The 72,089-nt window shown below is 45.7% G+C and overlaps 1 protein-coding gene and 1 long non-coding RNA gene across 4 annotated transcripts; one reads left to right on the top strand and one right to left on the bottom strand.

Moving 5' to 3' along the window:
- Positions 1 to 40,577: 40,577 nt before the first annotated feature.
- Positions 40,578 to 62,410, bottom strand: tmem167b (transmembrane protein 167B). 3 transcript variants are annotated; one of them, XM_038820121.1, is made up of 3 exons: positions 62,240 to 62,410; positions 47,746 to 47,877; positions 40,578 to 41,264 (listed from the first exon to the last, which is right to left on the bottom strand). In XM_038820121.1, the coding sequence occupies exons 1-3, from the start codon at positions 62,247 to 62,249 to the stop codon at positions 41,182 to 41,184; spliced, it is 225 nt and encodes a 74-aa protein (XP_038676049.1). In that variant the 5' UTR covers positions 62,250 to 62,410; the 3' UTR covers positions 40,578 to 41,181. The 3 variants fall into 3 exon arrangements, with proteins under 3 accessions (XP_038676049.1, XP_038676048.1, XP_038676047.1); XM_038820120.1 differs by lacking the exon at positions 62,240 to 62,410 and adding an exon at positions 61,988 to 62,201; XM_038820119.1 differs by lacking the exon at positions 62,240 to 62,410 and adding an exon at positions 58,626 to 58,749.
- LOC119978465 lies at positions 62,260 to 63,796 on the top strand. Its single transcript, XR_005463458.1, has 2 exons — positions 62,260 to 62,339; positions 63,602 to 63,796. It is a non-coding gene; the product is annotated as an uncharacterized LOC119978465 (long non-coding RNA).
- Positions 63,797 to 72,089: the final 8,293 nt, after the last annotated feature.

The raw sequence follows: 72,089 nt of genomic DNA, 5'->3' as shown, positions 1-72,089 counted from the left end.
CTCCAACCCGCTCCCACGACTAACCACAGTCTAGTTTAAAACAGAACACAATTACAAACCGCCACTTCCCATCTTCGAAGCATCTTCGAGTCCAACTTCTTCTCTTTAATAAATGTCCAGACATCATTTGGCGACTCAAAATAATAGTGTCGATCCTCGTGCGTTATCCACAGACTCGCTGGGTACAACACCCAAACTTCACCCCCTTCTTAAAGAGGGTCACCTTTGCCCGGTTGAACCCTGCACGTCTCTTGGCCAGCTCCGCACCCAGGTCCAGGTAGATACGCACCTCACTGTTTATTTAGTTAAATTAACAAGTTTAGTATCATGTGTAATTAATCTTTAATTTGGGGGACATTGGTGTGTTATTTTGCCTTTTTTGTTAAATATAAGTCTCTTTATTCTAGATAATGTTGTACATGGTTAGTTTATTGCCTTTAATTTTACTTCAGTAATTAACTGCATTAACAAAGTAATTGTTTAGTTTGCTGTCCCCTTTGAATTAGCAGAACACATATTTCTCTCTGTGAAATATGCAGAGTATTTCAACCGCCAATGTTTTCCCACATTCATCTAAAAATATTGGATCTCCCTACTGAATTCAGCCAATATTTTCCCTTGTACTAGAAAGAGAGTTTGATGCCAACTTAATTAATCATTTTGTTTGTCATAAGTAAATAGAAGTATCCAATTAGTATCTCAGGGAATAGTGATATAATTATGTAACAAGCTCTCAGGTTTAAGCGATATCTTGAGATCCAAATGTCTGTAATAGGATACCTATTACTTCCTTTTTACAGTGGAGACATTGAGTGCACCAACATCACATATGGTTGACCTCTCCAACCACATACTTGCCAAAGATATGGTAAGATAAGTCAGCCATTTGCTGACACCCAGTGGGTCAGAATGGAGGAGTGTTTGGGGGGGTTTGGGTCTTCGGAACCTGATGTATTATTACTGGGCAGCAAATGTGGAGAAGGTGCGGAGCTGGGTCAGAGGGGTTGATTCCCAGTGTGTCAAAATGGAGGAGAGTTTGTGCAGGGGGTCGGGATTGAAGGCACTAGCAACAGCGCCGCTCCCGAAGGCCCCGGGGAAATACTCAGGGAGTCCGGGAGTAATAGCTTGGTTGAGAATTTGGAGGCCGTTTTGCCAGCACTTCGGGTTGGGGGCAGGGTCAAGGGAAATGCCAATTCGGGGGAACCATAGATTTGAGCCAGGGAAGTGAGATGGAAATTTTCGGAGATGGGAGGAGAAAGGAATTAGGACACTAAAAGATTTGTTTCCTGCGGGTCGGTTTGCAGGATTGAAGGAGCTGGAAGCAAAGTATGTGCTGGAACAGGGGTAAATATTTAGATGCATGCATGTTTGAGACTTTGCCAGAAAGGAGACACAGAGCTTCCCAGTAGAGCTGGCCTCCACATTGCTGGAGGAGGTGCGGACGACTGGGGGACTGGAGAAGAGGGTAGTGTCGGCGGTTTACAGGGCTATTTTGGAAGAGGAGAAGACACTGGTGAATGGGATCAAGGCAAAGTGGGAGGAAGAGTTGGAAAAGCGTATAGAGGAGGGTTTCTGGTGTGGGGTCCTCCGGAGGGTGTACAGCTCCACCTCATGCGCGAGGTTGGGGCTGTTCCAACTGAAGGTGGTATATAGAGCACATCTCACAAGTGCAAGGATGAGCTGGCTCTTTGTGGGGGTAGAAGATGTGTGTGAACGTTGAGGTGGGGGGGTCCCCACAAACCACGTTCATATGTTTTGGTCCTGTCCAAAACTGGAGGATTACTGGAAAGAGGTTTTTAGGGTAATCTCTACAGTGGTGCAGGTGAAACTGGACCCGGACCCTCGGGAGGCCATATTCTGGGTGTCGGACCAGCCAGGGTTGGAAACGGGTGTGGAGGCAGATGTTGTAGCCTTCGCCTCGTTGATCGCCCGAAGGTGGATCCTGATGGGATGGAAAGCAACCTCTCTACCCTGTGCCCTGGCGGGGGGGGGGACCTGCTGGAATTCCTGATTCTTGAGAAGGTCAAATTTGAACTTAGGGCAAGGATGGAGGGGTTCTACAATTCATGGGCGTTATTCATTATGCACTTTCAAGAATTGGATTACATCGAACATTGGGGGGGGGGGAGGATGTTGGGAGGAGGGGTCTGTATGTGTTAATGATGACTATGCATGATTCCTGATTCCTTTTTGTTATTTGTTTATATATTTTTTTTAAATAATTTTTATTGGAAATTTTTATTGAAAATATAAAAATTTAACAACAAGTATAGCAACAAGCAGTAATATGCAACTAACAGCCCTATAGTTATTTGTTTATGTTAACATGCGGGCTGCTGTTTGGGGGTTTGGTGGGAGGATGGGATTGTTGTTATTGATGTGGAGATTCACATTGCATTCGTTACTGATTATTGTTTATTGCTGGTGGGTGTAAATTTGGGAAAGAAATGTGAAAGAGAATAAAAATATATATTTTAAAAAGTTAGCCATTTGCCACGCTGATGCCACACATTCCCTTCATTGTAAGCCGGAGTCCCGATTTAACACAATATTTTGGGATTACTGTGTCACTGCTGAGGAGACTTCTATTCTGCCTTCCTCCAGGTTTAAGATGTATCAGACCAGCAAAGGAATGTTCAGTAGATTAAAAAAAAAATTTTCCTGTTGGGATTGAATGGGAGTCATGACTTTGGCTTTTCTGTAGTTTGGGAAGCTAAATACATTAGGAATAAAAGGGCTGATGGTGCATAATGAGAACCGGTGCTCCTTGAGTATTGTACATATATGTACTACAAGGTGCTGACCTCATGCTTTAACCAAATACTCCAAGTTTGCACATCTATGTATGCAATATGAAATTTAGTGCTGGAGAAGCGCAGGCTACTTTTTCAGAAATTGTTTAAAGCCATCAGCCTGGAAGATACCTTTGCTCCAGTCGAGGAACTAGAATGAGCCAAACAACCTTCCTCATCACTTCTGTCTGATAACTTCCCATAATGAAAATAATTTTCGAAGCTATTATGATGTCACAAAACAGTAATTAATAAGTCATCAAAGGATGGTTCCTAATGCTCTCATCTATCTAGAAGATGTATGAGCTTATCTAGAACTCAACTAGTAGTGAAAAGCCTGGAGACATTATACACATGATAGTGAGTCTGTTTTATCAATGTTTTATGGGGAAACTAAATCAGGTTACAGATGAATGGAAACACACAAATATATTTTGCCTTGATCATCCATGCGGAAGTGTTGCAGGAATGCCTCTACCTAATCAATTTAAAAACAATAATTCTATTTTTTCAGTTGGCACATTTTTGATGACAGCACCACAGTATTTCAGGTCATACGGCCTGCAATGCTGGTAAAGAATTAATTCCTTTCAGAAAACGATATTTTAATATTTCGGCTTTGAAGACACGTTTCCAAAAAGTCATAAAAGTTTCATTTTCAGCTCCCAATCCCCACGCCCATCAGCAGAGTTTCCAAGCAAGCCTTGCAAAGAATATTTCACGCCATCAAACTCTAGCTAGCATTTGTATTCGGAGTCACTTGGATATGACAATCAAAATAGCATGTGATTTACCAGATTTATTGCACAATCTTAATCTCAAATCAAAGCCCTGAGGGACTGATGCATCCATCATACTTAGATAAAAATAAAAAGCTAATATCTGCCAAATATAAAAATAAAAGTTACAGATTATAACTGTATAAGGCTTAAGTTTGAGATAGTTTGCAACTTAAGTAATTGACATCAGATGATTCAAGTATGGTAGAAATCAAGCTACATGTTATGATGTAAATGGTTTGCTAAAAGGTTCTCTAGACAAAAAATGGGCGCGATTCTCCGCTGCCCACGCCGGTTGGGAGAATAGCGGGAGGGCCTCCCAACATTTTTTGCGCCCTCCCGCTATTCTCCCCCCCCCCCCTCACGCCCGACACACGTCACGAATCGCCGCTCGCCGTTTTTTACGACGAGCGGCGATTCTCCGCGGCCGATGGGCCGAGCGGCCGGGCCTTTACGCCCGTTTTTTCACGGCAGCAAACACACCTGCTTGCTGCCATCGTAACAACGGGCGCTGGCTGCCCGTTTGGGGCATCCAGAGGCCCGTTTCGGGCGGGAGCACCACCGTTGTGCTCGGGAGGGGACAGGCCCGCGAACGGTGTCCACCGATCGTCGGGCCTGCGTCCAAAAGGGACGCACTATTTCCCCTCCGCCGCCCGACAAGATCAAGCTGCCACATCTTGTCGGGCGGCGGTGGAGAAATGCGGAACCGCGCATGAGCGGGTTCCGTCAATGGCGTGATGACGTCACCCACGCATGCGCGGGTTGGAGCCGGCTCCAACCTGCGCATGCGCGGCTGACGTCATACAGACGCCAGCCGCGCGTCATCTTGGCACGCGGCCTTAATGACGGTCATTAAGGCCGCGACGCCGTGATTCCCGGTGTCCCGCTCCTAGCCCCGATTGGGGGTGGGGAGAATCGGGTCCCGGGAACGGGCGTGAAGGTTGCCGTGTGACACGGCCAGTTTCACGGCAGCCTTTACGACTCTCCGCATTTGCGGAGAATCTCGCCCAATATACTTCCATAAGACCATTAGAGAGAGGAACAGAAGTAGGCCATTTGACCCATCGAGTCTGCTCTGAAATTCAATGAGATCATGGCTGATCTGATATCAGATTCCTCGTCTCCACTTTCCCACCTTAGCCCCTTAACTCTTGATTCCCTTACAGAGTAAAAATCTGTATATCTCAGCCTTGAACATATTTAAGTACCCAGTCTCTACAGCTCTCTGCAGTAAATAAATCCACTAATTCACTACCCTCTGAGAGAAGAAATTCTTTGTCTTTGTCTTAAATGGGCAACCACTTACTCCGAGGTTATGCCCTCTGGTCCGAGACTCTCCCACAAGAGGAAACAACCGTTCAGCATCTATCCTGTCAAACTTCCTGAAATGTCCCAGATTTTACAGTCGGGATGTCTGTAGGAAGATAAAACCTAAATGAAACTCCATTATCTGACAAATGGTTTGTTGATAAGAATGTAAGAAGATAGGAAACAGGAGAAGCAGGAGGCCATTCAGCTCCGCCAAGACCGCATGCCCCACCATGCAATGCAATCATGACTGATAATAGAATCCATACAGTGCAGAAGGAGACTATTTGGCCCATCGAGTTTGCACCGACCCTCTGAAGGAGCACCCTATCTAGACCCAGTTCCCTGCCCTATCCCCGTAATCCACCTAATCTGCACATTTTTGGAAAATTAGGGGCTATTTCAGCATGGCCAATCCACCTAATCTGCGCATCAAGGGCCAATTTCAGCATGGCCAATCGACCTAAACTGCACATCTTTAGACTGTGGGTGGAAACTGGAGCACCCAGAAAATACCCACGCAGGCATAAGGAGAATGTGCAAACTTCACGCAGACAGTCACCCAAGGCGTGGGTCCTGGTGCTGTGAAGCAGTAGTGCTAACTACTGTGCCGCCTTCTGCTTCAATTTCACATTCCTTCACCCTCCTTGATTTCCTAAGAGATCAGACATTTATTGACCTCTGTCTTGAATTTACTTAAAAGCATGCACAAACCTTTGGGATAGACAATTCAAAGGATTAAGAACCCAGTGAGTGAAGGTATTTCTCCTTAACTCATACCCAAATGGTAGAATATTTCTCCTGACTCTGTGTCTTGTGTTCCAAATTCTGTAGCTGCGGGAATCAATATGTTACATGAAGTAGGGAAGAGGGGTTCACCAAGGGCAGGTGCTACTGTTGCCATGACAGCAGCCATTGAGTGATCAACAAGGAGGGCTCCCACACCTAATTCCTGCCTCGAGGCTACCATGGTTTACCTGGTGGTCTCACCTACACATAGGATTTTTCAGGGCTGGCAAAATGCCAATGGAGGCAGGAAGAGGCCTGGAAAGTGGCTCAATCGACTATAGCCGGGCGGGCTGTCTGCCACTCGTCTGTGGCTTTTCACCAGCCTTAGTATCTACCTAGCCCAGGCATTGTCAAACGTGGGCCCGCGACCCGCGGGTGGGTGTCGAGAGGGTCACAGAACTGTCCGTCGCGGTGCTCCCGATCGCGCAAATCCACACGCAACAGCAGCAGCAGCCGGCTTTTAACTATGCCGGCTGCAAGTTGCCTTCAAGGTGGCCACGAACATATAAAAACATTCGGCCGCACTGCGCATGCGTGCCTGATCGTCGGTGCGCTTGCGCAAAACTATGCGCATGCGCCCTGATGATTGGGCACGCATGCGCAGTGCACCGCATTTTTTTTTATACGGTCGCAGCCTTTTTTTTTACAAGTTCGGGGTCCAAAGGGACAAAGGGACCATTGGGGTCAAAGGGAACCAAGACCATTTCCTCCATTTTTGTCAGCAACAAACAACGTAAGAGAAAATGGTGGGTCGCGCAGATCAACAGGCGTGGGTCGCGAAGGTCGGCCGGCGTGGGCCGTGAAGGTCGGCGGGGTTGGGTCCCGAAGGTTGGTAGGTTGGTAAAAATATGTCCCCGGAAAAAAAGTTTGAAAAACACAGTCCTAGCCCATCCCCTAAAAGCTGGTAACAGGAAGCCCAAACTCTCAGTACCTACCCTGTCAAGCTATTTCAGAATCTATGTTTCATAACAGAAAATGCTTCGAAATGTAAACATTCTGGAGAATAACGTATTACTTTCTCTGTGCTGCAACAGCTAAAGCCTTTCTGCACCACCATCAGGAATTATTTGTCAATTACAATTAATCTAAACGATCTCTGGGGCATTTGCTTCCAAAAGGATTTAATTTGGTTAACTCTGAAAGAGAGAACCTCATGTGAATTACAAAACAAATGGTTTTGCTGCTTGTCTGCATATCATGTTGCTGTTCAATCTTTGACTGGGCGTTTGGCATTTGAATAACTTGTCTTCATTGAATTGTTTAAACATGCCAGAGTGTTTATTGACAGCATTGTGTCAGGCAACAATTTGTACTATGGCAGCCAATGAGCTGGAGGCAGGATAAGACTTAGAGCAGGATCTATATCACAGCAAACAAAGTCCATTTACTTTACAACAAACAGTGCCCATTTTAACAGTGCACTGCAGTAATCTACAAAACCATTTTTAAAAGAGTCTCTATGAAAGTGAAAACAATATCTCACAACCTAAGTTTTAATCCGATCCTCTGCCTCTCTCACATTCCTCTCTCCCATTAACCCACTTGGTCAAATTTTCTTTAATACTCTCCCCTTCCTGAGCCCTGAACTTGCATCTTTCTCGAGTATCTCTGTCGCCCCTCATGCCCATTATGAGCTCACCTTGGCCGTGAGACCACCTCATGTTCTCTTGATCTTATTCCTACTAAACTACTGGTCTTGCAAATTCCCCGCCTGGCTCCCATGTTAACTGATATTGTAAACGGTTCACTCCCTTCAGATGCTGTCTCTCTCCCCCTTAAATCTGATGTCATCACCCCTTTCCTCAAAAACCCCTTGACCTTGTTATGAGCTCAAGGACTACAGCCTTTCCAGTGCAATGTCTTTATAATAATAATAATCATCTTTTATTGTCACAAGTATGAAGTTACTGTGAAAAGCCCCTAGTCGCCACAAACTGAATGTAATATGCCTGCCCCCAGGCATTCCCTCATGGTCGTGGTCACATGACAATAGCCAATCAGATCAGATCTTTACTATATGCCTGCATTTCAAAACCAAAACATTCCCCCTTTTGTAGCGAACAGCAGACAACTTTACATGCACTATCATGTGCATGAACATTGAGTTACCCACTACACCAGAACTGTTTTTATGTGTAGTGGGACAATTCAATCATCACCAGGAGGGACTTAGATCAGACTTCAAAGCTTTTATTCCAATGTATGAAGGGAGAGATTAATCTTGAAGAATGACTCCTGTTATGGGCCAGGGTTTAGAGAACCCCAAAGTGTATCATGGAGTTCCCCTGACCCACAACGTTTAATAGATTGTGGTATGGGGAGCACACAGCCCACTCTAATGATGTGGTACAACAGAAATGGAAAAGTATTTTTTAAAAGCAAAACAATGTTTATTCTATGAACACAAGTTAACCTTTTGAAAACATACAGTGAACATCTTAGCAACTATTAATTCAAATAGAACCCCCAAAGAATACAACACTAAGTAATCCTTTCAGCTTCTCAAACAACATCCAGAAGAAACACCTTTCAACAGAAGCACATTAGGTTTACATTCACTACTGAGAACATTTATAATTCTGAAATCACCAAATGATCAAGAAATAGTCTTTTGATGGCAGAGAGAACAGCAGTACACCTGCTTGGTCAGGCTTCAGCTCCAACACTGAAAACAAAACAAAAACACACCCTTCAGCCTGCTCAAAAATGAAAGTAAAAACGTGAAGGACAGCCCAGCTCCACCCACACTCTAACATCACTGATAATACCTATTTCTTAAAGGTACATTTCTTAAACACCCATTTCTTAAAGGTACTCTCACATGACACTCCAGTGATTTACATTAAAGTCACCTTGCATCGTTAGTCACATACATATATTGTTAACCTGTTACTGACAATCATATGTGAATCATGTCTCAGACTTAATTGTCATTTCTTGTGAGTAAAGGGCAGCACGGTGGCGTAGTGGGTTAGCCCTGCAGCCTCACGGCGCCGAGGTCCCAGGTTCAATCCCGGCTCTGGGTCACTGTCCGTGTGGAGTTTGCACATTCTCCCCGTGTCTGCGTGGGTTTTGCCCCCACAACCCAAAAGATGTGCACGGTAGGTGGATTGGCCACGTTAAATTGCCCCTTAATTGGAAAAAATGAATTGGGTACCCTAAAAAAAAATTTTTTTCAAATTCTTGTGAGTAAATGCATTAAGCATTGTTCATACAAATGGAGGCTGCCCTATTTTGAAAGCCTTGACCTTGTGCTGCAATATCCTGTCCTGGTTTGTCTCACACCTTGGATGGGACTTTCTGCAATCCCCCCCCCCTCCCTTCTCCCAATGTGTTCTGTCCAGCAGCAGGGTCTTCCAGTCCCACTGATCTCTGTGGGGCTTTGCATGCCTTGCATCCTTCACCACCAGGGAACCTACTGTTGGGGGAGGAGGTCACCATCAGAGGGACCAGAAGATCTCACTGGTAGAAATGGCTGGAAAAGGTTGGCACTTATCTTCACTAAAGCACACCTGCTACCCATAGATTCTGCCTTACACCATTTGATGCTCAGAAACACATCTCAGCTAATTATTTTCTTACTTTATAAAAAGAAATTAACTTCTCAGCATATCTACAAATTCAATCAATTCTGCCTTTCCCCCTGTTGCTTTATTTTGTGAAATGATGCATCTCAAATAAAACCATTTAACCCTTTCAGTAAATTGTTTAACCCTTTCAGTCCCCCCTTTGGGCCTTTGGGCCAGTCCAAAGTAGCCAACTCAGTGATATTGCCCTTTCTCTGACACACCTCTGCCCATGGATACTGGACAGGTATTGAGTTTATGGTTGTAAGTGTTGCAAAAAGTTACACCATCTGTATGAATTGGTCTGGTAGTGTGGACTTTTGCCTCTTCCATTTATTCCCCACATTACCAAAACCCCTCTTTTTCTACCATTCCTTGTATGACCTTGTGGTGAAGTAAACCAAGTATGTTAAGTACAGACCTAATACCAACTAGCTCACTGGGCTAAATCGCTGGCTTTTAAAGCAGACCAGGTTCGATTCCCGTACCAGCCTCCCCGGACAGGCGCCGGAGTGTGGCGACTAGGGGCTTTTCACAGTAACTTCATTGAAGCCTACTCGTGACAATAAAGCGATTTTCATTTTCAACTGGGCAATAACTAAAACATGAGAGATAATTCTAATCCATGAGTGCACTTGCACACTCATCCACCAATTCCACAAGTCCTCCCATCATGTGGTGTCGTCAATTTGTTCATTTTCATCCATCATTGTTATAATCTACTGCTGCAATGTGCAGTACATTCTATGCACTCGTTGCGTCCCTCGCAGATAACTGCAAGGTGTTCTGAAGTTGTAAGATCGCATATGAGAACTGTCTTAAATACTGTGTCAGGTTCCTTTCATGCGTTATTCCACCTGCACGTTAGCTGTTTCTCCCTTTTAGATTCCTACCAGTTCTAATTTACCCACCCTAGCCGGTGCTGCAGGACCACCTTTTGACAAATCTGCATATTAGAGCGAGGCAGCTAGTTTGTGGGGACCAGTGCTGAACGGCACTTGCCAGAGTTCTCCAAGGCAAAGGGATTGAATACCAAAGCCTCAGGTACCTTGGAAATCTGCACTTTAGAGTAAGGCTTACAACCCCGCTCTAATATGCAGATTTGCCAAAAAGTGATTTGGCTCTGTTGCTCGTTATGCTCTCTCCTTAATTGGCTCTGTTTATGGCGGTTAATATGGTCGCCGTCCTTAATTCTAATTACGCTTGCTCAAGAGTCGCCAGGTATCTTTCCGATACCGCCACAAGGTTCAAAACCGAATACTGATCAAAGACTCGATACACCAGTTAGTAAGTTCAAAACCAATACTCATTTATTTACACACAATCAATTATACTCATGCACAAACTCTATCAACTAAACTATCACTACTACTAAAAGCCTATACTTAGCTTCGGGTGCCCACTCAGTCAGAGGAACAAAGCCGTTGTCCGGTTCTGAGGCTGCTGGCATCGAACTTGTATAGAATAGTAGCTAGGAGCGTCTATCTTGTAGCGTGCGTTGACTTTGGACTTACTTGTCTGGTGCAGCTGCTAGGCAGGTCTCTCGCTGCTGAGAGCCAAGGCCAAGAAACTGGACAGGTCTCTCATCACTGAGAGCCAAGGCCAAGGAGAACGATTCTTGCTTGGGGGCTTCTTTTTATACCCCAAAGGGGCTTTGCGCGCTTTTGGGCCTTGAACTTGGCCCTAATTAATTGGACCATATCCTAAACATCGGTATTGATTTTCTCCAATAAAGGGGTGGCTGCCTGATCGCTGGGCGGGCCCCAGGTGACCGTTGGCCTGCTTTTGTTTTAGTCTCCTCTGGCGCCGGCGTGTCTGCTTTGGTATCGTTTGCTTAAATGTTTCTCTTTTGTCCCTGGAGATAGCTCATTAGTATGGGAATGGCTTTGCAGTATCGGTCTTGTCTGGGAGCGGCAAACTTCAATCCACAGACAAACCTTGCACCTGCTTGTTTTCTTAGTATTGTCCAATTTTCCCTTAATTCTCTGCAAGTGTCCATTTTGTAATCGGGACGTGGCCATCCCAGGTGGCTACAGCCCATCGTGGCGGGATTCTTCTTGAAATGTCTCGCGAGATTGCTTTGAATCTTGAGAGGCGTTGTGAGCCGTGTGGTCCCGGGAGCGGGATCTCCCAGCATTCATCGGCCACGTTGCACCACAGCGAGATGCTTTTCCGGTGCAGCGTGGTCAGAAGATCACGCCCAATCTCTCCTCAGACCTGAGTCCAGCTATTCCAGGAATCAGGCTGGCAAACGTTCGCTGCACTACCTCGAGGGTAAGAACTTCTTTTCACAGATAAAGAGATCAAAACTGCACACCATATTCCAGGCATTCTCACCAAGGCCCTGTATAATTGCAACAAGGCATCCCTTGAATCCTCTTGCTATGAACGCAAACATACTGTTTCATTCGGGGCTGGATGCAAAAAATCGGGGGGGTGGGAAAAAGGGTGTCGTTTGAGGTGTCAAAGGTGGTGGCTGACAGTGGAGGGAGGTATGTGATGGTGAGCGGCAAGTTGCAAGGGGAGCGGGTGGTGCTGGTGAATGTCTATGCCCCAAATTGGGACGATGCGGGTTTTATGCGGCGCATGTTGGGCCGCATTCCGGATCTGGAGACGGGGGGCTTGATAATGGGGGGGGGACTTTAACACGGTGCTGGATCCCCCATTGGATCGATCCATGTCCAGGACAGGCAGGAGGCCCGCGGCGGCTAAGGTGTTGAGGGGGTTTATGGACCAGATGGGAGGGGTGGATCCGTGGAGGTTCGCGAGGCCGAGGGCCAGGGAGTATTGATTTTTTTCCCATGTGCATAAAGCCTGCAATGCTGCTCTTGCTCATGTATTTCTTTGTTTGGTCCTTCTTCCGCACTGTAACCAATCATTATTTGTCAATGAATGATTTGTCAATGTACTCTGTCGATTTTTGTCGACCATATACGTACTGTATACATTCCCTTGAACATAGAACATACAGTGCAGAAGGAGACCTTTGGCCCATCGAGACTGCACCGACCCACTTAAGCCCTCACTTCCACCCTATCCACATAACCCAATAACCCCTCCTAACCTTTTTGGACACGAAGGGCAATTTAGCATGGCCAATCCACCTAACCTGCACGTCTTCGGACTGTGGGAGGAAACTGGAGCACCCGGAGGAAACCTACGCAGACATGGGGCGAATGTGCAGACTCCTCACAGACAGTGACCCAGCAGGGATTCGAACCTGGGACCCTGGTGCTGTGAAGTCACAGTGCTAGCCACTTGTGCTATCGTGCTGCCCTGAAATTGGTCACAAAAAAATACTTTTCACAGTACTTCGGTACATGTGACAATAAATCAATCAATCAGTGATTTTCATTGTCTCTGTCTGGACTGCGCTCTAGCTTCCAGACAGGGGTCTCTTACGGGGGTTGGGGGTGCACATTTAGGGGGGGGTTTCTCTCTTATGTTGGTCTCACTATGGGAAGTCATTGGTGGGGTCTCTCTAATGGGGAGTGCTGGGTGGGCGTCTCTGTAATGGTGGGAGGGGGGTGGTTCCGGTGGAGGACTCTGTAATAGGAGGGTTTTCTGGTGGGTTTCTCTATTATGGGGGGGGGGGGGGTTTCTATGGGGGTCTCTGTTATGGGGGGTTTATTGTGGTGGGTTCTTTTATGGGGATCTCTGGTGAGGAGAGTCAGGTGGAGTGGGCAGGATTGGCATTGTGGGGCAACTACCTTAAAGAGTTACTCCCTTGGCCCACTGGACGGTCTACCGTGCCAGGGCCACGCTATTTTCATCAAGTGAATCCTGATGCAGAAGACCAGAGAATCACGCAGGCTTGGAGAATCCGGTGCTCAGCCTGCTAATAGGATGCAAATGGGTCTATTTGGACATCGGGCACCAATCCTGTTCTTTTGACGACTCTGGATTCTCTGCTGCATCAGGAACTCCATTACCGGTGGCGGACGGTGTAGTGATATGCATCACTGTAGATACACAAGGGGTTAATGTAAGTACACGTAGACTAGCTGGATACTAGAGGGAGCATCAGAGACATAACACACAGACACTCAACCAATAGGTCAGTAAGATAGGACACTACCAATGGGCATTCACTATACACACAGAGGTGACACTACCACAGGTACGCATTACACCAACCCATATATAAAGGACACAGCACACATGATCTTCCTCTTTCCAGTGGAGACACTCAGTGAGTAGAGACACAGGGTTGATTCAATATCACACCCACCACGTGGATTGTAGCAGACTGGTTTGTCAGTCTGAGTAGCTATAGAAGGATTAACAATAGTGGCGAATCCGAGTAGGAAAATTGTAAATAGCTTAATAAACGTGTTGAAGTTATCTCCACGTCTGAACCTTCCTTTGTCAGAGTGAACATCAAGGAAGCAGCTTATGCTACTCCAAGAGCCTAACAAGACAGACGGCAGAGTATGTTTTCAAGAAGGATTGAGCTATATTTCTTGAAGGGTGGCATATTGTCTAGCACTGAGCCTCACGGTGCTGAGGACCCGGGTTCAATCCCATTCCCCAGGTCATTGTCCGTGTGCCGTCTGCACATTCTCCCCGTGTCTGCGTGGGTCTCACCCCCACAATCCAAAAACGTGCAGAGTAGGTGGATTGGCCACACTAAATTGCCCCTTAATTGGAAGAAAGAAGAATTGGATACTCTGAATTTATAAATAAAAAAAAGTTTTTAAAAAAGATATAGCTCTTGGGGTTAAAGGAATGAAAGTTGGAACAGGTTACTGAGTTGGATGATCAGCAATGACCATAATGCATGGCGGAGCAGGCTCGAAGGGCCAAATGTTTCTTCCCCTTAACACAATGTTTTATTTTCTCAAAAGTGACCCACCAGAACGTGATTGACGTCTTTCCACTTAAAGTGAGCCTGACAACAATCAGGAAGAGTTAACTTTCTGCAGAACCTTTTCTGCAGAACTTAAAGAGGTGGAGCTGAACATTCTTGGAGACACGCAAGTTGCTGAACCTTGCGTGACCTTTTTAAAAAATAATATCTAAATATAATACATTTCTCTCCCATTCTAATGTCTGCAATTTTTTTCCGAGGGAACTAAAGACAACAAATATAAAACTCTTACTAGGATTCACCGAAAAAGAAAACATTAAACGCATTTGCTACATTTTAACTTTAACTGACTCAGCAACCACATTTAAACACAACATCAACAAGCTCTTCTGCAGCTTAACCATGATCTCTCCAAGCCCTTTTAAGTCAGTATTTTCCAATTTCAATTTACCCCTCCTGATGTATCCCCATTTCTTATTCATGAGAGTGATTGGGCTGGTTTCTCCGTTTCTACGGCTAAGTGCCGGCGCCAACGGAGAATCCGTGGTGCTCCATGACTGGAAAATCCGCACGAATCCCTCACAGATTCTGGTACCGGTGAGGGGCTAGCACCGGTGCTCCGTGGAGCACACACGGATCACGCAGAGAACGGCTGGAGAATCGCTGGGTCCCGGGCCTCGCATGCGGAGGGCTGACAAGCTACAGCCATGCATGCCTACGCTCCCACCAGTCACGCCAGGAAACATTTTTTTAATACATTTAGTGTACTCAATTCATTTTTTCCAATTTTAAGGAGCAATTTAGCACAGTCAATCCACCCAACCTGCACATCTTTGGGTCGTAGGGGCGAAACCCATGCAAACACGGGGAGAATGTGCAAACTCCACATGGTCAGTGACCCAGAGCCGGGATCGAACCTGGCACCTCGGCGTCGTGAGGCAGCAGCGCTACCCACTGCGCCACCGTGCTGGGTTGCGTACCCATCCACCCTGACCCCACAGCCCACCTTGTATTTTTCTGTATTAACCTGCTTTCCAGCTCGGAATGACCATGATTAAAGTCTGCAAAATGCCTTTTCACAGAAAGAGAGTGATGCAAAGACTGGTTTATAACTCAAACATTGACTTGTTTGCCTAAACTTTCCATTAGTCTAATTCATAATCCTCATTTAAATCATCTGCCAAAACTCCACCACAAGTTACAATTTAGGAGAACATAAACACATTTGGTTCACACACCCAAATACATCATTGTACAGAAAACGCACGCCCACACACTCTAGCCCAACGCAAGATTGCTGCCTGCATGGCTATACTTTTTGTCTTTTGATGTGCTTCTACAAACCTCAAAATGGAGCCCACCCATCCCACAATCAAGGCCTACAGTATCTTGCTTCTCCTCCTTCTCGTCTAAACACATTACTTATCACTATCTTGTCAATGCTACACCCCTCCTCCCTACTTATCACTATCTTGTCAAAGCAAACCCCCCCTACTTATCACTATCTTGTCAATGCACCCCCCCCCCCACCACCACCGGTATGGCTTGTTACACTGTTTCTGTTTCACACCAACATCTATTTTCGTGAATCCCTGTATGGGTTGACACCCCCACATGGTTCTATATTAAGCTAGGTATATTTTGACCCTCCCCCCAGTTTGGTTCCCCACACGGTGAACGTCGGTGATGCCTCACCCGTGTATGATTTGTTTCCCCTATCTGGTTCTATCTCACTGCGCACCACTTGCCCTGAGTCCTCCTTTAAATTTGTTGATACTCGACCAGACATTCACATTGGGGAGGCTTACTGCTCTAACTATGGGCGGCAAATAAATATACTCACGCATGTAGTGCTGCTCCAATTAGTCACTGTGCTGACTACGCCACAACTGTTGTGGGCAATTCAAACACCAGCATGAGAGTCTCCGGATCAGATTTCAAAGCTTTTATTTTGACGAATGAAGGTGGAGACCAAACTTAGACAATGTAGGAATGTCTCTGGAGGTTTACATTTAAGTCACTTCTTTTATCCAGAGTAAGCCACGTACACAATCTGTTACTTACAATCATGTGCAAATCATGCCTCAGATTTAATTGTAATTTCTCGTGAGTAAATGGATTAGGTATTGTTCACACATATGGAGGCCCTCCTATCTTACAGGCCCTGACTTTGTGCTGCAGTGTTCTGGATTGCTTTGTCTCACTCCTTATCTCGACTGAAGCACATTTGCTATCGCTACATTCTTCCTTTCACCATTTGGTGCCAAGAAACACTTTAAGCTAATTATTTTCTTTTTTTACTTTATTAAAAGCAATTAACTTCTTCACACATCTACTAATTCAATCAATTCTGCCTCTGTCCCTGTTATAATTTGTTAAATGATACATTTCAACTAAGATCGTTTAATCCTTTCAGTGAATTGTTGAACCCTTTCACATGTATTAACAAACTATTCATTGCTCTCATCGGTCTCTTCACATGCATCACACAAAAGGTTGGTAAATTGTGCAGGTCTCTTAATGGTACATGTGTGCGATGTCATTGGCTGTTTTCCTGGATTATGTGCCTTCTCCAGGGAATGTCACTCCTGTGGCATTTGTTGCAGTGGTAATTGTTGTTCCCTTTTCTGTTGTTGGGAACTGGTGGGTCTCTGGCAGTGATCGTTGCTCTGCACTCTGTGCAGCTGGTGAGATCTTATCTTCCTGATCGACCACCTGCAATGAAGGAATAACGTTACTAGCTGTCTGTATATGCTTGCAGTTGCAACGGTATATTTGGTCATTCAGTTCCACTGTGTACAATCGAGGTGCCAACTACTCTGTGCATGTCCCAAGTTGACATGTGAACTGACTCCTCTTGAGAGCATTGAAGGTTGGTACCCTGACTAGCTCGCCAATGTTCAACTCTGGTCATGGTTTAGCAGCTGTGTGAAAATGAACTTCAGCATTCGGTCATTTCACCTTGACTTAACCTGTTACTAATTTTGGCTTCAGTAGTTTTTTTGCTGCAGAATAGTTTGGGTGTGAAATGGCATTAGTCTTTGGACTGGACTACTTTCCATGCCTTCAGTCTGTGTGTTTATCCACATGAGGATTGCCTTATATACATCTGTGCTAGATTTGTTCGATTTCAGGGGATTCCTTTGGTGATTTCCAATGCTGCCGTAGCCTTTCCATTTGACTGGAGACGGTACAAAGATGATATTTAATGTTGAATTTGGCCAATTCAGCCAGTAGTGTCACTATCAAGGCACTTTCAGTGGTGGAATTTGAAGGTCCCCACGCAGAGTACATTCTATGTCCTTTCTACCGTCAGTGCTTCTTCAGCACTGATCAATACTTAAAGGAGAATGGAATTGCTGAGATGTGGAGAAAGAACCAGGGAAAGGGACCAACTGAAAGAGCAGGCACAGACCTGATAGGCTGAATGGACCCCTTATGTGCTGCAATAATCTCTGATTCTATGATTCTTTGCACTGAGGACACCCTCCATCGTGCTGCGTGGCACTACCACACTGCTAAATGGGATACATTCATTACAGATCTGGTAGCCGAAGGCATCCATGAGGCATTGTGGGCCATCAGCAGTCACAGAATTATATTCTTCCACGATCTGTAACCTCATGGCTGGAATACCTTTTGCTTTCTAATGACCATCAAGCCAGGGGACCAGGCTTGGTTTGTTAAGAGTGTAGAAAAGCGTGCTAGGAGCAACACCAGCTGCACTCAAGAACGAAGAGCTGTCCTGGCCAAGCTACACCACAGCATTACATGGAAGCTAAACAGCAAAAGCAGCCTGCTACAGATAGAGCTGAGGAAGCTCACAACCAATTTGTTTGGGGTATAGTAGCTTAGCGGTTATCAAGACTAGTAATGTGTAGAACTAATGATCAATAGACGTGAGTTCAAATCAAAACGGGGAACTTCAAATTCAATTAATTAACTAAAATCTGGAAATAAAAGCTGATCTGGAATTTTACGGTCCCGCCCATTGCGAGACTGGAAAATCCCAGCCCTGAGGAAGGAGCAGCGCTCCGAAAACTAATGTTTGAAACAAACCTGTTGGACTTTAACCTGGTGTTGTAAGACTTCTTACTGTGCTCACCCCAGTCCAACGCTGGCATCTCCGCATCATGTCCGGTACTTGACACAGATCCTCAGTTTTCCATCTTTCGTCCTCACAGGGACTATGGAGGAAATGTACGGACTCGACGATTCCTGGATAACAGAGATCTCTGCAGGTTCTCCCTGACTCTCTCCCGGTGCTGGGGTGGGATCCGCCGATAAGGAATTTTTAATAGCCAGTCAACTGCTGTTACAATCCTCACGCTCACGGGGCCATGATACCCAAAGTCATCATCATCCTTACTGAAAGCTGTTCTGTACTTGGTGAGATAGAAATGAGGGGCGGGATTCTCCGCCAACCGGTGGGGCGGGCCACTCCAGCGCCGAGGAGAGGCGTGAACCACTCTGGCGTCGGGCCGCCCCAAAGGTGCGGAATCCTCTGCACCTTCAGGGGCTAGGCCAACGCCGGAGTGGTTTGCGCCGCGTCGGCTGGCGCGAAAGGGACTTGATGCCACACCAACCGGCGCCGAAGGGCCTCCGCCGGACGGTGCGAGTTGGCGCATGCGCGCATCCCAGGGCACGTGCAGGGGGGTGATTCTTCTCCGCGCCAGCCAACTCCAGCGGAGGAATAGAGTGCCCCCACTGCACAGGCCTGCCCGCGGATCAGTGGCTGCCAATCGTGGGCCAGGCCACCGTGGGTTCACCCCCGGAGCCGGATCCCACCCCCCCCCCCCCCTCCCCCGAGGACCCTCAGAGCCAGGTCCCGCCGGTAAGTACCTGTTGTAATTTACGCCGGCGGGACTGGCCTAAAACGGGCGGCCACTCGGCCCATCGCGGGCCGGAGAATTGCCGCTGTCCACAAAACCAGAACCTCAAAACTCCGCTGTAAACTTCCATGAACGTATGTACCTCCTGATGGGCTTTCCCACACAGATGTTCCGTCTGCACTCTCACTCTCGTTGAGGCCCTGGATACCATTAACAACTGCCCGTCCTCAATCCAATCTTTGGCGACTGGCTTGTTGGCAATCTGTCCAACTTCCTACCAATTGGCAGGTGGAGTATCTGATCAGGGGTACCATTTCATTTCTTTGCAAAGTCATGGGAATGCAGAAGGAACTCCTCTGCCTGGTTTTGGCCAGTTTTCTCTTCCAAATCCTCAATGAGACTGGAGTAGACTTGGCCTTCCTCATGGACATTCACAGTTTCAACTCTTCCACCATTTTTGCTATCTCAGCCAGTTGCCTTTTCATCTCGTTCACCATAAACTGCTGCCTGTGCTGTGAAATCTGACGCTAAATATAATGATATTCAACTCCATGGACTGCATGATGGTTATAAAACAAGGTTAGTTTATTCCACTTTAAGAAGTCTTACAACACCAGGTTAAAATCCAACAGGTTTGTTTCAAACACGAGCTTTCGGAGAACTGCTCCTTCCTCAGGTGACTGGAGAGGTATAGAACATAGAACATAGAACATAGAACAGTACAGCACAGAACAGGCCCTTCGGCCCTCAATGTTGTGCCGAGCCATGATCACCCTACTCAAACCCACGTATCCACCCTATACCCGTAACCCAACAACCCCCCCGTTAACCTTACTTTTATTAGGACACTACGGGCAATTTAGCATGGCCAATCCACCTAACCCGCACATCTTTGGACTGTGGGAGGAAACCGGAGCACCCGGAGGAAACCCACGCACACAGAAACATTTATATAGACAAAGTCAAAGATGCCAGACAATGCTTGGAATGCGACCATTTGCGGTAATCAAATCATTACAGATCCAGAGATCGGGGGTGATCCCAGGTGATAGAGGTGTGAATTGTCTCAAGCCAGGACAGTTGGTAGGATTTTGCAAGTCCAGGCCAGATGGTGTGGGGTGAATGTAATGCGACATGAATCCAAGATCCCGGTTGAGGCCACACTCATGTGTGCGAAACTTAGCTATACGTTTTTGCTCGGCAATTCTGCGTTGTCGCGTGTCCTGAAGACCGCCTTGGAGAACGCTTACCCGGAGATCAGAGGCTGAATGCCCTTGACTGCTGAAGTGTTCCCCGACTGGAAGGGAACATTCCTGCCTGGTGATTGTCGCACGATGCCCGTTCATTTGTTGTCGCAGTGTCTGCATGGTCTCGCCAATGTACCACGCTTCGGGACATCCTTTCCCTTCCTCAACCGGGATCTTGGATTCATGTCGCATTACATTCACCCCCCCACCATCTGGCCTGGACTTGCAAAATCCTACCAACTGTTCTGGCTTGAGACAATTCACACCTCTTTAACCTGGGATCACCCCCTATCTCTGGATCTGTAATGATTTGATTACCCGCAAATGCTCGCATTCCAAGCATTGTCTGGCATCTCTGACTTTGTCTATATAAATGTTTCTGGAACATACCTCTCCAGTCACCTGAGGAATGAGCAGTGCTCCGAAAGCTCGTGTTTGAAACAAACCTGTTGGACTTTAACCTGGTGTTGTAAGACTTCTTACTGTGCTCACCCCAGTCCAACGCCGGCATCTCCACATCAAGTTTATTCCACTAGCATGAAAGCTGCATAAATTCTCAAAGAGAAGCTTAACTTCAAAGAACAAACTATTTATAGAGAATATTCATGGTCAATGCTCCAGATCTCTGCCCTACTCATGGCTTCGGCAATATAGTGACTCACCACTCTTATATTGCTGCTGCAGGACCTGGCTGCGGTCCCACTCTCTCTCCCCTTTCATGATGTCTCTGGACCATCCTTTTCTTCCAGCCTGTGCTTTTAGCTCAGGCCCCTCCTCCAGCTCAACTCGCCTGCACTATGGGCTTCAGTGTGCACGGTTTTGCGATGAAGAGAGGCTGGCTAGACTGGGGTTAGAGCAGAAAGGCTGAGGGAAGACCTGATTGATGTGTACAAAATTATAAGAGACATAGATAAGGAGCAACTTTTTCCCTCAGTTCAAGAGTCAATAATCAGGGGTATTGGCATTAAGGTAAGTGGCAGGAGATTTAAAGGGGATTTGAGAAAAAACCTTTACACCAAGATGGTAGTGGTGGTGGGAATCTGGAGCTCACTGCCTGAAGGGATGGCAGAGGTGGGAACCCTCCCAACATTTAAGAAGCATTTAGATGGACACTTGAAACACTATAGAATACGAGGCAGCGGACCAAGTCCATAGAATCCATACAGTACAGAAGGAGGCCATTCAGCCCATTGAGTCCTCACCAATCTTCCAAAAAAGCATCCAACTCAGGCCCACTCCCCCCTTACTCCATATCCCTGCAGTCCCGCACATTGATCATGGCCAATCCACCTAACCTGCACATCCTTGGACATTAAGGGGCAATTTAGCTTGACAAATCTACCTAACTTGCACATCTTTGGACTGTGGGAGGTAACTGGAGCACCCGAAGGAAACCCACGCAGACACAGGGAGAACGTGCAGACTCCGCACAGACGTCACCCAAGGCCATAATCAAACCCAAGTCTCTGGTGCTGTGAGGCAGTGGCGCTAACCACTGTGCCACAGGGCCATTTTGGAAAATGGGATTAGAATAGATAGGTGCATGATGGTTGGCACAGACATGATGGGCCAAAGGGCCTCTTGCTGTGCTGTAAAAACTCTAAGACTGTATGATTTTGGCTGTTGTTTCGAGTGGAGCTCCAGGGCTGACCGAATCTCCTGTCCTGTGTCCTCTCAGGTAAACAATCTCTGCTGGTGGGACCTAAATGCCCTGCAGGGAGTGCCCCACAGTGGGTGGAGCCTGGCCTCTGGCCCCACCCTGAAGCTGGAAGCCAGATGATGGGATGCTGAGGGCCTGCTCACCTCCCCCACTATATAATGTTTGTGTGAGAGGGCGATCAATTCTACCAATCATCACGCTGACTGCTCTCGTTATCACATAATATTTCTCTTTGCCTTCATATACTATGTTCATTCTCCTCTCCTCCTGTAATTTCAAGCCAATATTACAATTTGGGCGATCATCATCCATACATTAAGCTGCACAGTAGCACAAGTGGATAGCACTGTGGCTTCACAGCGCCAGGGTCCCAGATTCGATTCCCTGCTGGGTAACTGTCTGTGCGGAGTCTGTGTGGGTTTCCTCCAGGTGCTCCGGTTTCCTCCTACAGGCCAAAGCCGTGCAGGTTAGGTGGATTGGCCATGATAAATTGCCCCTAGTGACCAAAAACGTTAGGAGGGGTTATTGGGTTACGGGGATAGGGTGGAAGTGAAGACATAAGTGGGTCGGTACAGACTCGATGGGCTGAATGGCCTCCTTCTGCACTGTATGTTCTATGATATGTCTATGATATACAATTGGATGATTGAATAGTTTCTTTATATGTCACATCTACACCTCCCCATGGTTCTTTTCAGAGTGTAACACTCCATGTCTAATGCAATCCATGTGTCATCATTCTTAATCAGATAAAGCAGCCAGTCCTCAGGATATTTGTCACATGCCAGAGTTCCAATCAGACCTCTACCAAAGACTCTAGCTGGTACACTTTCCAAGTTTGATTCCTATTCTTTGGCAACAAGGGCCATGCCAAAACCACTGATAAGAAAGTTTTGTTCCTGTCCTCATCTAAGAATAGTAACCAGAATGAAGACCAAAAATGCCATCCCCATTTGGTACATCATATTATAGCTTCTGTCTCTGGTTCCTTTGAACCGTTATTCAGATTTTTAATGAATAAATGAAGGAATTCCATTACCCTTGATGTCCTTCAGTCTCTTCACTACCATGTTTATCACAATGCTGCATATTTATTACACATGATACCTCTTCTTAGGTCTTCATTCTGGTTACCCTCACTGTTTGTTGCAACCACTCATTTATTTTACTCTAAATTTTCCCCAGTTCCTGCACATGTCTTTCTGTGGACAATATGGTGTCCTGATGCTCCCTCGGATTATTACCATCTAGTGGAATAGTCCTTTTAATTGCCTCTTCTTTCCCTCATTGTGTTCCCACACACATTCTATACCTATTCTGTTTAATCCTGCCAATGCTGCCGTGACTCCTGTGTTACAATCCACCCCAGGTGAGGTTCTTCAAAATTGTTGATCTGCGTCAGACCCCTCAATTTGTCGCTCTCCGGCTGGGCTACTCCCCAAATTGTTACAATGCTGGGTGATGAGAGATGAACTGGCTCCCTGTCTTTATTCAGCCCCCTCTGTTGATCACAATAACATTTAATCCAAAAAGTGTGCCTTTTCATGAATACCTATGTGTTTTTAAAAAGGGAACTAATTTAACCAGACTTTCGTGAGTTAAAGATAGAGTGAGTTTAGCAATTACTAAGGGAAAGAAAACGGTAAAACGTGCATATATATTCAGACAGATTAGAAGGGAAAATTGATTTGTGGACCAGAAGAGGATTTTGAAGAAAGGAACGGCAAGAGCAAGAAACTCTTTGTGCGACATGGGAAGGTGGTGGAGGGTAAAGGGTCGGCCCCACCAGCCCAATGGTCGATGGAGCAATTGGTGGACTTTCTGAACGAAAAGTTCAGTCAGCAGAGGCGGGAGGCTCTGGAGGACCTGACGAAGGTGGTTGACCCACTGAAAGTGGGGATCGACCATTTAAGCTGAGGCTGGAGACACAGAGCCATGCGTTCCAGAAGGTGGAGGAGGCGGTAGGGGAACACGAGGAACAGCTTTCCTCGTTGGCAGCTGAAATTGGGATGTTGAGGGAGACCCAGAAGTGGCTCAAGGAGAAAGTGAAGGATTTGGAGAACTGCTCTCGAAGGCAAAACTTGAGAATTGTTGGGATGCCAGAGGGCATCGAGGGAGTGAACGCCGGCTATTTTGTAGCCAAAATGCTGGAGCAGCTAATGGGGAAGGAGGTCTTTGACCGGCCCCTGGAGGTTGATCGGGTGCATAGGACGCTGGTGAGGAAGCTGCAGGCGAATGAGTCACCAAGGGCGATGGTGGTGAGACTACATCAGTTCTTGGACAAAGAGAAGATCTTGTGGTGGTCCAGGCAGATGAGGAGTCATACCTGGGTGGGAGAAACGAGCTCCGGGTATACCAGGACCTGGGTGCAGAACTGGCCAAGAGGAAAGCTGGATTTAACCGGGTCAAGGCTGCTCTCTTTTAGGAGGGGGTGATGTTTGGGATTCTGTACCTGGCCTGCCTCTGGGTGACCCACAATGGCCACGAGTATTATTTTGGAACACTGGAGGAGGCAATGAGGTTTTTGAGAGACAATGAACTGGCAGGAGAGGGAAGACATTGATCTTTGGAAGAGGTGTGAGAAAATGTTGGTTCTCTCGGCCTATTTTGCCATATTGTTTTGTTTCTTTTTGGATGATGGTTAGGGGAGAATCTCTTTTCTCTCAGAGTTGTTTTCCGTTCTTGAGAGGTTCTTTGGTGGGGTGATTGGAGGGCCATGGAGGGTGAATGCACCGTTGTTCTTATTGATCCTCATTGTTTTCTCCATCTTTTTCACTTCTTGGTTCATGCTTTCTATTCTTTACTCATAATGATTTTACTGATCTCCAACTATTTTATCTAATAACTGTGACTAACCCATTTCACATAAGCCATTTGGCAGTTTGAAGCTCAGGTTTAGCCGGTACAATGTCAACATGTGTGTATGTGTGTCATTATATAATATATTTTTCAGTTCAGCTGCTTCTAATCCATTGACACTTGGGTACCTTTTGCAGAATTGAGCAAGCACAGCTCTTTCTGTGAGGTGGGATGTATTCTTTTTGGTTCATAGTTTGTTCATCAGTGCAAAAAATATCACCCATTTCTCCACCATGATCGCAATGCAAGTCTTTTCTTCCCCTTTCTGCATGTGGTTGCTATATTTGTGGCCAATTTAGTGTTTGGAATGGAGTATGTCTCATTTCATTTAACCTGAGAAAGCTTTCCTGGTCTCCCACATATGGAATTTCCAATTTTGCCAGTGAGTACACCTTAAGATTTTGTTTGCGATAGGTTTGTGGATTGCCCCTGACAATCCTTGTCTTGGCAAAATGCCCGTTTCCCACAGCTAGAGCAATTTATCTCCTTATTTGCTCCTTTATTACTCAAAACTGGTGCCACATAGGTGGGGGTTTGAGATTGAGTTGTGATTCAGACCAGGCTTGGAATATCCTTCCATATTCCATCTCACGGCTCCATTGCCTTAAATTCCATGGCATATTGAGGCAGCATATACTCCAATGCTGGACTTGTGTTAATTAATCACCAAGCCCCAAAATTTCATAGAATTTGCAGTGCAGAAGGAGGCCATTCGGCCCATCGAGTCTGCACCGGCTCTTGGAAAGAGCACCCTGCCCAAGGTCAACACCTCCACCCTATCCCCATAACCCAGTTACCCCACCCAACACTAAGGGCAATTTTGGACACTGAGGGCAATTTATCATGGCCAATCCACCTAACCTGCACATCTTTGGACTGTGGGAGGAAACTGGAGCACCCGGAGGAAACCCACGCACACACGGTGAGGATATGCAGACTCCGCACAGACTGTGACCCAAGCCGGAATCGAACCTGGGACCCTGGAGATGTGAGGCAATTGTGCTATCCACAATGCTACGCGGCATCATTATCAATTAATTCTACTCGCTCACTTTGGGGGTCCATAGCTCAAATTGTACTCTATCACCGAGTTTCTCAAATACAGGTTTGGGTGCTCATGACTGAGAATATGCCTAATTTATTTCCCCAACCTACACCCACCCTCCACCCAACCGCCTCACACACTGTCACCCTGTGCTCTTTGTAGCCTGGAAATTCATCCTCATCTCCCACTACAATTTTAATTGACAACAGCACGCACAACGTTAAGGCGCACACATCTTTGCCTGTCAAGCAAATTCACCTGCTGGAAAAATCAACTTTAATTTACATATAAGCTGGTTCTCCTATTCCCTCAAATTTGGTCAGCTGACCAAGTTGGCACAATTCTAAAAAGGTCAGATCCTGATTTATTCCTTTATCATTGTATTCATATATTGTTTGATCGTGTGTGCTTATTGTCCCTTGTGTATGCAGGTGTTTGGTAACTATGGGACTATTTTAATAGGCTTGTGCACGACAACATCCTGACTCTCATGCCATGATGCCCTAATAAAGCTAAAGCACTGGTGTCTGTACAACAAAGTGTAAAACTGTCCAAGTAATGCCCTGTCCATAAAAAAAACAGAACAAGTCTAAGGTGGCCAATTATCGTCCCATCAGCCTAATCTCAATCATCAGCGAAGTGAAAGAACATGTTTTTAATAGTGCAATGAAAGGGCACCCACTCAGCAATTTCTGATTCACTGCAGCTGACTTAACACCACACCAAGTCCACTGAGCTCCAGACCTCATTCCAGCATTGGTCCAGATATGGACAAAAGAGCTGAATTCCAGAGGGGACATGAGAGTGACATCAAGGCAGCACTTGACAGAATGTGGCAGCAAAGAGTTTGATTAAAGTTGAAGTCATAGAATCACAGAAATTTACAGCACAGAAGGAGACCATTTGGCACATGTGTCCATGCTGGCTGACAAGGAGCGTGTTTGTATTGAAAATAAAGTCTGCAACAGACACTTCTATTTTGATTTTATTTAATACAATACTGGGTGAGTTGGCATAGAGGGTATAAGGGCAAAGGGTGGGTGGTGGTATGGGTTTTTATGAGTTGACACTAAGTTGATGGGGGGGGCTATAAAGATCATGGAGGGAAGGGGATGTTGAGTGGGTAGAGCGGCATAGGCACAAAGGGGCATCATTCGCATAGGGGATATAAAGCTCCTTTGGAGGAGTGAATAGAAGGGTTAGGATATGGGCTAAGAAAAGGCATGAGGTGTGGGTAGAGGGGCATAGATTGGCACGGGGTGTCTGAGGCTGCATGAATAGTGTGCAGAGACATGAGCGGGCATGGGTTGGCATGGATGGGGCATAGGAAGTTTGTGGGGGAGGTGAATGGAGTTGGGATAAAGTCTTTGATCACCCAGGGGGCCGTTCACACAGTCCCCTTCGCACCTGGCAACCTTTGAGGCTGCCTCCAAACTGTGGAGGATGTGGACCTGCCTCCTGTTAACACCCTTCCCAAAAATTAAACCACCTGGGGCACATTGTCCTGAGTCAGATTTTCATAGCTGGCAATTCAAGCCTTGAACAACATTCAGGCATGGGCTGGTAAGTGACAATTAACAGTTGTGCCTCATAATTCATAGAGCCATAGAATTTACAGTGCAGAAGGAGGCCATTCAGCCTATCGAGTCTGCAGCGGCCCTTGCAAAGAGCACCCCTACTTAAGTCAACACCTACACCCCATTCCCATAAACCTGTAACCCCAGCTAATCTTTTGGACACTATGGGGCAATTTATCATGGCCAATCCACCTAACCAGCACAACTTTGGACTGTGGGAGGAAACCGGAGCACCCGGAGGAAACCCACACGACACGAGGAGAAAGTGCAAACTCCACACAGTCACCCAAGGCCGGAATTGAAGCTGGGACTCTGGAGTTGTGAGGCAGCAGCGCTAACCACTGTGTCACGGAGCCACATTGCCAGGCAATAGCCATCTCTCACAAGAGAGAATCTAACCATCTCCCCATGACATTCAATTATATTACCATAATTTAAATCTGCATCCTGGGAATCACCATTGATCAGAAACTTAAATGGGTCAACCACATAAATACTGTGGCTACAATAACAGATCAGAAATTGGGTTTGTAGCAGTGAGTATCTCAAGTAAGGATTATGAAGGAAAACTTTCCATTTTCCTGGATGTAAATGTTCCAACAAAGCTCAAAAGCTTGAATCAATCAGGAAAAGGCTCCCCTGATTGGCACGCAATCTACCACCTTAAATGTTTATCCCCTCCACCATCAATGCAACATGTCCGCAGCGTGTACTAGTTTTGGTATAATCTGCGAACTTCATAATCATGTTCTCTACATTTAACTCTGAATCATTGATATGTACTATGTGAAGCAAAGGATCCAGTACTGAGCCCTGCAGAATCCCATTGGAAACAACCTTCCATTCACAAAGAACACCCAACCATTATCCTTGAATTCTTGCCAATAATCGATTTGCCACTTTCCGTTGGTAGATGTCCCCATTCTGCATTGCTGATCAAATGACAGATACATAGCCATGTATCGTTAAATTGGTCATTACAAATTCGACAAATTACACAATGTCAGAGATGGTTGTGCATTAATCCCTGGCTGGAGACCTGCTTTTATTTGAATTGTTATACTCATTGATGTGTTACTTGTTTATTCCCAAACAGATTTATATTTGTAAGTCACAATGTGGTCAACACTGTGGCCTACATATAACTTAGTTCCACACCAGTGTGGTTAACACCCTTCTGAAGTGGCTGAGCAAGCCACTCAGTTGGCAGAGGAACTAGACGGAGGCAATAAACCTTGCTCTTTCCAACAACCTTGTCTCATTCATGACTTTGAAAAATGTATATTTAGAAACGTTCAGAACAAAATATCTTGACAACTGTTTTCTTACAATCTTGTTCTAAATCACTCTGAGAAAAGTACTTACATTCTGTAAATTCAGAACAACAAAATATATATCAGAGTTCCCTTCATTCTTTTCGGTAACTTTCTAAAAGTTGTGATAACAGTAATGTTATTAAGTTAGTTATATATTCCTATAGCATTTGATATCTTAGAAAAATTATTGGGAAATGGAGCATTTCAAAGTGGAGAAGTTCTAAAGTGGTCCTATACACCAACTAATTTTCCAAAGTGATTGACTTTTCTTCCTTAATCAGTGGACACAATTTTCATCCTGAGGCAAGCATGCTGGCATATGCTCATACCAACCAGTGTGCCAGTCTGCCTTGGCGCTGCAGAGTGGAGACCACCTGGACCAAATGAGGAGAAGGTCCAGGAGCGCAACAAGAGGCAACCCATGGAGGAGGAGGCCATTTATAGGGATGCCCTCATAGTCTCTCAGTTTGAGGGCAAGCAGGACTAGGAGGTGAGCAGACATCACACCGTGGGCACTGCAATCTCGTGATTAGTGTGGCGCCAGCGGTAGGTTTTCGCTATGGTGCCCTATTCCATGGGCAAGGCGCGAAAGCCATTGGATGTACTCTGTGGGAGACTCATGATGGTTTGCACTGAGGACTGAGCGATGTTCCTCTCATCCTCAGAGATATGTCTGACTCCTGCCTGACAAAGGGCTGAACGCCAATGAGTGGGCTTATCGTGGAGTTTAGAGAGGCGGGATGAGCTCTCATCTGCAACAGCCCCCCTCGAGGTCAGGGGTCCTATTGTGTTCCTCAAACTAACCGCCGGGGTGGGTCAGCCTCACTACACAGCCCATGGCATCCTTATCACTGGAGAAGAGTTGCCAAAATTAGAGTATTTAAGGGGTGAGGGTCCCTGCCAGGAGCAGTGATGGAGGTGGTAGAAACATAGCGCTGCCACTATCACACTGCACAGAGATAAAGCACCGGATATGTGCGGACTTTGTGGAGTATGGTGCCATGAAATGACAGGGAGGATGATCTGCTGATGAACAAAGTGATGTTTATTTACAAGTGATTATTCACAGTGGTGACCTATCTTAACTAGTGTCTATGTTCACCCGTGCCCACCAGGTACCTACTGTTTCTTACTCTTCCTCACCCACCCACTACGTCTAGGTCTATCCCAGGATCCACAACTGAGGTTGAGGCGGTCTGCTGCCTTCCACTCCCTGTTGCGTGAGATGAAAGTGGTGGGCATCCCTTAGGGGGCCTGGAACTTGATGGCCTGAGTCCACCTTCAGGCAACATGGGTGTTTCATGTTAACCTTCCTTGGTGTACAGGGCTGGAGATGTGACAGGGAGGGGTGTGTTAGATAGTCTGGGCAACCCCAGGATCTCCTGAGTGGTGTGCCACAGGCTGCACTCCTGCCAATCCTCATTCCTTCGGGTGCCTGAAGACCCCTATGCTTCTCCATGGGATGTAGGGGCAACTGGAGTGAAATCCAGAAATCCGTCATCTTCTGGTGCTGACACTCAGAGATTCCTACTAGTACCTGCACCATGCGGTTAAAGCCACGCACCATAGAGCTCAGGCCTTCAGTCGCGGAGGCCATGAGCTGAGTTATGGAACGGCCATCCCCCGCCAAGGTGTTCACCTCCTGCACCAAGGTCTCGACTGTGAACACCACCCTCGCAGTGTTAGCCTCATTGCATTGGAGTGATGGCACCATCACAGAAGGCGGATGGACTCCTCCAGTCAGCTTTGCAGTCCGAGGATGGATGCTGTCATTCCTTCTTGATGCCCCGACTCTGCCTCTGCAGTTCCATCCATTCTGGGATGACCGGTGTGTGAGTATTTTTTCTTGTGGTGTTGCTAATTGTGCTTTTACTTAATTGCTCTGTTTTATAACCTTTGCTCTAGAGTCGCCAGGTATCTTTCTGATACCACCACGAGGTTCAAAGCCAAGTGCTGATCAATAACTCAATACACCAGTTAGTAAGTTTCAAATCAAAATACATTTATTATACACACAGTCAATCACTACTCATGCATAAAACACTACTTACTAGACTATCACTACAACTATAGGCCTATACTTTGCTTTCAAATAGCCCACCAGGTCAGGGGAACAATGGCCTTTGCCCGGTTCTGAGTCTGCAGGTTTTAAAGCTGGTATGGACTAGTAGCTAGGAGCACCTATCTCGTAGCGTGCATTGTCTGGAGACTTACTTGGTTGGTGCAGCTGCTCGGCAGGTCTCTCCTCGCTGAGAGTCACGGTCAAGAGTTCTTTAGAGCTGCTAAGAGATACTGCCGAGAGAGCCTGCCAAGAGAGCGAACTGAACTTGGCGACTCTACTTTATAGTCCCCAGGGGTTTTGCGACCTTGTGGGCGGACCCGGACCTGGTCCCAATCAATTGGACCATGTCCCAATCGTTTTCATCAATTTCCTCCAATACTGGAGCTGTTTCCTGATCGTTGGGCGGGCCCTATGTGTCCGTTGGCCTGCCTTTGTCCTAGCTCCCACTGGCGCCGGGGAGTCTGGTTTGGCCCCGATTGATTCAATGTTTCTAATTGTTTCTGGGATTGCTCATTAATATGTAGATGGCTACTGGTTTCGGTTCTGTCTGGGTTCTGCAAGTCTTAATACACAGGAAACCTTGCACCTGCTTGTTTTCCTGTGCCTGGCCAATTTTCCCTGTATTCTTTGCGGGCATCCAATTTGGAATCGGGAAGTGGCCAACCCAGGTGGCTACAGTGGAGGGTGCAGGTGATAAATGTGACACCTCTTCTATGCTGATGTCCGAGAAATTCCACTCTAAGCTGCTCAGATTAGTGGTTTCCAGGGGATGTGAGGATAGCCTGGGCTGCTTGTCTGATTGCTCCACAACGGAACGGAGATGGCATTAGTTCATCATGGGGAATAAATGACACAAGCGGTTTACTCAGGTGAGGTTTGACGAATGACTGTGTATCCTCAGGGTTCTCACCTTTGCTCACTGCCCCTTCTTCGCCATCAGCACCAGGCGCGGTCATGCTCCTCCCCAGCCGGCTCAAGGGTTCTTCTTTCCTCATGTGAGGTGAGGTTGCGAGGCTCTCATTGCTTCAGGTGGCTGTGTCCTCTCACACTAGTTTTGTTCGAATGTGTGTTGCGGGGATACAGATGGGGAGGTTTTTGGCAGGAATCCAGACAGCTCAGATGATTGAAGAGTGGTATGCATGGGACTTGAGTGGGAGCAGGGATGTGAGGAGCTGAGTTGAGACTGAGGGGCACCATGGGAATTGTGGGGGGTGGGGGGGAAGAGTGCCTTATGATAGTTGGGCGACCAACGAGGTGGCTGGTTAAGTGATTACCTTGGAGGTGCTAGGGGTGTGTCAGGATGTGCAGTGAGAGACTGGAGGTGGCAGACTTACCCTGGGCCCGTGAAGAAGTTCATTCATTTTCTCCCTGCACTGCTGCCCCGTCCACTTCTAGAGTGAGCTGGCAGTCACTAAAGCTCAATCACCTCCCAGGTGGGGGTGGTCGCCTTGCTGGTGGGATGCTTTCTGGAGTGCAGAGTACAGGATGTCCTGCCTCTGCTGGACTCCATCCAAAAGTCTGGTCATGTCTCCCTACGAGAATCATGGAACAGGCTTCGTGGCTGTCATCTCACCACCAATGGATCTGGAACAAGTGCTGGGCAGTGATGGGGAGGTGTTTATATGCAGTTCTCCAGTAATTCCAGTGATTACGTTTTCCTGGGACAAGCGAATGAGTGGGAGGCGTGCAGCTGTGGAGAAAAAAAACGTTGCAAAATTCTGTGAGAAATCCCAATGATGCCGTCGTCAGGATTTGCACCGTTTTTCTCATCAGACCTGACACTTTGCCATTTTCTGCGAAGATCGTGCTCATCGCCTTGAAGCCCACAAGGATAATACTCAAAACCTATACCAGAGAGGTGGTATCAGGGGCCATAGTAATGTAAATGTATGGCTAAAGAGAGAGAGACACTTGCTCCCTGCACATCATTAAAAGTAACTTCAGCCCTAATGGGAAGAACCTGGCTGGAGAGAATCAAGCTAAAATGGACCGAGGTGAATCTCATGTCGGAGTCTGAAGCAGGCCCAACCAAAAGCCCAAAGGAGCAGAAAATAGCAGCTGCTGAAAAAGCTCTAAAAATAGCTGTGGCCAAGGCCCAGACTAGCAATTCTGGGACCTAGATGACAAAAGCTCAGCATACTGTAACAAATGTGGTTCAGGATTGAAAAACAAAGGATGAAGAGCTAACGGAAGATGCATATGAATGTTTTGACAAAATTGAAGGTCAAAAGTATCCTGTAAAATTTGGCGAAGAAGCCTGGAATGCATTTACGTGTTCCCTTTATAAATTCCAAACCACAGAGGAAACGGAAATTGAGGTTCATCTCGAAATGCCTGACCAGAAGGAAACTCTTGAGTTGATTGGAAAGAATATTCAGTTTGGAAATAAAGCTGCTGATTTCCTTCACGCAAGAATAAAAAGGCTGCTGATCATAAACAATGGCAACAACTGGAGCAAAAGGAGTCAGCACAGAAACTCATGAAGGATGTTTGGATGGGAGTTGCTCCAGGTTACTGAATGAAAAGAGCAATCTGCAACACCAATATTCCTTTCCTATTTCACGCTGTGCAGCGGCATCTGAAGCCTGATGAACATGCAAACAGCAAGAAGAATTTTCAAAACCTGACTTTGCCTAATAAACCAACCCTAAAGGCTGAATTTGGTATGTTCCTAAAGGGCAAGGGCCCTTTTGGAAATCCTCAGGAACTTCAACTAGATAGTTTAGAAGTTGCATTCTTGAAACAAGACCTAAAACGCGAGGGGGAATGCAATGAGAATGAAACCTCGAGTGGAGAGACTCAGGATCTGACGGGACCATGCCAATATCTGGAAATGGCACCACAGATGTTGTGCCACATGATTCAGATAAAGTAGGCCCTGCTATGCAGCCCGGAGGGGCAGCAGTTGACAACTAAAAAACAGATCGACAGCCTTGGGCAAGAACTAACGAACTAGCCTCTGAAGTGAAAACCCTGAAAAAGCTGCTGAATCAGGTTTTGCGATGTGAGAATAGGTCTAAGTGTCCTCCCCGAACCTTACGTGTCCCGCCTTCTCTCAGAATGACATCCACCGAGCCAGGCTTGCTCAGGTGGCGATTGGGTCCCATAGGCCCTACTCTTGGGAGGTGTCATTCGTCGGAATGGGGGGCTGTCAACACTGTGTATGCCACAAACCATGGAACCCTGGAACTCCTGGCCCCCCTTTTCTATGTTTTCACGGGAAAGTGACGGTTCTAAGGCCCTTTCTAGATTCAAGGCCAGATCTGCCAACAATTTCTGTTGAGTCACCATATTATTAAGCCTCACACTAGGCCACCCCTCAACATCTCAGATCCCAACGGGGCAACTGATCAGGCTGGCTTTTATGAGGTGATTTCATTGAGCCTCAGCTGATGGGCCTGTCTCCAGACTATAGTTGTCAGATGCACCAACAGAGTGAGACATTGTTTAGATCAGGGAGTTTGCACAATCATCAGCTAAATCTTTCTCTTCTCCAGTCCAGGTATCAGCTAGAATGCCAGGGCTAAGAAGAGGAAACAACCCAACCCCATCTCCACCTCTAGGAAGGATACCTCAGAAGCCTCAGAGAATATATCATCATGGCACACATTGCCTGTTTAAGGGAGTTGGCTAGACAGCTGGTTTGTGATAAAGAGCAAAATCAGCAGCACGGGTTCAATTCCCATACCAGCTGAGGTTTTTCATGAAGGCCCACCTTCTCAACCTTCCCCCTTGCCTGAGGTGTGGTGATCCTCAGGTTAAATCACCACCAGTCAGCTCTCCCCATCAAAGGGGGAAGCAACCTATGGTCATCTGGGACAATGGTGACTTTACCTTTATCCTTCACACCTCAGTCATTCAACTCAGTGGGTGCACATTCTGATCTAGGCTCGGGGTCACAATCTGGTGTGCACACCACAGCTGACAGGTAGTGATAGCCAACATCTCTGACATTTGGAGGACTATTGGGAACCAGGGCCCTGCTGAGCCCCATGCGGATGACGAGCATCTGGACTCGGCTATAAGAGACCTTTTGGAGCTGCAGAGACAGACAGGTGAACATCAGGCAAAGATGCCATACACAGACTAGAACAAAGACTGAATGAGTCGATCCACGTTTGGTCTGCTGTCGTAGCTCCAGCTTGCGAGCCCTTGGTTGCCTCCAGGAAAGGGTGGTGGCCACCTTGGATACTTAGACACAACAGAACACACAATGGATGCCAGATATACACTTGGACCAGTACTCCATCCATTAGTGCAGTGCAACAGTACCTAGGAGATGGATGGGCAGCTTGATCTCTCTCCATATACATCTTCTAATTAAGGAGACAGGGAGGTGCCATTAGACACCAACTGGGAGGAGGAATGACAGCAAGGCACCCCGAGGGCTTCATCCCAGGACTATCCAGGGCAACCTGCTGCTCTACCTCCCTCTGCCAGAGACCCCATTGCCTCTAGCAGTTCAGGCTGAGGAAGGTTCACATTAGTAGGCTGGGGCCCCCTAGGCCTTGGGCCACCTGAGGACACATACTCAAGTCAACAGATAACCTCAGTCTTCTGCACAGACCAGCATACAGCAGGCAGCCTCCACTCTCCACCTTAGATGGGGTTATTTGCGGGGGGTGCACACCGAGGTATAGTGGTAAGACAGATCAAAAAGTTTGGAAGGCAAATTGGTGGCAAGGGCTGTGGACTTTTGGCACTTGTAAATATATGTTCACTTGCACTGTTTGGAAGTTTCTTGCAGTGTCATTTTGCTATTGGTTGCTTAAATGATCATGAGCATTGAAGGATGTGGAACTTCAATTAGGTCTCACATTATCAGCATTGTGATCACTGAATATACTGACATGAGAATGCTTAAGCATTGGTCATCAATCTTGAATATGCAGCCTTGGCCCACATCATGCAATCTTTCAGTTCAGCTCACCGGATTGGCCTCTATGACAATGATGCCTGTGCAGCGTCCGCAGCCAGGACATTATATCTCCTGCTGCTTTTGTGCTGACATGAGGAGGATGTGGAGTACTCAAGGGTAGTTAAACCGGTTAAGGAGTTGCAAAGAACACTGTAGATGTAGTGTGAGGGTGAGAAGTGTGATACCCTCGATTGAAGAGGAAGCTAGAGGCTTTCCTACATGTTGAGAAAATGGAGAAGTGTGGGTGTCTAAGGTTCACCACTTAATTCAGGGACTGGAGAGTTAGCCTATAAGAGTGAGGAGAATGAGTGTGTATGCTGGACTGTGCAGAAAACTGAGGTTATCTAGTTGAAGCATAAAGACTTCTTACACATAACTGAGGCATCCAGAATTAGGTGACACTGCACCACAGGAAAAGGTTGGCCATCTCGGGTTGAAACATGTAGAATTTCCATAGAGGGTGGTGAGTGGTTGGAATGGAACAGAACATTCCATAGAACAGTGAAGGCATTGCCATTGAGCGTGCTTATCAATTAAATCGATGGATTTCTAGCTGATAAAGATGTCAAGGTGTTTGGGGTATAGAGGGTGTAGTAATCCACAGGAGGCAGGAGTTCCATCACCACACCAATATTTATTTACAATAACGATATTACAGGAGCAGCTACAAACAGCGCTGCTAGCAGTCCAGTCAACTTAAGACTGCTCACAAAGCCTACACAGGTGATTATATGGGCCCCCTCAATGAGCTATCATTGAGGGAGCTCATACTCCAATTGGCCAACCAATAAAGCCAATTGGAGTTCATTACAGAGGGAAATTGGTGACCAATTACAACAGCCCTGATCAAGGTGAATGGTGGAGCAATCTAGAGGGAACAAATGGCCTACTCACGCTGTTCTTTCCTGTGCACCTATATCGCCGAGTCTTTGGAATGTTTAACAGGAGGAAATTACAGCTCGTTCAAGACTAGATGTCAGACAAATAGTCCTGCAACTGTGCTGCCAACTAAGATGGTGGAAGTGAAGCCAATCAATGATCTTCAGAAGGAAATTAGATGGGCATTTGTGGGAAATAAACGTGCAATAGAGTATGAGAATAAAACTGGCTGTTAGTTTATTGAGCAATCCTGCAAATGGTATAACAAGGTGACCGTGATATTTTGGATTAGTTCAATTAACAGAGAGCCAATAACATCCCCATTTAAGTGATGTACTACGATATTTTAAAAAGTAGACAATATATTGCTGGTTTAAATTGGCAACTGATAAAAAGGTCCAAGTGGCTCAGTGCTGAAATCTGGAACACTTTTGCTGTGAAGTACCAGTATCGGCATTTTTAGGTTATGAATAACAGTTAAGATACACTACAAGCTTTCTGTACGCTTTTCCAATTATATCTAAGAACACCAATATGACAGATGCCTTCATTTCCTCACAGCATTTTTAAGTATTCTTGCCAATCTGTATCTAGGTGACATAGAAGAGCCTGTCTTGTTTCCCTGTACATCCTATTCCTATTAAATTTTAGCTCAGTCTTTAAAATAGAAACTAGATCAATTGCTTCTGATAGAATTCATTTTGCCTTGGGTTTGAGTTATAAGAATTACACAATACGGTGCAAAGAGGAGATGCTGTTTAAAAACATTCTCAGGATATGGGTAGCAAGGATACATTTTTTCTTCATTCCTAGTTGCCCTGAGAAAGCAGCTCTGGGTCATACTGTATGGCAAAAGATTGCAATTATAGAATAAATGTTGATATGTCAACACATTTGCTTTATGCTCAAGATCAAGAATGTTAGTTTATTGGTACCATGGGACTATTTTTTACCATTAACAGACAATGTTTGGAAACTTTGTGTTGTGGACTGGTCTCTCTCGGGAACTGTTTAATTGTTTGTTAAGAATTGGGGAAAATTAAGATTAAAAATATCCAAAGTAAAAAAGGGAGTTGATTGAAGGCAAACGTCTGGAGAAATGATTAGTGCAAATTCACCTATCAGTGCAAAACAAGTATTTGATATATGTGACTAGAAAAAACAATGGGGCTATAGAGGTGGTAACTTCAAAGTGGAGAGATCAGGGGCTGGATTCTCCCATACCCGGCAGGGCGGGGGGTCCTGGTGGGACAGAGTGGCATGAACCACTCCGGCGCGGGCCGCCCCAAAGGTGCGGAGGAGCCAGGCGGGGGCCAGAGTGGTTTGCGTCCCGCCGGCCGACGTGGAAGGCCTTTGGTGCCGCGCCAGCCGGAGCCGAAGGGACTCCGCTGGCTGGCGCAGGTCCGCGCATGTGCAGGAGCCTCAGCTGACGCCATCCCCGCACATGCCCAGGGGGGTTCACGGCTTATACGGCCGGCGCTTAGGAATAGTGTGCCCCACAGCACAGGCCCGCCCGCGGATCGGTGGGCCCCGATCACAGGCCAGGCCAGCGTGGGTGCACCCACCCGGGGCCAGATCGCCCCGTGCCCCCCCCCCCGGAGCCCGCCTGTACCGCCAGGTCCCGCCGGTAAGGGACCTAGTCCAATTCGGTGGGTCCTGCATTGAACGAGCGGGACTTCGGCCCATCGCGGGTCGGAGAATCGTTGGGGGGGGGGGGGTGGGGGTGGGGTGCACTGCAAGCGGCTGTCGACCGGCAAGACGCGCTTCCCACCCCCACCAAATCTCCAATGCAGAATTCGGCAGCCGGCAGGGGCGGGATTCACACCCCCCCCCCCCCCCCCCCCTCCCCCTCCCACAGCGATTCTCCAACCCGGTTGGGGGGGGGGGGTCAGAGAATCCCACGCAAGGAAGCTGATTCCACAGAGTTAATAACATCAACAAAAGGAAAAGAAATAGTGGGCAGGATTCTCTAATCCCGAGCCAGTGTCCATGCTGTTGTAAACGCGGTCACGTTTTACGTCAGCGTGAACGGGCCGACGTGACGCTTAATTCTGGCCCGCAAAAGGGGCCAGCACGGCACTGGAGCGGTTCACGCTGCTCCAGCTGCTGATCCTGGCGTGAACTGGGCACCGCGGGATCTGCACATGCTCAGTGGCACCGACACCAAAGCGCGCATGCACAGTGCCTTCCTTCAACGCAGAAGGCCCCCAGCCAGAGAGGCCAGATCGGATGCCCCCCCCCGGCCCTTCTACGCCGAGTTCCCACCTGCTGAGAGCAGGTGTGGATGGCGCCAGCGGGACTCCGCTCGGCCGTCCATCCCGGGCTGAGAATCGGTGGGCCGGCCATGTAGAGCAGCCCCCAGCTGGCGGCACGCCAAACACGCTGGCGCCAATTCTCCGTTCTGCAGAGAATCACGTGCCGGCGTCAGGGCAGCGTGGCACAATTCGTGCCGGTCACAGGGATTCTCCGGCCCAGCGCCGGCTGAGAGATTCCCGCCCCGTATAACCGTAGTTCAGGTAACATAGGTAATTAGGGACCAGGTGATAGTTTCAAGCATAAGTATGTATTATAGTCCTTCTTGTCTTGTGTATTTTTGTCTTTCTTTAAGTTAATAAATATTTTTTATTAATTGTTGACACAATGACTGTACTGTTTCTCACTGGGTTGCACATTATACAAAACAAAACACACATATACACCACTATGAACCGGTGCTCTAAGTTGCCCTTCTGGGTTTTGGGATACCCGCGCAGTTAACATCACTGTGGTCTGTAACACGTTGCTGAGATAGTCAAAACCATGCAGCCACAGAAATCACCTTCCGAATGGCTTCTATCTTTACCTGAACCCTTGTTAAACTTTAGAGTCCTTACTTCGCAAAAATAGTTTGCAGCATCTCAAATGTTAATCTTAAATTGCCCGTTGCTTAAAAATTAAACATGCACCCCCACAGTTACGTGAACAAGTCAAAACTATCCTTATCCTTTTACATTCTTCAGTTTGAACAACAGAAGCTCCATCTTATGCTGCACACAAGTACCAATGTCGTGGCTAAGTTGCAGCACGTGCTTCAGAGCCAGTGGGGAATATCTAAAGACTTGAGCACATAATCTTGGTTGACACTCCATACAGTACTGAGGCAGTGCTGCACAGTTGGAAGTGCTGCCTTTTGATTAAACCGAGACTCCACCAGCATAGGGGAGGCTCTCCTTGGTATTCTGTCCAATATTTAGCTCTCACACATTACTAAAATATATGATCTGATCATTATTACTGTTCATGCAGTATTGCTGTGTGCAAATTGACCACTGCATTTTTAAATATTACAACCGTAACTACATTTCCAAAATACTGCATTGTCTGTAAAGTGTTGTGGAGCATTTGGAGGTCATGAAATGTGCTATATAAATGCACAGCTTTTCTTTTTGTTTTGCTTTTCCCTCGTGCCCAACATTATTCATTAGGCAGCCACTTGGAATTGTTCAAAGAAGTCCAGGCACAGCAGCTCTTCTATTCTTCTTTACTTTAAGAACCATTTCATTTTCACTTGGCGAATCTTCTGAACATCAGGCTCATGTTTCAAAACTTCTTGTGAGGATAATCATATGCTTAGGCACATCTGACTCAGATCAAATTTTGAACCAGAAAACCAGTCTATTTTCCAGCAGCACTCAAAAAAACACTAAATTTAGATAATCAGTTAATGACATATATGCATACATTTAAAAAAAAAAGAGTGGATCTATTCTCTGTAAATGTACAAAGCCATCAGCATTAAAATTAAAAACAGGCATTCCCTGCAATGGTTACTTTTATTTCTGTCCAAAATTTTGATAATTCCTTGAGTTGCAGATAACATTTTGCAAGAATATATACTGCAGTTTCGATGTCAAAGGAAGGAACAGGAGTCTAACAAATTGACAACCATAAATTTAGTAACCATTGGGTCATGAAAACCAATTCTGCCACTGAACTCCAAGTAACTAAACATTAAGGAAGGTTGGGCATCCTCATCGTTGCTGCAATCAGTCACTTTACAGATTCTACTGGGTTAGTTATCCAAAACCAAAAACTGTTCAAAATTGTTCATGTCCTGGTTAAGTATCCCATTTTATAAACTTTACCACAACACCCTAAATTATGAATTAAGCATTACATTTATTATTAACCTATAGTATACATAATTTCAGGAAGACAGAAGCAAACATAGTAAACTGGATCAATGTACAACAATCTCATCATTTTAGACAAAATATGCCGAAACAAAATTTCCTCGTTTAAAAAAATGGAAACTTTAGTATTTTATTAATTCAGAAATTGAAAAAGAAACTTATTTTAAATGATTACTTCAGGATTATAGTTTCAATTCAAAAGAATTTGAAAAATTCAGAAAGCTTACTGAACCACATAAATACTTCCTTCAAAGTTGCTATAAGCAAAGATCTTGTCTAATTGTCTATTATTTCATGATGTTGTTTTCAAATGAAACAGAACGTTTGCTATAAGCACACACCTTGGAATTAAGGGACAGATTGAGCACAGACCATGTATACACCAGCAATTTACTTTTCCATTGGTCAGTGTTTCTTCCAAGCACCTCCAGGATAGCACGAGAGGATAAACAGTATAGGTGTTCAGTTCTTGTACAGAAAGGAAACATTATCTGATCTTAATCCTTGATGAATGGTTTTGCGAAATATATAGTTCCTCTTAGGTTCTTCATCAAGTTTGGATTGTTGGTATCATTTAATAAACAAAACATAAACACCCGTGACAAGGCAAGACAGTGCAACTGGTACATGAAGTCTTGTTCCTATTACTGCAGCTGTAAGGAAACATAGTTTTAATTAATAATCAGTAATGATGTTGCCTCAAGTCATTTCTTTCCTTTAAAATAAAATAAATCCTGAACATACTGCGATTTAAAAAATGATGCTCAGAATCATCTCAAATCCGTTCGGTGAGATGTAATGATGCTCTACGCGCCATGGAGAGGTAGCCCTTGCCTTCATTTTACCACAAAACTGTCTTTATCTTCTTGAGCTTCTCTATCCAGCACAACAGAGGAGTTCAGATGTTTCATCACATGGTGGCAGGAAAAATTGGTGGGAGCTCCACTGCGGTACTCCACATACTCTCTAATTATCTACTCACAGTGACACTGGTCTATAGGCATATAAAGAGTAAAAGAATGATAAAAGGAGAAGTAAGGCCGATTAGGGGCCTAAAAGGGAATTTACATATGGAGGCAGGGGACATGGCTGAGGTATTAAATGAATACTTTGCACCTGCCTTTACCAAGCAGGTAGATGCTATCCAGGTCATGGTCATAGAGGAGGAAACTCTGTCACCAGCAGGGTTCAAAACTGATATGGAGGAAGTGTGTTGGACAAACTATATGGAGGAAGTGTGTTGGACAAACTGTCAGTATTTTAGGATGGCAAGGCTCTAGGACCGGATGTGATGCATCCAAAGATATTGAAGGAAGTGAGGAAATTGTCGGAGCACTGCCATAATTTTTCAATCTTTCCTGGACTCCGGGGTTGGGGGGGGGGGGGGGGGGGGGGAGTGCTAGAGTATTGCAAACAGATCAGTGGGATTTTCCGTTTCAGAGACTAAGTGTTGGTGCCAATGCAAAATTTGTGGATTTTCACGACAGCAAAACTGGCGCCTCACCTGGACCGATTCCGCTACTGTTAAAGGGGCTACATGCAATACAATCGATTCTAATGAGAAATTGTGCTGGATTCGCCGGTTCACTTCACTGCCCACACACACAATCTCAGCCAACAAGATGGCAGCAAGAGGAGGGCCATCTCAGCCAACAAGATGGCAGCAAGGAGTGGCATCCCGTTTCACCGATGCCAAGCTGGAGACCCTCCTGGGCGCCCCGGAGGAGAGGCGCTTGACCATGTACCCTGGCCCAGGAAGAAGGCTGGCAGCACCAGCCGTTCATCGTGCCTGGACGCAGATGGCAGAGCAGTCAGCACCATGGGCAACGTAGTCTGGACCGGCCAGCAGTGCCAGAAGAAACTGCATGACCTCCTCAGGGCGGCTAGGCTAAGTAGGCAGCAATGTGCCCCTAGCACTAATCCGAGTCCCACACACCCATAACTCTACCCCCCCCCCCAAAACCCAGAGGACGGCCGAACCCCCATCCTGCACCACATGTCGGCACCCATACAGGCCCCCATGGCCGGGTGCCCTGGTCACAGAGGCCACCAGCTACCCACCCAGTGTGCTACACAAGTTGGACTGTCTAACAGTTGTTTACTGTTCCCCTCTTCCCACCCAGGAGAAGGCCACGCATCCAAAATTCTATGATTAGCCTAGGATAAAAGTTCGGCACAACATCGTGGCCGAGGGGCCTGTTCTGTGCTGTATTTCTGTTTCTCATATAACCGCCGGGAGCGGGAGAAGACAGGAGGGGGACTGTTGGACCTGCGGCCCCTCACCGTCATACCCATCTCCAACGCCCTCCACCCACCTCGGTTGGGCATGTTAGTGAAGAGGCTCCTGGGACACTATTTGGTGCTCACCACACAGTTGATACAGGACAGTAGGTGGAGGTAGGAACTCCCTGAGGAGGCGGACAGTCGGAGGGCAGGCCGACCCGAGGAACTAGCTGCCGTCCAGACTGGTCTCGAGCTCCTGGAACAGACAGTCCCATCTATAGTGGAGATGCAGTCGCAGAGCCAGGCACTAAATGAGGGATTGTCAGTGAGCACCCAGCACCTGCAGGCGTAGTTGGAGGAATCCAACCGCGTGCAGGTGGTGGTGCCGGTCACACGTGCCACCCAGGCCAACACAGTACGGGTGCCATCCGCAGTGGAGACATGGGGTCGACAGTCATGGCTATGGTCAGCACGTCCAAGGCCTGGGGCATTTTGTGCAGGCCCAGGAACCACCTACATGTAGCATTAGGGCCAAAAGGCCAGGAAGTTAGCCTGGGCTCCACACCCCTCCACTGCCACCCCAGGTATTCAATGCGACTGTGCAATGAAATGGCCAGTTCGCATGAAGGGATCATCCAGGTGGACGGTAGAAAGTGCCACCATGGGCAGGAGTCAGACAGTTCCAAATGATGTGGAGCGCCAGAGTTCATCGCAGAGCGGGTTGTCATCAGCCTCCATCCCATGGACCATACTCACTGTTACTGCCAATCCAGGGCTCCCAACCCATAGTGCGACAGGTAGGATCACGGAGGGAGGTGCACGGGGCCTCACGGTAGCATGGTGGTTAGCATCAATGCTTCACAGCTCCAGGGTCCCAGGTTCGATTCCCGGCTGGGTCACTGTCTGTGTGGAGTCTGCACGTCCTCCCCGTGTGTGCGTGGGTTTCCTCCGGGTGCTCCGGTTTCCTCCCACAGTCCAAAGATGTGCGGGTTAGGTGGATTGGCCATGCTAAATTGCCCGTAGTGTAAGGTTGATGGGGGGATTGTTGGGTTACGGGTATACGGGTTACGTGGGTTTAAGTAGGGTGATCATTGCTCGGCACAACATCGAGGGCCGAAGGGCCTGTTCTGTGCTGTACTGTTCTATAAAGCACGTGGGGGTGGGATGTGGTATTTGTGCTCCTGGCCAGTCATTGTGGCATCCAGATAGGTGTCATCAGCCACGACCGCTATAGACAATCTCCGTCACCCAGGAGCCTACCCCAGCCTGGGGGGGGGGGGATCTCGAATATGTCAGGAATCGTCGAGTGTGCCAAGATGAAGGCATCGTGCACATTGCCCGGCCCGAGTATCTGACGCAGATGTGTATGAGGCACAGCTGATGGTCACATAGCAGCTGCATGTTCGAGTGAAACCCCTTTCAGTTTGTCCAGAGAGGCCTGTCATCTACAGGTGCTCATCAGGGAACATGCATCCCGTCGATCACCCCCGGGACCCTGAGCATTCTGGTGGCTCGCTCCACATTGAAATGGATATATTATGAGGCCTGGGCATATAGGGCCTCTGTGACGACACAGATGCACCTGTGCACCGAGGTCTGAAAGATCCCGGATCCCCATCGGCGCCTGGAAGGATCCGGTGGCATAAAGATTCAGGGCGACCGTCACCTTGACAGTTGGTGGGAGTGGGTGTGCTCCCCATACCCCATGGTGTGAGGGGTGCCACCATCTGGCAGATATGTCACACTGTCTCCCTGCTCAGCCAGGGTCTTCGACGGCATGCCCGGTCCAGCAGGTCCTCGAATGACAGGCAGTGCCAGTACACGTGAGGCCTCATGTGGCGCCTTCTCCTCCTCGGCTGTTGGGCAGCCGGCTCTGCAACTTGGGTGGCTTGCACCTATTCCTCTGCTGCACGCTCCACTGCTGCAGCTTCCTCCTCCTCCTTGAGCAGCGACCACTCATACTGCCACAGGGCATCACCCAGGCTGTGGCGACTAGCAGGAAGGCCACCATTGCTGGTTGAATTCCAATATCCATTGTCTGCAAGGGGTGAAAGGCCAACAGGTTAGCATGCAAACCCCGATGCCAACCGGGTCCACCAGGCCCCAATTGGCACCATGGACTCTGCTCCCGCATGCCCCCGCCCCCCACAATCCCCACACCCTTGGCAACGGCGGCCAGCACCATGGGGTCCTCTGGCCCAGGCGCCTGATCATGATACCAGGAGCACTGTCAGTTGGCACTGCCCTCGCCAGAGGTACGCAGCACGGCCCCCATAGGCGTTAATGTGGGTGTTGCCCTGGGTGGGCCATCAGGCTGGGATGTGGGGTGTGTAGGCACCCATTCAGCCGGTCACACTCTGCAGAACCAGGGGCCAAGGCGGGTGGTCAGTGGGTGCACAGGAATATGGCCACCATAATGGTGGTCCGTGCCTGCCCCAATCCCATGGAGGGTCACCACGGCCACTTGGCCTGTGTCCGGACCGGCCTGGCAGCCCGCAATCCCTCCGTTTTCTCTCTCTCTCATCAGCCACCACAACGATTTCTGAAAGCACAAGTGAACCACGGAATCTGGAACTCGGCCCATTGGAGGAGGAGAATCGCAGAGGCCGTGGAGGATACCAGGTCAGGCCTGTTAATGATATGCAAACGCCGTTTACTCTACGTACATTCAGATACGAATTGACGCTGCTATCAAAGTGATGAAGAATCGCGATTTAGAGTCAAATCGGCGCCATTCGAGATTTTGCCATCGGATCCTATTTTCCGCCCAATCACAGTTCCCGATTTTGGTGCCAGCCAATAGAGAATCCCGCCCAATGTCTTTGTTCAAAAAAGGCTGTAAAGATAAGCCCAGCAATTACAGACAAGACAGTTTAACTTCAATGGCGGGGAAACTTCTAGAAACAATTATTCAGGATGGAATTAGTAGCCACATGGAAAATGTGAGTTGATTAGGAAGAGCCAGCATGGATTTCTAAAAGGGGAAATTGTGATTAATTAACTTGTTGGAGTTAACAGGTAACAGAAAGGATCGATGAGAGTAATATTGTTGATGTGGTGTACATGGACTTTCAAAAGGCATTTGATACAGTGCCACACAACAGACTTGACAAAATTTATAGATCATGGAATAAAAGGGACAGTAGCAATGAGATACAAATTGGTCGAGCAATAGGAGTGAGTAATAGATATTTTTCAGGCTGAAGGAAGGTTTGTGCAGCGTTCCCCAGGGGTCAGCATTGGCACCCTTGCTTTTTCCGATATATATTAATCCAGATCTTGTGCGCAGAGGAATTTAAAGTTTCCAGATGATATAAAACTTGGAAGCATTATATGCCGTGAGGAGGACAGTGTAGAACCTCTAAAGGACATAGACAAGTTGGTGGAGTGGGCAGATAGGTGGCAAATGATGAAGTTCAATGCCGAAAAATGTGAAGTGATGCAATTTGGTAGGAAGAACATGGACAGACAATATAAAATAAGGAGTACAATTCTCAAGGGAGTGCAGGAGAATTAGGATCTGGGGTACATGGGCATAGATCATTAAGGTGGCAGAACAGGTGGAGAGCAATTAATAAAGCATAAAGTATCCTGGCTTGATTAATAGGAGCATTAGAGTGCAAAGTGAGGAGGTCATGCTTCACTAGTTAGACCTCAGCTGATTGGTGTACAGTTCTGGGTGCCACACTTTAGGAAATGTGTGAACGCATTGGAGAGAGTGCAGAAGAGGTCACCAAGAATGATTTCAGGGAAGAAAAACTTCAACTATGAATAGAGATTGGAGACGTTGGGACTGTTCTCCTTGGAGGGAAGGCCAAGAGGAGATTTGGTAGAGGTGTTCAAAAATCATGAGGGCGCTGAACAGAGCAGATAGGAAGAAACTGTTCCCGCTTTAAAAGGATCACGGCAGCATGGTAGCATTGTGGATAGCACAATGGCTTCACAGCTCCAGGGTCCCAGGTTCGATTCCGGCTTGGGTCACTGTCTGTGCGGAGTCTGCACATCCTCCCCGTGTGGGCGTGGGTTTCCTCCGGGTGCTCCGGTTTCCTCCCACAGTCCAAAAATGTGCAGGTTAGGTGGCTTGGCCATGATAAATTGCCCTTAGTGTCCAAAATTGCCCTTAGTGTTGTGTGGGGTTACTGGGTTATGGGGACAGGTGGAGGTGTTAACCTTGGGTAGGGTGCTCTTTCCAGGAGCCGGTGCAGACTCAATGGGCCGAATGGCCTCCTTCTGTACTGTAAATTCTATGAATAAGAGAGCTCAGATTTAACATGATTTGCAAAAGAAGCAAATGTGATGTGATTTTAAAACCTTTTCACACAACGAGTGGTTTGTGGCTCGAAGCACTGCCTGGAAGTGTGGTGGAGGCAGGGTTAATAAAGACATTCCAGAGGGCATAAGATGATTGTTTGAGTAGAAAAAATGTACAACGTACAGGGAAAAGGCAGGAGAATTGAAAGCCAATGCAGGCATTGGGGGGGGGGGGGGGGCAAATGACCTCCTCCTGCGCAGTAACAATTCTGTGATTAAGAAACGGGTTTCCTGCTCTGCACCTTGCCCAAGATCCAAGATCTACTTATGCAACTAAAGTTGCAAATACATATACCAAAAAATATTGTCAGACAGGGAAAAGATCAAATCCTAATTTAATTTAATACTTAAGATGATTTTACTGATTTAAAACACATTATTTGTTCTATTGTACAACAGGAACTTGGTAAATCATAATTGATTAGTTTTAGTACTCAACAATATGCAATATAAACTATAATATGTCATACAAAACTCATTATATGATGGTTTTATTATTTCTCCCAGGAAAAGTAACTTGACCATATTCTAAAACAGATTCAACTTTTTGTTAATCAAGCTTAGTATGCATATTACCTTTAACCTTTTTAACATATTTACCTTTGTAAAATACGCCCCATACTCCTTTCTTTTCGGAAAGTAGCCATTTATTTAGTCGTGGAACTTTCTTTAGGTATGCACAGGTGCATATAAAAAGCAAGCCAAATACCAGGAGCCCATCAAAAGAATATACTACAAAACATAACAGTATATTTGGTTAAAACTGGAACAGTCTTTTCCAATTCATTCAAGACGTATTAATGCTTTAGTTGTTAACAAATAATACAAAAACTCTAGCATATATATTCAACAGTAGTTTAATATTGATTCTCATACACAAATCAAAATCTTCATGTATCAATTTTGCACCCCTAAGAAAAACCAAAACACTAAGCCCGCATAGATTGTAGCCACATTTTTTTTAGTAATGCTGTTGACTTGCAAACAGTTAACGATACAACTTAGGTGGTTGAAAAATAGTTTCTAGGTTATACTGGCTGGGTTACCTTTGGTAATGTTGCTTCAAGCTTGAGACGGAACTGAAATGCCAAGTAAATATGCACACATCACCAGTAGAGCTGTTTAGCTCGAAACGAAAGAGAAAATGCTGGAAAATCTCAGCAGGACTGGCAGCGTCTGTAGGGAAAGAAAAGAGCTAATGTTTCGAGTCCGATGACTCCGAAGAGTCATCGGACTGGAAGCGTTAGCTCTTTTCTCTCTCTACAGATGCTGCCAGACCTGATAGAATTTACAGGGCAGAAGGAGGCCATTCGGCCCATCAAGACTGCACCAGCTCTTGGAAAGAGCACCCTACCCAAGCCTCCACCCTATCTCCATAACCCAGCAACCCCACCCAACACTAAGGGCAATTTTGGACACTAAGGGCAATTTATCATGGCCAACCCACCTAACCTGCATATCTTTGGACTGTGGGAGGAAACCGGAGCACCTGGAGGAAACCCACGCAGACACAGGGAGAACGTGCAGACTCCGAACAGACAGTGACCCAAGCCGGGAATCGAACCTGGGACCTTGGAGCTTGAAGCAATTGTGCTCACCACAATGCTACCGTGCTGCCCCTGCTGAGATTTTCCCGCATTTTCTCTTTCGTTTCAGATTCCAGCATCCGCAGTAATTTGCTTTTATTTATTATTGAGCTGGTTTAGCTCAGTGGACTAGACAGCTGGTTTGTGATGCAGAAAAAGGCCAGCAGCGCGGGTTCAATTCCCTTACCTGCTTACCCAAACAGGCGCCAGAATATGGCGACTAGGGGCTTTTCACAGTAACTTCATATTTGTGACAATAATAAAAGTTGCATAAAGAAAAATATTTACAGATTTGAGATTCTGGCCCAAGCCAAAATAGATGTGTAGCAGATTAATTAGCATGAATTTTACACGGAGGTGTTGGCTGTTCAGGGATGAGCTCACCTACACTTGGCCGTGTCCCCCAAACTGCATTACAGCACCCTAAATTGCATCACAAGCCCATAAAAGGGGACGTGGGCCATTTCGTGAAATACCAGCAGCAGTGAGAAAGACGCCTTAAAGTGGCCTTTATTTGGCCAAAGGCCTCAATTAACCCAAAGGTAGCGCCTGATTCCTCCCCTGCAGGTAGGCAGGCCAGTAGGTAATGGGCATTGTACCACCATGATGGCACATATTTTACAGCATCATCCTCCCCCACCGGCCTGCCGGATGCTCCCAGGACGGTTGTAAAATTGCACCCATAATGGTAAATGAGAATTCTGTAAAGTCAATTTAACAATGATATAAAATGGTACATGCAAGATACAATCCTGTCAATTACACTTAAATGTTCCTGTCATACTTCTAAAATATGTAGACATAGGAAGACAGTCATACGAAATGTACAAATAGAGGTTTCCAGGAGCAGAGAATCCCAGAACGGGAACCAACAGTCTTTCAATTGACCCCAACCGCACTTAAAAAGCCAAGACAAAGCTAGGGCTTTAGCCTGCAGACTGAAATACAATTAATCTTAGAATTAACTCAGTCTTTATTAACAGCATTAGACTTAGTGGTCACAATAAATATAGTGAAGATTCCTGTGAAATATGATTGTTAGAAGTTGCCTTCTAGTTTTAGTTATATATTTAATTAATTTATTATGCAATGTGAAAGGGTCAATTAATACTCTTATTGTATTGAGTTATGAAGAGAGATTGGATAGACTGGGGATGTATCCCTTGGAGCAGAGGAGCCTGGGGGGGGGGGGGAAGACACATGATTGAGATGTATAAAATTATGAAGGACATAGATAGAGTAGATAGGAAGAGACTTTTCCCCTTGGTGGAGCGATCAATGACTAGGGGGCATAGATTTAAAGAGGAGGCGATGTGAGAAAAAGCTTTTTCACTGAGGGGGTGTTGGGAGTCTGGGACTTACTACTTGAAAGGGTGGGAGAAGTAGAGACCCTCATAACACTTAAAGTACTCAGATGTGCACTTGCAATGGCAAAGCATGTAAGGCCCTGGGCCAAGTGCTGGAAAATGGGATTAGAATAGCTGGGTGGTTGTTTTGGGCCGGCGTAGATGGGATGTGCCAAAGTGCCTTTTCTGTGCTGTGGACCCCTATGACTAAAGGAGCCTCTTAAAGTTTAAAAGTGGTTGTTCAACCGGAAATTCAGGTCTTATATCTAAACAAAGGAAACTAAAGGTATGAGGGGCAAATTGGCTGTGATTGATTGGGAAACTACATTAAAATGGATTATTGCAGAGAGGCAATGGTTAACATTTAAAGAATTAATACATAGTTTACAACAAATTTACATGCCTTTGAGGCACAAAAACCCAGCAGGAAAGGTGATGGCCAACAAAGGATGTTTGAACATTTATTAGATCAAAGGAAGAGGCTTAAAAAGTTGCCAAAAAAATAAAGTAAGGTTCAGGATTGGGAGCATTTTAGAATTCAGCAAAGGATGGCCAAGAAATTGATAAAGAAAAATTAGAATATGAAAGTAAATTAGAAACAAAAAAACATGACAGTAAATACTTGCATGGGTATGCAAAAATGGAAAGATTCGCAAAGGCAAATGTGAGCCCACTACTGGTAGAGGCAGGAGACTTTATTATGAGGAATAAGGAAGTGGCAGAGAACTTAAACAAATATCTTTTGTCAGTCTTCACAGTGGAAGATACAAAACTACTTCCAGGAATACTGGACAATCGAGGGGCTAGTGTGAATGAGGAACTGGAAGAAATTTATAAAGAGTTACTAGAGAAATTAATAGGACTGAAAGTTGATAATCCCCTAGATCTGATGATCTACATCCCAGAGTGTTGAAAGAGGTGGCCGCAGAGAAAGTGGATACATTGGTGGTCTTCCTAAATTGTACAGATTCTGGAACGGTTCCTGCAGGTTGGAAGGTGGCAAATGTAACCCTATCATTTAAGAAAGGAGAGAAAACAGGGAATTACTGATCTGTTTGCCCGACATCAGTAGTAGGGAAAAAGCTAGAATCTTAGCAAATAACAGTAGGATTGGGCAGAGTCAACGCGGATTTACGAAAGAGAAATCATGTTTAAAAAACCTATTTGAATTTTTATGCGGGCAAAACTATCAAAATAGATAAGGGGGAACCAGTTGATGTCGTGTATTTGCATTTTCAGAAGGCTTTCGATAAGGTTCCACACAGGTTAGTAAGCAACATTGGAACACATGGGATTGAGGGTAAGACAGACATGGATGGAGGATTGGTTTACAGACAGAAAACTAGTGGGATATTGCAAGAATCAATGCTTGGGCCCCAGCTATTCCCAGTTCATATCAATGATTTGATGTGGGAACAAAATGTATGATTTCCAAATTTGCTGATGACCTGAAACTAGGTGGGAATACAAGTTTGCAAAGAGGGGATTTAGACATTTGAACGAGGCACATGGCTGGGTGCCTTGTTCAAATGTCACTAAACGCTGACATGTAGGTGTAACAAGCAATTAGGAAAGCAAATGGCATGTTGGCCTTTATTGCAAGACGATGAGTCCAGGAGTAGTAAAGTCTTTCTGCAATTGCTTCGAGATTTGGTGACACTGCACCTGGAGTATTGTGCACAGTTTTGGTTTCCTTCCTTAATGAAGGATAAACTTGCCGTAGAGGGAGCACAACAAAGATTCAACAGACTGATCTTGGATTGGCGGGACTGAACCTATATTCTCTGGTTTAGAAGAACGAAAGCGATATCATTGTAGCATACACTATTTTGACCTGCCAGGGTACATAGAACATAGAACAGTACAGCACAGAACAGGCCCTTCGGCCCTCGATGTTGTGCCGAGCATTGTCCGAAACCAAGATCAAGCTATCCAACTCCCTGTCATTCTGGTGTGCTCCATGTGCCTATCCAATAACCGCTTTAAAGTTCCTAAAATGTCCACTCCACTATCACAGCAGGCAGTCCATTCCACACCCTAACCACTCTCTGAGTAAAGAACCTACCTCAGACATCCCTCCTATATCTCCCACCCTGAATCTTATAGTTATGCCCCCTTGTAACAGCTACATCCACCTGAGGAAATAGTCTCTGAACGTTCACTCTATCTATCCCCCTCATCATCTTATAAACCTCTATTAAGTCGCCTCTCATCCTCCTCCTCTCCAAAGAGAAAAGCCCTAGCTCCTCAACCTTTCCTCATAAGACCTATCCTGCAAACCAGGCAGCATCCTGGTAAATCTCCTTTGCATCCTTTCCAATGCTTCCACATCCTTCCTCTAATGTGACCAGAACTGCACACAATACTCCAAATGTGGTCTCACCAGGGTCATGTATAGTTGCAGCATAACCCCGCGGCTCTTAAACTCAAGCCCCTGTTAATAAACACTAACACACTTATAAGCCTTCTTCATGGCTCTATCCACTTGAGTGGCAACCTTCAGAGATCTGTGTACATGAACCCCAAGATCTCTCTGCTCCTCACATTCCTCAGAACCCTGCCGTTGACCCTGTAATCCGCATTCAAATTTTTTCTACCAAAATGAATCACCGTGCACTTATGAGGGTAAAACTCCATCTGCCATTTTTCAGCCCAGCTCTGCATCCTATCAATGTCTCTTTGCAGCCTACAACAGCCCTCCACCTCATCCACTACTCCACCAATCTTGGTGTCATCAGCAAATTTACTGACCCACCCTTCAGCCCCCTCCTCCAAGTCATTAATAAAAATCACAAATAGCAGAGGACCCAGCACTGATCCCTGTGGTACACCGCTGGTAACTGGTCTCCAGTCTGAAAATTTCCCAACATCCACCACCACCACCCTCTGTCTTCTATGTGATAGCCAGTTACTTATCCAATGGGCCAAATTTCCCTCTATCCCACACCTCCTTACTTTCTTCATGAGCCGACCATGGGGAACCTTATCAAATGCCTTACTAAAATCCATGTATACGACATCAACTGCTCTACCTTCATCTACACACTTCGTTATCTCCTCAAAGAATTCAATCAAATTTGTGAGGCAAGACTTACCCTTCACGAATCCGTGTTGACTATCCCGGATTAAGCTCCATCTTTCCAAATGGTCATAAATCCTATCCTTCAGGATCTTTTCCATTAACTTACCGACCACCGAAGTAAGACTAACTGGCCTATAATTACCAGGGTCATTCCTATTCCCTTTCTTGAACAGAGGAACAACATTCACCACTCTCCAGTCCTCTGGCACTATCCCCGTGGACAGTGAGGGCCCAAAGATCAAAGCCAAAGGCTCTGCAATTTGATCCCTTGCCTCCCAAAGAATCCTTGGATATATACCATCTGGGCCAGGGGACTTGTCGACCCTCAGGTTTTTCAAAATTGCTAATACATCCTTCCTCAGAACATCTACCTCCTCCAGCCTACCCACCTGTATCACACACTCATCCTCAAAAACATGGCCCCTCTCCTTGGTGAACACTGAAGAAAAGTATTCATTCAACGCCTCTCCTATTTCTTCTGACTCCATGCACAAGTTCCCACTACTGTCCTTGACCGGCCCTACCCTCACCCTGGTCATTCTTTTATTTCTCACATAAGAGTAAAAGCCTTGGGGTTTTCCTTGATCCAACCCGCCAAGGACTTGTCATGCCCCCTCCTAGCTCTCCTGAGCCCTTTTTTAAAGCTCATTCCTTGCTACCTTGTAACCCTCAAGCGACCCAATTGAATCTTGTTTTCTCATCCTTACATACTCTTCCTTTTTCCTCTTGACAAGATATTCAACCTCTTTTGTGAACCATGGTTCCCTCACGGCCATTTCCTCCCTGCCTGACAGGGACATACCTATCAAGGACACGCAGTATTTGTTCCTTGAATAAGCTCCACTTTACATTTGTGCCTTTCCCTGACAGATTCTGTTCCCATCTTATGCTCCCTAATTCTTGCCTAATCGCATCATAATGACCCCTCCCCCAATTATAAACCTTGCCCTGCCGTATTGCCCTATCCCTCTCCATTGCAAGTGTGAAAGACACCGAATTGTGGGTACTATCTCCAAAGTTCTCTCCCACAAAAAAATCTAATTCCTGGCCCAGTTCATTACCCAGTACCAAATCCCCCTCTTGTCGGCCTTTCCACATATTGTGTCAGGAAACCCTCCTGCACACACTGGACAAAAATTACCCGATCCAAACTGTTCGACCTATAGAGGTTCCAATCAATATTTGGAAATTTGGGTACACGGAGAAAAGGGGTGTAGCCATCTAAGATGGCCACCTGCAGAGGACCATGGGAATTATGGCTAACCCAGGACTCAGACAGGTACAGAACCTATGTGTATCTGAAATACAGGTAACCAGACCTGATCGAAACCCCCGCTCGTTTGCATTTTAACGGCCCATTTTCCCAGGACAATAGAACTCCAATCAAGCAACCGGTACAGCCACAGACTGATCGGCCACTCCCCTTACTCAGAAAGCCCAACTGCCAAGGTCAATAATCGCTAAGGTCTTGCCCAGCCACCAAGGCACCCGCCCTTTTATTGGCCGAAATCGAAGACCGTGATCAGAGCCCTCTATTGAGTCCAAGGTTAAGGACCGCCCCAAAGAGCGTGAAATCCCAGAGGGATAAAAGAGGACAGAGCCATTTGTTATGTCTCTTTTGGATCCAGCCTGTGCTAGCCCAATTGTAGCAGGAACAGCCAGCTAAGTTCAAGACCAACAATCGCTACCTGACGGATGAGCCCAGCAGAGACAGAGCCACTTTCTTCGAACCAGTCAAGTGAAATCCAGATAAAGGCCTTATCCATTTGCACAGTGCTGGTTGCCCTGAAGTTAAGTACAGGTACAAGTTAAGTACAAGCCTTCCCTTATATCGATCAAATGACCACGCTTGTGGTTCACTAAGATAAATAGAAATACCCACAGTATTGGCAACGCTATTGGGACTGAAACAGTTAACAAGGGTTTCCCCTGGCTGGGATTAACAGGTAAGGGACATAGTCTCCGAATAAGAGGTACATCATTTTGCATTGAGATGAGGAATTTCTTCACTCAAGTAGATAGTGAATCTTTGGAATTAGCTACCTCAGAGGACTGAGGCTCAGTCACTATTCAAGACAGAGATCAATATATTTCTACATATTAAAGATATCAAGGGATACGGGGATAGTGCAGGAAAATTGTGTTGAGGTAGAAAATCAACCAAGATTAAGTTGAATGGTAGTGCATGCTCAAGGGGCCAAATTGCCTAGTCTTGCTCCTGTTTCTGTGGAGTAAAGAGTTATCATTATCATGTGCTCATCAAGACGAAACAATTTCCGATGGTCTCAGCAATTTATAATACATACAAATATATGGATTTTAAAAATATGAATGTCAAGTGAATGTGTGCATTAACTCAAGGGCAATCAATACAAGATTTTGCTGCCTATTAACCCCAGATCAGGGATGAGGATGTCAGGGATGATGTATAATCTGGTAGAATAACTTGTCATCTAATTAGGTAATGAGCTAAAGTCATTAATTGCTATAAAGGGGTTGTAAAAGAAAAACATCTCAAATTATCAGGCATTATATTAACTTTCTATGTTAAGAAGGGCAATTGTATCATTTGGCAAATTGGTGTATTCTTTTTTAAAAAATAAATTTAGACCACCCAATTTATGGTTTCCAAATAAGGGGCAATTTAGCATGGCCAATCCACCTAGCCTGCACATCTTTGGGTTGTGGGGGCGAAACCCATGTAAACACGGGGAGAATGTTCAAACTCCTCATGGACAGTGACCCAGAGCCGGGATCGAACCTGGGACCTCAGCGCCTTGAGGCAGCCGTGCTAACCACTGTGCTGTCCCAAATTGGTCCATTCTAACCAACAATTGCAGTGTAAAACGTGGTTGTGGATCTGGACCAATATTGTATTCAAAGAATCCTAACAATTAACTATTGATGCACTAGGGACAGGAGTTTATATTGAAGTCATACTTGTGAAGACTAGTTGCCCTGCGCGGACATTAATAGTTTTATTTTGCGATATGATCTATGAAAATAGGACAATTGAACAATTGTTCAACAACTGTACTATAATAATATATAATACATAATGTATTAACATCCTTAAGTGAGACTATATTCAAGATAACCTTTCATTCTATAAAGCCTAGAAAGTTTAATTCTGTTAATAATTACACCATGTGGCTATTGAAAGTTCTACTGGTTTTTGATCACGGAGTTTTTTTTATTTTACACGGCATTGGCTACTGTCCAGCATTTTAAGTTTGGTTTTGTAACTGAGAGTGCACACTACACCGAATGGCCCCAAGATTGCTGTAAGAATAATGGTGAAACTATCAACACTCACATTATTTGAGCAAATCGGACAACAACTTTCTGCCATCCGCACATGCGCAAGGTAATGCGGAAATAAAGAGGGTACTGTCAAGAGTTGACATGCTCCTGTAGAATATTTGTTACATCAATATATTGCCAAGGGACTCAGCATTCAAATGCTTCAATGGCAGAATTTGCCCACTAAATGCCAGAAAAAATTAGAGCGTGCACATTTAAATATAAGTGAAATTTAAACAATGTGATAATTATTCATTACTGTGAAAAACTTCTCTGGCATTGCAATTATACAAGTGTGAACTCACATTCCACAACAACATATATTTTGCTATCATCTTTAAAATAATAAAATGTGCCAAAATGCTTTACAGACACGTTATAAAATAAAATATAACAAAGCCACACAAGATAACCAAACGTTTTATCAAATGGTAAGTTTTAAAGATGGCCTTAAAGGCTGAATGGAGGAAGAAGTGTCGGGAAGGAATTCCAGAGGTTAGGCCTATGCAACTGAAAGCATGGCCATCAATGGTGCAACAATTAAAATAGGTATGCTCAAGAGGTCAGAATTAGAGGTGTGTAAATATCTTGAAGGGTTGTGGGACAGGAGGAAATTACAGAAAATCTGTGAGCCAGTGTGAATGCAATGTTTACCAATGACTACAAAATCCAGGTCATTTGTATTATGCACGCAATTGTTTTGTGACTGCTGCTCAGGTTAGAAATCAAAACCATGGCTTTGTTTATGGAAGTTCAATCAAGAGCTTACAAGCAGCTTGTGTGTTCTTGGAGAATTTCCGCATTCCTCGTGAATTATTGCTTTTGGCTCTTTCAAAATATTTTAATGCAAATATTTGCACTAGACAGCAAGAAACATTTGAAATGCAGCAAAGCTGAGCACTTACATAAACATTATTTATGATATTACAGATAACATATTTAACTATCTTAACTTAAAAGCAATTTTAATTCCCAAGGTTATAATGAAATGAAAATCGCTTATTGTCACGAGTAAGCTTCAATGAAGTTACTGTGAAAAGCCCCTAGTCGCCACATTCCGGCGCCTGTCCGGGGAGGCTGGTACGGGAATCGAACCGTGCTGCTGGCCTGCTTGGTCTGCTTTAAAAGCCAGCGATTTAGCCTGGTGAGCTAAACCAGCCACTGTGAGCTAAACCAGCCCCAGTACTGCAAGCACATTTTAAAAGTGCACCATTCACTTCGCAAAAAATCTAATAAAGCAGATGTGATCTGAAAGATCTAAATAAAGAAGCACATGGAACCTGAATACACACAAGTTTTTTTTCAGGCATTAGTCAACAAAAAAACTCTGATATTCAGCAATTTTTGGTCTGATCAACATAAAATCAAGCCACACAGCTAAACAAAGACATGGAATGCACTCACTGTCCGTGTCAGCACTGATAGCAACTGCTAAACACAAAATCAGTTTTAAAACTGGAGCACAAAAATCAAGGCTGATACTGCAGTTGCAGTACTGAGGGAGTGCGGCACTGTCAGAGATCCTGTCTTTTAGAGGAGACATTAATAATAATATTAATCTTTATTATTGTCACAAGTAGACTTACATTAACACAGCAATGAAGTTATTGTGAAAAGCCCCTCGTCGCCACACTCCGGCACCTGTTTGGGTACACCGAGGGAGAATTCAGAATGTCCAATTCACCTAACGAGTACGTCTTTCAGGATTTTGAGAGGGGAAACCGGAGCACCCGGAGGAAACCCAGGCAGACACGGGGAGAACGTGCAGACTCCGCACAGACAGTGACACAAGCTGGGAGTCGAACCCGAGACTCTGGCGCTGTGAAGCAACAGTGCTAATCACTGTGCTAAACTAAGGCCTCATTTGCTTGCTGTGGTGGGGAAGGCATGTAAAGATCCCATGGCACTGTTGTTAAGAAAAGCAATCCCCAGTGTCCTGGCCAATATATATCCTTCAATCAAATCATCTGTTCATTATCACACTGCTGTTTGTGGGAGTTTGTGTGTGAAAAATCGGCTGCCATATTTTCTACATTACCACAGTGATTGCATTTCAAAAGTATGCAATTGGCTGTCAAGTGCTTTGAGACAACCAGTTGTCATGAAGAGCACTATATAAATGCAAGTCTTTGTTTCTTTTTCTATATTACAAATAACATTTACCATAGTAGTCCCAGCCAACCACCTTCACATCCTGCAACAATGACCTTCCTTCCATCATAAGGTCTGAAGTTGAGATTTTCGCTGACGATTGCACAATGTTCAACACCATTCACGATTCCCAGATACTGAAGCAGTCCATGCCCAAATGCAAGACCTGTACAATATCCAGGCTTGGGCAGACAAGCGGCAAGTAACATTTGCACCACACCAAGTGCCAGGCAATGACCATCTCCAACAAGAGAGAACCTAACCATCAGCCCATGACATTCAATGGCACTATACATAGAACATACAGTGCAGAAAGAGGCCATTCAGCCCATCAGGTCTGCACGGACCCACTTAAGCCCTCCCTTCCACCCTATCCCCATAACCCCTCCTAACCTTTTTGGACACGAAGGGTAAATTTACCATGGCCAATCCACCTAACCTGCATGTCTTTGGACTGTGGGAGGAAATCGGAGCACCCAGAGGAAACCCAGGCAGACACGGGGAGAACGTGCAGACTCCGCACAGACAGTGACCCAACAGGGAATCGAACCTGGGACCCTGGCACTGTGAAGCCACAGTGCTATCCACATGTGCTACCATGCTGCCCAATTAAGCTCATTATCTTGAGCTTAATTCCTCCACTACCAACATCATGGGGTTATCTTTGACCAGAAACTGAACTTGACTAGCCATAGAAATACTGAGGCTACCAGAGCAAGTCAGAGGCTAAGAATCCTCCGGTGAGTAACTCACCTCCTAACTCCCCAAAATCTGTCCACCATGTAAAAGGCACAAGTCAGGAGTGTGATAGAATATTTACCCTCACCTGGATGAGTGCAGCTCCAACAGCACTCAAGAAGCTCAACATCATCCAGGACAAAGCAGCCCACTTGATTGGCACCCTCCACAAATATTCAGACCTTCCACCACCAATGAACAGTGGCAGCAAGAACTCACCAAGGCTCCTCAGCAAGCACCTTCCAAACTCACAACCGCTATCATCTAAAAGGATGAGGGCAGTAGATACATAGGATCACCACCACCTGGAAGTTCCCCTTCAAGCAACTCACCATTCTGACTTGGAAATGTATCACTGTTCACTGTTGCTGGGTCAAAATCCTGGAACTCCCTTCCTAATAGTACTGTGGGCAGACCTGCATTACATGGACTTCAGCAGTTCAAGGTGATAGATCTCCACCACCTTCTCAAAGGTAATTAGAGATAGATGATAAATGCTGGCTAAAGCAGCAAAACCCACATCCCAAGGATGAATATAAAAAGGCAACACCTTAACCTGAATAGCTTTCGGAATCAGTCGATGCACCCAACTATGGCAGAACAATGACTGAGCAATCAAAGAGACAGATAGGTCAATGACCTCTCGTTAGGTGAAACAAATTGACTTGAGACATTTACACAATCTTCCTCTCTCTATTTACCCTTTGAGTTGGCTCTGATGAGGATGACATTTGGTTATTCCAGTGTCATCAACAGAAAATTTCACAAGTTTCCCTCTGATAACAGGCACACCTAATGCAAAACACCTACTACCTAACAGCGCCAAGGACCAGTGTTCAATTCAGGCCTTGGGTGGCTGTGTGGAGTTTGCTTGTTCTCCCAGTGTCTGCATGGTCTCCAGTGGGTGCTCCGGGTTTCCTCCCACAGTCCAAAGATATGCAGGTTAGGTGGTTTGGCTATGCTAAATTGTCCCTTAGGTTAAGGTGTTATTGGGATCAGGAGGGGGAGTGGGCATGGGTGGAGTGCTCTTTCAGAGGGTTGGTGCAGACGCGATGGGACAAATGGCCTCCTTCTGCAGGGTAAGGATTCTATCTATGATGCTTTGAATAACTTAAAGACTAGTCCTAAACAAAAAAAACCTCATTGTTTTGTGTCAAATAATCCATTCCCTGTAGTGCAGGATCAGAGGCGTGACCTGTTGACCTATCCGGCCTTTTCGGATTTTATTTTAGACTTTCAGCATCTGCAGTAATTTGCTTTCAGCATTCCAAAGAATGAACCAGTCAGATCTGCTATTCTCCAGGTGATTGCAGATAATTTACCAGTCAACCTGAATCAATGAAAAGGGTCTGATGAAACAAATTTGATCCATGCAGTTCCATTTAATTCTGAAATTTGATAATAAAACAAATAGGGGCCCGTATGATAGGGGGCACACAAGATAGTGTGCAAGTAGACTGACCATTTAACTGTATGGCTGTAGTCTGTTAAACTCCAGCAGTTCAGGCCCCTAAATGATTGCCAATCTGCACCTTTATTTTCTGGGCTTTGGTGAGCACGTGTGCCCCTGCAGGGAAAGGCAGTGTATTCCATAATCAGACAAAATTAACCAATGTGGACGTCTCAGCCACTTCATTTGGAATCTCTGCAGCACGGTGTTGAGTTTCAATGCAGGGCAAACATTTCCTTCACCCCAAAATAGTTGCAACCTAAATCACACTAGATAACAGTCAGTCTTTCCTTATTTGAGATAGTTCAGGAGGTTTAGTTCAGGAGGTTTACTAGGTTTATTCCAGAGATGAGGGGTTTGTCGTTTGAAGAGAGATTGAACAGTTTAGGCCCATAATCTCTAGCGTTTAGAAGAATGAGATGAGATCAAATGGAGGTATATAAGATGATAAAAGGCATGGATAAAGTAGACTCCCGGCTTGTGTCACTATGCTTCCTCCTGTGGGGCATTTTAGAGTGAGAGGTCATAGCCACAGGATAAGAGGTAGCAAATTTAAAACAGAGTTGAGGAGAAACTACTTCTCCCAAAGTGTTGTGAATAAATTTGAGGAGTTAGAGATTTTTAACTGGTATGGGTTAAAGGGTTATGGAGAATGGGCAGAATGGTGGAGTTGAGCATAGGATGGGATCAGCCATGATCGAATGGCAGAGCAGACTTGATGGGCCAATTGGCCTAATTCTGTTCCTATATTCTATGAACTTCCCTCAAGGTTAGCTCTCCGTTCAAGGGACTACATAGATAGGGAACAAAGATGTCAAGGAAAAGTGTCTAGGCAACAAGAAAATACCATTCCAGCAACCTCATGAGAGGTTTGGGTGTGGTCAGTGTGTGCACGTTTGAGGTTAAAGAGCATGCCAAAACTCAATTCCCACAAACAATGGCCATTGAGGTGAGTGGCTGGTTGGGAGTTCAGAGCCCGAGACAGCTTCTGAGATGGGGCAGGAGAGGGAAGCCCAGCCCGCAACCTAACTTGAAACCCACCTCGAGCTCCGCCTCCTGCGCCGCAATTGGTGAAAAGAACAAACGGACCCCAAGAGCCAGCTGTCGATTGGACCGAACGGCTGACAATCAATTACCACTCCGCCCCCATCCCCCCGCAGCGCTTCCGCATTCAGGTTTGACTGACCGGCCAGAGCGTTTGGGACACCCATGTGGAACTGGTCACTCGGGAAGGGTCTGACCGGCTCCGAGCCAAAGGCGAAGCCAGCGGCTCAGCTCCCCTTTCCCCAGCGCCGGTCCAACCCGACCTAACGCAACCCCGGCCCAGAGGCCTTGCTTCTCCCGGCTGGCTGGCCACGTCCTCAAACGCAGCCCCCTCTGCTTGTTCAGGGGCCGCGAGTGGAAAAGCCCGGGCGGGCAGTTGATTTTGAAAATTTACCGTTGGTCATGACTGCGGCCCGGCTCCTGTCTCGCGCACTCTCGTCGCGCGCGCTCCTTTATGACGCGTTCATGATCCGGCTCGAGCCTTCAGACCTGAGGTAAACACACACGAACACAAGGGAGAAGTAATCAAACCCCGCCCGCCGAACTGCATCGGCTCCTCGATCACAGCGATGCTCAGCTACTACTGCCTGCCTCCTCAATCCAGTCACTCATCTGGCCAGCTCATGTTTCCCCCCCCCCAGATGGGATCTGTTACAAATGTCATTGTATCCACGCTTTTGGTTAAAAATGGGATCTTATTCTCAAAAAGTAGTAATATGACGAATACAAATATGACATAATACAGGAGGGGAACCACACTGAATAAAGAAAGTAAAGAGGCTTTTTAAAAAAGTGGTATAAGAGGAGCAAAGAGAGAGTATGAGAGTAGATTCACCACTAACATAAAAGGGAATCCACAGAATATTCTTGTTATGGACGGGAGAAATGATGGTGGTGGGATAATTTCCCCATCACCCCCAGTCGTTCACAGAAAGATGTCCCTGTAGATGGAGTGTTGTGACTTTTGGTAGTAGACACAAAATACGGTTTGTGGTAGGTGCAAATCAAGGGAAAAGGTGAAGGTTTATACGGATGATCTCACTTTTTGAATGTCTTTTTTTATGGTGTGAGGGAGCAGTGCTAACCACCGTGCCACCCACTCTTCATATTAGTTTTTCTTTCCACCCCTCTTTTCCCTCTGTGTTTGTCTGCCTTGTGTGTGTGGAGGGTGGGGCAAGTTAAAGAGGCAGGTTACAAATTAAATAATAGTTAATTAGTTCTATTTGCAGCCTATTTAATTATAGTTATTGTTATTATTAAAAATAAGTGTTTTTACATTTACAAACCTGGTGACTGTAGTTATTTGGCATCCAAAGACAAAATACTTGGAATGTTTTCTAAGAATTAATTATTAATTTCAATGGTGTTGCAACTCTGCGTCAAGTGGGGCTGGAATTGACCGTGCACTAGCCCAGGGTGTTGTAACATAATTTGGGGGATCAGTTCCGTGATCTTTGGAATGGTAATGAGGGCAATGGGTAACATTGTGCATTGAGGCATGATGGTAAAAGAGGCCAACAGTAAGGCATGATGGTGAAAGAGACTAAAAGACTTGTGTGTGTGAAAATTGCAGGTCTGCCAAAATGAATTTTGTGGGAACAGACAGAATGACAGCTTGCAACTGGGTGTTTTGCTGATAACGCTTTGTTTTAAAATAACGAAAGCAAGGTTCTCTCAAGGACAAATGAGGCCTATGTGCTACAGTATTGTTTACAAATGAAGTATAAACTAACAACTGAAACCTTATAAAAAGCAGGGACTTCCAGATTCAGCAGCAATACCCTGGGATCTACATTCGCAAGACAAGACCCTGAGTTTGGAAACTCACAGCGCACACCCTCCAGAGTGGGCCTGGCCAAGGTCTCTCTATTGGGTATTAGTTTTAGTTTTAGTTGCAACTTATGTAACTTAAAAGCTTAATGAGTTAAATAAAAAGCTATATTAAATCAAAGCATGTTGTGAGGACTGTTTTGTCTGCTGACACCGGCAAAGGGGAGTAACAGTAAACAGCAACGTTTGGGATATGGTATTTATTAAAAAGAGGAACCAGGTTTGTAATAGTATAACAAGATGGTTCTGGAAGCTGCTACGGTTTTTCTTCAAGTGGAGGACCTGCCTTTGGTTTATTTACAATGGCTTCGAAAATACAAGCTAATTGAATTGGCAAATGAAATAGAGGTACCTGCTAAAGCTAGGAAGGTAGCGATAATTGATGCGATCGCTCAGCATTTAAATTTGAAAGAGATGCCACAGCTTGGGTTGTGGCAAAAAAATCAGTAGAATTAGCTAAGGTCCAGTTAAAGATACAGCAAAAAGAAAGAGAATTGGAGGTGCAGGAAAAAGAAAAAGATAGAGCTTTTCAAATGGAAATTGAAGTCAGGTTGGCATTCGAGCGAGAGGACAAAACATTAGAGAGAGAGGAAAAAGCAAAAGAGAGAGAGGAAAAGACAAAAGAGATAGGAAAAGGCAAAAGAGAGAGAGTTCCAGCTTAAACTGGAAATTAAAAGGGAGCTGCCAGGAGCTAGAGGGAAGCTTAACCCTAGAGTGGAACACAGGACAAGATGCTTAAGTTTATACAGGCCCTCCCACAATCCGAAGAAAAGGAAGTAGAAACATTTTTATGGCATTTGAGAAAATAGCAACCCAATTGGAGTGGCTGAAAAAAAAGTATACATTACCACACAAAGCAAATTGAAGAGGCGGGCACAGGAATTTTATGTGTCCCTGTCAGAGAGGGTGTCCATTATGTTGAGGTAAAAAAAAAGGCTATTCTGGGTGCATATTAATTAGTTCCCAAGACATTTAGGCAAAAGTTTCATAATTTAAGGAGTCAGCCGAACAGACGCATGCTGAATTTTAAAGGGTTAAGCAGAACATTTTAATAGGTGGGTAGGGGCATTGGGTATTGAAACTACCTATGAGGCTCTGAGAGAAGTAATTCTCTTGGAAGAATTAAGAAGTCACTACCTTCTGTGATAAGAACCCATGTTGAAGACCAAAGGGTGATGACCGCAAGACAAGCAGTGATAATGACTGATGATTATGAGCTGATCCATAAATTTAACCTCTGTTTTGTCAACCCATAATTGTGAAAGAGATAGAGGACGGAATTCTTCGCTCCCGGGAAAAATTGGGAAGGCCGTCGTGAACTCGGCCGAGTTTCACGACGGCCTCGGAGGCCGCTCCTCTCACCGTATTCACCCCCACCTGGGGGGCTGGGAGCGGTGCTCCGTTATTCTCGGCCGACGGGCCTTGATGCTTGGCTGACACGACGGCGGCGCCTATGCGATGTCAGCCGCGCATGCGCGGCTGACGTCACGACGGCTCAAACCCGCGCATGCGCGGTGGCCGTCTTCCCTTCCGCTGCCCCGCAAGACGTGGCGGATTGATCTTGCGGGGCGGCGGAGGGGAAAGAGTGCGTCCCTTTGAGACGCCGGCCCGACAATCAGTGGGCACCGACCACGGGCCAGTCCCCTCCCGAGCACGGCCGTGGTGCTCACTCTCCTCTCCGCCCCCCACAAGCTTCAAACGGGCCTTTGTTGCCCATGTTCACGATGGCAGCGACCAGGTGTGGTTGCCGCCATCGTGAAACGGTCGGGAACGGCAAGCCGCTCGGCCCATCCGGGCCAGAGAATCGCCGGTCGCCGTGAAAAACGGCGAGCGCCGATTCATCCGAGCGGGTGGTGGGAGAATCGCGGGGGGGGGGGGGGGGGGGCATGACATGTGTTGCCCAGGCCATCCCGCGATTCTCCCACCCGGCGTGGGGAGCGGAGAATCGCGCCCAGAAAGTGGGATGGTGAAAGGAAGGTAGGTAGCCAAGGTAAGGAATGGATAGCTGGGAATGCTTCAAGGTCTCCTCCTCAGACCAGGAAGGAAGGTACTGAGGGTGGAGGTGAGACTCGAAGGCCTAGGTGTTGCCAGTGCAATAAAGTGGGACACATTCCTTCAGCCTGTTGGAAGTTGCGAGGAAAACCCATGGGACTTGTTGGGGTTCATAAGGAGGATTTGGAAAAGAGAATGAAAGTGGAGAATACTACAGGGCAGACTGTAGCTAAATTGGACTTGGGTGACCTGAGGTAAACGCTGCTGTGGGAGCAGGTGTGATGAATGATATGCAGTGTTTTTGTGTAAGGGGAAAATCACCTAATTTTCATCAACTGATGTAGCCAAACCCATAACTATTTTAAGGGACACAGGTGCTGTGCAAACTCTTACTGGAGAGGGATTTAGTTTTCCCATCAGAGAGTTCAATGAAAGCTAAGGTGTTAGTGAAAGTGATAAGTGCAGATTATATACAGTTCCATTGTATGAAGTACAATTGGAGAATGATTTATTATTAGGTCCAGTAGTTGTTGAAGCGGTTAAGTTACCAGTGGACAGAGTCAATTTACTTTTGGGGAATGATTTGGCAGGAGTTAAGGTTGTAGTGTCACACCTGATTATAGAAATTCCGAGGGAAGATAAAGGAGACACATTTACAGGAACAAATTTCAGAGATTTTTCCATTGTGTGTGGTGACAAGGCAATGGCTAAACAAAGTTCACCACCAGAGATTCAAGTCTCACCACAATCAGATGGTAGAGTAGCCGAAACTATCCTTGAGAATGTAGATAATTCTGATGAAGTGTTTGGTAGGACTTCATTAATTGAGGCCCTGGAGGCTGATCCAGAGGTGCAAAGATTAGCACAGTCAGCTCTCACAGAAGTTGAGGCTGAGGGGATTCCAGAGTGATACTACATTGAGAATGGAGTTCTGATGAGGAAGTGGCGATATACTCATAGACAAGAAATGGACAGTTATTTATCAGATAGTGGTACCATCAAGATATCGTACAGAAGCACTGTGGATAGCATTTGAGATACCAATGGTAGGACATGTGGTAATTCAGAAAACTCAGTTATCAATCAACAGGTATTTTTCCTAGCGAGGACTGCATTTGGATGTAGTGTAATTCTGTTGAATCTGTCTTCCTGTCAGGTAAGAGGTACCAAAACATGTGACTAAACCAGCACCTTTCATACCCATGCCAGTGTTTGAAGAACCATTTAGTCAGGTATTGAGAGATTGCGTAAGATTGTTGCTTAAAGTGAAGGCAGAGCATCAGTACATTCTTACGGTCATGGATATAACTAACCAATTTCGGAAGCGATACCTTTGAGAACAATTACATGCTAAGGTAATAGTGGAAAAGTTGATGCAATTTTTCACACACTATGGCCTACCCTTAGAAGTAAAATCTGACTATGGTTCTAATTTTATGTCTAAAATTTTCCAGGACATAATTTGTAGTTTAGGTATCAAACAACTAAACTCAACCACCTATCACCCACGAACTCAGGGAGGTTTGGAGCGATATCATCAGACTCTCAAAACCAATGATTAGGACCTATTGCCATGAATATCCAAGAGATTGGGATAAGGGATTGGATTTTTTTACTATTTGCCACTAGAGATTCTCTGAAAGAATCTACTGGGTTTAGCCCATTTGAATTAGTTTATTTCCATGAAATATGGGGTCCACTAACATTGATGAAAGCGGAGTTACTAAATCAACAACATGAATCCTCAAAGTTGAATTACGTGCCCACATTTCTGGAAAGACTCACAGGAGCTCGTTAGGTAGTTGAAGAGCATTTAAAGGTATTAGGAGCAAGAATGAAAATGACCAAACAAACATGCTAGGTCCAGAACATTCCAGGATGTGGGGATGCTGGCGTTGGACTGGGGTGAGCACAGTAAGAAGTCTTACAACACCAGGTTAAAGTCCAACATGTTTGTTTCAATCACTAGCTTTCGGAGCTCTGCTCCTTCCTCAGGTGAATGGAACATTCCAGGCTGGAGATGAGATATTAGTATTGTTGCTGTTGCAGGGTGAACCTCTGAAAGGGAAATTCAGTGGCCCCTATAAGGTAGTTAGGAGGGTATGTAAGGTGACTTACCTGATCAATACGCCCAACTTAGGAAGAAAGACCAATTTAGCCACATAAATATGTTGAAAAATTACCATCATAGTGAAGAGGAGAGGAAGGAACAAGTGTGTCAGGTGGTAAAAGGAATGAAAGGACAGAGATGGGAAGAGTGAGGTAGGAGAACAGGTTGACAGTTTGCAGAATGGCCTTCCTGTGGTATGACTAACAAATGTGGACATCCTAGGACAACTAGAGATTGAATTTAAGCAAATTACTGCGGATGCTGGAATCTGAAACGAAAGGGAAAATGCTGGAAAATCTCAGCCGGTCTGGTAGCATCCGTAGGGAGAGAAAAGAGCTAACTTTTTGAGTCTGATGACTCTTTGTCAAAGATTTTCCAGCATTTTCCCTTTCGTTAGAGATTGAATTAGCCTATTTTGAAAAAGAACTGTGACAATGTCTAATAAAGATGCTAAAAACATGTTGGCAGATTTGTAGGGACACACCAGGGTGCACTATGTTAACTAATCATGATGTCAACATAGGAAACTCCGAACCAATAAAACAACATCCATATTGGCTGAACCTACAGAAACTGGCTTGGTTAGAAGCAGAAATCCAATATATGTTGGAGAATCCTTTTATTGAGCCGAGTAAGACCAGCTGGAGTTCGCCGGTGGTGTTAGTTCTTAAACCACATGGAACAACCCAGTTCTGCATAGATTACCGGAAAATAAACGGCATCATCAAAACAGTTTTGTATCCGATTCCAAGGTTGGAGGATTGTTTCAATAGGATAAGCAATGCCTCATTCCCGTCGAAGATCGATCTTTTAAGGGGATATTGGCAGGTTCCTTTTACCTCCAGGGCAAAGGCGATCTCTATCTTTGTGATGCCCAGAGGATTGTAACAATGTAAACTGATGCCATTAAGACTCAGAAATGCACCAGCTACATTCCAACAACTCATGTACCAAGTAGTGGCTAGAGCACATAACTCTAGGGTCTACTTAGGCAATGTGGTCGTATATAGTGACATGTGGAAAGAACATATGGAACAATTCGAAGAGTTATTCAAACAACTGAAGTTGGCTGACCTCGTAATCAATTTGGCCAAAAGTAAGTTAGCAGAGGCAAAAGTAACTCATCTAGGGCATGTTTTTTTTTGTTTGTTTTAAAAAATAATTTTTATTCAAATTTTTGCATATCAACAACAAAAGGACAGAATTTTTTGTTTAAAAAGAACAGTCCCCCCCGCGCATACGCGGCGGAAGAGATACACTAACACCCATCATTCCCCCAAAACATCTGCTCGTCCCTTCAATAGACAGGACAGGAACCCCCCCCCTGCGTATACACAGAAGAGGAAATGAATTAATGCCTGACATTGGCACAGAACAACTATGCACGTCCCTTTAGTACAAAAGAACAAAACATCCCGGCTCCTCCGCAACCCCAAATGCTGCGAGCCCCCAGCCCGGTTTGACCCTGGATCCTAACGTCCCTGCCACGCCCTTCCAAAATTCCCCCAATGCTGGACATGCCCAGAACATATGGGCATGATTTGTTGGGCTCCCAGAGCACCTAATACACCTGTCCTCACTCCTAAAGAACCGGCTCATCCTTGCCCCGGTCATGTGAGCCATCTAGGGCATGTTGTGGGACACCGGTGAGTGGTGCCTAGAATGGCGAAAGTAAGGGCATGATTAGATTTCCCCGTTCCCAAAGCAAAATGAGAGGTTATGAGGTTCCTGGGCATGTGCAGCTTCTATTGGATATTTAAATGTCCAAAGACTTTGGCCGTCGTCTAAGAATTGATTATTAATTTCAATTGTGTTGTGACTCTGGGTCAAGTGGGGCTAGAATTGACCATGTACTAGCCCAGGGTGTTTAACCAATGTGCTGGGGAGACAAGTAAAAATGGTGTCGTCTACGTCTGCCAAAGAGTGTTTGAGAAGTTGAGGGCCATATGAGTAATCGAGCCAGTGCTCGCTGTACCAGATTTTTCTAGACCTTTAAAAATGGCCATGGATGCCAGCGACCTAGGGGTGGGGGCATTGCTACTACAAGACGACGATGCAGGAATAGAGAGGCCATGGGATATTTTTCAAAAAAATAAAGTCCCTGCCAAAGAAAGTGTTCAAGGTTGAAAAGGAAGCCTTAGCATAGCTACCAGCCCTTCAGCACTTGAAGTCTATGTCCAGCATGACAATAAACAAAGGTTAGTTAATCCAAACTATAACCCGCTTATAGAAAAGTTTAAAACCCGGAATGCAAGATTATTCCATTGCCGTTTATTATTACAACAGTTCATTGTTTTTTTAAAATAAGTTTAGAGTACCCAATTAATTTTTTCTAATTAAGGGGCAATTTAGCATGGCCAATCCACCTACCCTGCACACCTTTGGGTTGTGGGGGTAAAACCATGCAGACACAGGGAGAATATGCAAAGTCCACACGTACAATGACTCAGGGCCGGGATCGAACATGGGACCTCGGCGCCATGAGGCAGCAGTGCTAACCACTCTGTCACCGTGCTCCCCGTTAAAAGTTCAGTGTTAAGGTTATACACATCTCTGGAAGGGATAATGTGATAGCGGATGCTTTGTCACAGTTTTAAGGCTGATTAGTTATTAATGTAAGAACTGGGGGGGAGGGAAGATCTCTATTACGAAGAAGGATGAATGGATACTTGTTTGTGATTTGTGTTTTGCACACCTCATAATGAAACGTCCATTCCCTGACGTTTCATTTATTTTAGGGAAGGAGTCATGTTAGGACCATTCCTGTTGATTCCCTTATTTCCTATTTATTTTACTTTGTCATTGTCATTTTTGATCCATGGATATTTAAAGGACATATATCTTTAAGTCAAGCAGAGGAAGTGAGGAACTCAAAAGTGTAAAATAGTACATTGTGCTCTGAAGATTTAAGTTTTTAACAGAAGAACACAGACTTTCTGACACCCGGGAGATTGGAGAGTTTCGGTTTGATTGGTTGGCTGGTGGCCAATTGATTGGCCAAATATCGTATTCTGCCCAGCACCAGACAGTGATCGGCTTCAATCAGGTGTGAGATTTGCATAGGAACCAGAAAACAGAACTCTCCTGGATGCCGAGAAAAGCTGTGAGTTTCTTTCTCTCCCTCTTTCTCTTCTAAAGGTTTCATGCCTGCTGTTTCTGAATCTGCAGTGAAATCTTAAGATTCTGATGAATCTACAGTGAAAACCTGTACAGACTGAAAGCAAAAACATCCAACTGAAGGCCTAGCCAAAGAATAATCAAATTGGAAAACATCCAAATTGGAAGATTTTTATCCTTTTATTCTTTTTCTTTCCACCCCTTTTCCCCTTCTGTGTTTGTCTGTCTTTTTCATAGAATTTACAGTGCAGAAGGAGGCCATTCGGCCCATCGAGTCTGCACCGGCTCTTGGAAAGAGCACCTTACCCAAGGTCAACACCTCCACCCTATCCCCATAACCCAGTAACCCCACCCAACACTAAGGGCAATATTTGGACATTAAGGGCAATTTATCATGGCCAATCCACCTAACCTGCACATCTTTGGACTGTGGGAGGAAACCGGAGCACCCGGAGGAAACCCACGCGGGGAGGATGTGCAGACTCCACACAGACAGTGACCCAAGCAGGAATCGAACCTGGGACCCTGGAGCTGTGAAGCCATTGTGCTATCCACAATGCTACCGTGCTGCCCCTTATGTGTCTTATGTGTGTATAGAGGGTGGGATGTGTTAAAGAAGGTGGGGAGGGGGGGGGGGTGTTAGGAATTAAATAATAGTTAACCAGTTATTTTTGCTGCATATTTAATTATAGTTTTTGTTATTAATACAAAATGTGTTTAAATTTACAAACCTGGTGACTGTAGTTATTGGGCAAGCAAAGACCTAAGACTTTTGGGCATCTTCTAAGAATTGATCATTAATTTCAATTGTGTTTTGACTCCGGGTCAAGTGGGGCTGGAATTGACCACGTGATAGCCCAGGGTATTGTAACACTCTGGCCACAACATCCTAATCCTTATAAATGGGGATGTGCCTCATGGAGAATTACAGATGTTACACCTTGTTTAAAATGTTGAGATGGATAAACCTGCCAATTACAGGCCAAATAGCTTAATGTCAGTGGTAGGAAACAATTTTCTGAGACAAAATTAATTGATATTTGGTAAAGTAAGTGCTCATAAATGAAAGACAACACTGATTTGTTGAAGCCAAATAATGTTTAATTAATTGGATTGGGTTCTTTGGTGAAGTAACCAAAAAGGTTTATGAGGATAATGCAATTTATCTGCAAATGAACATTTTAAAGACACATGA

This window comes from Scyliorhinus canicula, chromosome 15 (assembly GCF_902713615.1).
Source record: "Scyliorhinus canicula chromosome 15, sScyCan1.1, whole genome shotgun sequence".
NCBI classification, from domain to species: Eukaryota; Metazoa; Chordata; class Chondrichthyes; order Carcharhiniformes; family Scyliorhinidae; genus Scyliorhinus; species Scyliorhinus canicula.
The sequence above is the reverse complement of the archived record's forward strand: the minus strand, read 5'-3'. Positions and strand labels throughout refer to the sequence as shown.

Coding starts and splice junctions, on each gene's coding strand:
- tmem167b (XM_038820119.1), bottom strand. CDS start 58,734: ATGGTGTTGAACATTGTGCAATCGTCAGCGAAAATCTCAACTTCAGAC. Junction 47,878..58,625: donor GGTTGGCTGGGACTACTATG/GTAAATGTTATT, acceptor TATGTTTTGTAG/TATATTCTTTTGATGGGCTC. Junction 41,265..47,745: donor ATGGGGCGTATTTTACAAAG/GTAAATATGTTA, acceptor GTTTCCTTACAG/CTGCAGTAATAGGAACAAGA.